The sequence below is a fragment of the Pituophis catenifer genome, unplaced genomic scaffold (assembly GCF_029215685.1).
Source record: "Pituophis catenifer annectens isolate HBS135680 unplaced genomic scaffold, rPitCat1.0.hap2 SCAF_3, whole genome shotgun sequence".
In the NCBI taxonomy this organism is placed as follows: domain Eukaryota; kingdom Metazoa; phylum Chordata; class Lepidosauria; order Squamata; family Colubridae; genus Pituophis; species Pituophis catenifer.
In genome coordinates this window covers 123,966,950-124,039,038 of record NW_027256883.1, presented here as the reverse complement: position 1 = coordinate 124,039,038, position 72,089 = coordinate 123,966,950, and positions in this window count along the sequence as shown.

Here is a 72,089-nt window from a genome sequence, read left to right as displayed (position 1 = left end):
CTCAAACCAGGATGTATTAAGAACTGCACAAAATTTTAAACTATTTCCGAACTGCATAACTGATATTTATGGAGATCTATATTCTTACACTAAAATTCTGGACTATTATTTTCATGTCTTCTTTTTATGTGCTGTCTAGACTACATGCATACATATGTAATTCTGTGTATTTCATATTATTCACCCTTGTTCTACAAATGCCCCCCTCCCCAAATATGCAATTGATATATATTTTCTCCAGAAATATGCAGTACTATATTGTTTAACCTTCCACATACATTTTCATAAATGTTTTCTTAAAACTAGGAACCTGTGAGATCTAGTCCTGCCTTGGATATGAAATCAGCTGGGTGAATTTGGGACAGTTATTTTCTCTCAGCCCAACCCACCTCACAGGGCTGTTGTGGAGAAAAAGAGAGGAAGAAAGAGTATTATCTATGTTCACTGCCCTGAGTTATTTATAAAAATAATAAAGGCAGGATTAAAAAAAGTCTAAAAAGAAAGTTGCTCATCTAAAAATGCAGACTAAATGACATTTTTACTGAGAACCAATCTCTTGAAAAAAAAACTCATGAATTTACTTCCACTGAATTTCAGGGGGAAATTTTCCACTGCCTAGAGATTTTCTTTACATATTTAACAGGAGATTGTGGCACTGAATAGTAGATTACATGTAGAGCTTAGTTTCATAAAACATTAATGTTTTCTTTTCCCCCATGTAGGAATGTGATTAACCTCCGACTTTTATTTCAGAAATCATTACCTGTCTTATCAAAACTCTCTTTAGTTCCCTCTATTTTTCTTGCATGTTTCTTCAAAGCAGGAACTTCTAATTCACTTTGAAATTCCATTTCAGACAAAAAAGCAGTGCCATCTATATGAATTAAGATAATCACATAGTCCTGCTGGCTATGGCTGGAGACATGTGGAAAGCTATGGCAATTAACTTGCTTTGGAGGTGAATTATCTTCAAAAACAAAGAAATTGACAACAATAGTTATGAAATACAATAGTCATGAAATCTAGGAGCAGTTGTTGATATAAGCAGTCAACCAGATAGGGAGGTCCACGCAACTAAGAAATGCAGGGATTTTTATAGTATTAGTTTATGTTCAGCAGTACAGTAGCAGCATTTTTTTCCCCATTTCCTGGTTCCATTCTGGGTAACTCCAGATAAAATTTAAAAAATGGGATCGAAACTTTTCTTTTCTTCAAATATTTCTGTGAACCTAATTGCCTCAGCCAATGCAATTTTCAATAAATTAACCTGCAAGTCAGTGGCTTTCAAAAGTAGATAACATGAAAGAAAATAGACATTTGGTAATTTTGGTAACAAAATTAATTCATGAATTTAAGAAAAATCTGGGATTATTATTTTGAATATCCAGTTTTGGTTTTATATTATTCCCATTTTGTCTTTCCCTGATTACATTCATTAGCCAGCTCACCGTATGGCCCAAGAACTACTAAATGCTCTTCCTGGATGAATTCAAGAAACAGCAGGAGAGCTAGGACTAGGGGTTGTCCACCTCTGGTTTAAAGGACTGAAGTTACCTGGTGAAGAAAGTTTACTGCTTCACATCAAGAAACTTCAACTGCCCAAGAAGTCAGTAGTGAAACAACAGAATAATTGGGCCTCATATGGCAGCGGTTTAATTCTGTCAAGGGAAGTTGCTTGCTTAAAGAATCCTCTAGTAATTTGAAACTTCATTCTGGCTCTTTAATTTTCATCAAAAAGGCTAAATGAAAGTTGCCTTTAGGAAAGGAGCTGAAAGTTGAACCACCACTGAAATTAAGAGACACTCTTTTTAATGATAGTTCTCTAGGATGGTATGCTCAATCTCAGCAAATTTAAGATGCGTGGACTTCAACTCCCAGAATTCCCAGCTGGCCAGGAAATTCTGGGAGTTAAAATGCGCATATTTTAAAATCTCTGAAATTGAGAAACACTCCTCTGGGGAGAATGGAGCCATTGAGGTTCTCCAACAGTTCTGAATTCTTTTCTTTTAAGTAGAAAAGCATGAAGGAAAAAAAGTACACACTAAGCCTCAAATGGATGCTTTTGGCTTCCAACCCTCCTCCCCGCCCCACCACCACCAAATGCTTGGTGAATAAAGAAACATTCCAGCATCTCTCTTTTAAATATTTGATTCTTAAATAAGCCACACCCTGGCTGAGGATTCATTTCTCAACAATTGCAAAGAAAAAAAATTGTTGCCAGAACAAAATAGATAGCTAGGTTTCTGCATATTCCTTTAGTCCTGGTTATAGTTTTTAGCATAGCACTAAAATAAGTTTGTTGTTTTCTGAAATAAGTGTTTGTATTTTATCTCTTTTTCTATTATAGTTCCTGAAAAGAATAGAAAATGTTTCGAATTGTAGAAAACATGTACTATCTAATAAACAAGATAAAATACAGAAGTACACAATATAGAAAGCAATAGACTAGAATTCTGTCTCAGCTTGTATGTGTGAGTGAGTATGAAGTTACCTCTGATATGTTCAGATTTAGTTTCTACACACATTCCCTTTAAAGTGTCCATCAAAAAATATATAAAAATTAAATGAAGCAAACAGATGTTTGGGGAAAAAAATTTAAAGGCCAGACATGACAAAATATTTGTGAATGTCATTTAAAAAAAAAAAATATGTCCTTTCAGAGCTGCAAAGCTGGTGCTCCATCAATACATAGAGTGTTGGCCAAATTTTTTAAACTCTTACTCTTTTTAAATAAGTGTTTTATTATTTCAATATTAACAAAGAAAATTCATGTAAAATATGAACTATCAAATATTAACAGCTATTATATTTTAATTACTGAAGAAATAATAACCATACCTCTATTACCACTGCAATTCAATCTTGCAGTTCCCAAGGTCCTGAGGCAATTCTCACTTCTAATCTGTTGAACATCAAACATGGTATTCAAGCAGAATTTAGTAATTTCCTCTTGAGATAAATTAAACTATGATTTCTTAACTGAATCATCTCTACAGTTCCTGAAGTTCAGAAAACCCACAGCATCTGGAAATTTACTTGCTTGGTGAAGGAACTTAATTTTCTTTTCTAATTTATAGACATGTATATTTCTGGATATCTGAAAAAAACTTTTTGAATCTGAACACCTTCCTCTATGAACCTTCTTTATTTCTAGGAGTTTAATATAACTTTAGAATGAGTAGGAATGCTGTATGTGTTGATGGGAGTAATGTAGCAAAGGAAGATTTATTCAGTAGATTCTTGATAAAAATGTGTAGTACGATATTTGATATTTTCTGCTAGGAAGCTCTTGCTTGGGTTGAAACTTATAATTACTAGCAGCTGATTTTGTGTTTTTATGTGTATATTGCCTGCATGTGTAATATACATCCATATGAGAGGAAGTATATTTAAACAGAAAAGAAACATTCGAGTCTGCTATAATTCAAAGCAACGTCTTCCTAGGCTTTCTCATATGCTGGAGCCAATGTTATGGTGGAGGAAATAGAGCAAGGGAGATGAGGAGATAATTGTTTATGAACAAGAAAGAAGAATTGGACCAAAAGAGCTAAAGGCCTCTTTCCACAAAATTAAAATGATGGGCTGCTATTATCTTGAATAGTATTTTAGAATGACCTACAGACTGTTGTGCAGGGCAGTGTTGCAGGAAAAGTACACATCATGTTGCATTTTGTTGTCTCTTCCTGAGTTACCAGTCCAACCATCTGTTTGTTTGTGTTACAATATTTTCAGGATCAGACTCAATAAATTATATAAGAGTTAAGAGTTCAAATATATTTTCTTTTATTTACATAAGGCATTCTATATTCACTGAATATTCACAGATAGAAGCAAAGAAGAGAGTGTGTGCAGCTCCTTATATATACAATGGGTGGAGCTAGGTATGGGAGTGGTGAAATATGAATACATTAAGAAGTAAAGAATAAATTAACCCCTGATATCCCGTTCATATACTATTTACATATTAGAGAATAAGGCATTTACATGTGACAAATCCCCCTCTAAATGCCGATTCGATATGCTACATCTATTACATTCAGATTCTGAACAATATAATACATATAACTTGGAAGTCAAGTATTTATGTTGTTTAGATGGCAAAGGCTTTGTCAATATGTCAGCTAGTTGTTCTGATGTCTCACAATGCACTGCTTTAATAAATCCATCTTGAGATAATTGTCTCACATGTTTAAATTTTATGTCTATATGTCTAGATCTCTGTCCAATGGCGTCAGATCTAGATATTTCAATGGCTGCTTTATTGTCTTCATGCATGACAAAAGGTAGAGCAGGTTTTTTCCAAACATCAGAAATTAGATCATTAAACCATACAAGGTTATTTGCTGCTTTAGATAAACAAACATATTCCGCTTCTGTCGTTGAAGTGGCCACTAAATCTTGTTTGCCAGTGTACCAGTAAACTGCACAACCGTTTAGGAGAAATAAGTAACCAGATGTACTTTTTCTGCATGAAGTGTCTCCAGCCCAATCTGCATCTGCGTAACATGTGAGTTTCGGTTCCTTGACATTATTAGGTTCTAACATTAAGCAAAAATCTAAAGTATTTTTTAAATATCTTAATATTCTTTTAACAGCTTCCCAATGATACATTGTTGGTTTGCTGACATGTCTGGACAATAAATTGAGGGGTAAAGCGATATCAGGTCTTGTCCAATTAGAAATGTAAAGAAGTGAACCTATGATTGATCTATAAAACGTGTTATCTTTGAATTCAGGGGATGATTCATCAGCATTTCTTAGGAAATCAGTTTGCATTGGAGTGTCACAGGGTTTTGCATCATTTAGATTACATTTGTTCAAAAGTTCTATGATCTTATCTTTCTGAGAAAGCTTGAATCCTCTTCTAGTTTTACTAATTTGAACACCAAGATACTTATTTACTTTACCTAAAGATTTCAATGAGAAATGTTCATTTAACTTTGTTACAAATGTTTCTCTTCTTTCTTTATGTTTACCTATATATAAAATGTCGTCCACATATATCAATACAAATTCTATGTAATCATTACCCTTTTTAACAAAGAAACAATTATCAGCAGTAGTAGCATTGAATTCCATAGTTTTAAGTACTTTCACTAAACAATCATACCATCGTTTACCAGATTGTTTTAACCCATATAGACTTTTGTTTAATAACCAAATCTCATTCTTGTTTGTGTATTGACTGTGAGGTGCTCTTACATATATTTCCTTATCTAATTTTGCGTGTAAATACGCAGTCTGTATGTCATACTGGAATACATCGAGATTGAGTGCTGATGCTACAACTAGAGCCGTTTTGACACTTTCAGTTCTTACTGTGGGGGAGTATGTGTCAGTATAGTCCTCTGGATATTTCTGTGCATAACCTTGTGCAACTAATCTAGCCTTGTATAGAGTATTGCCTCCCTCTAAATTTTTAATTTTATATATCCACCTAGTGCCAATAATTGTTTTGTCCTTTGGTGCAATTGCAGGTGTAAATACATTTAATCCTTGTAAACTTTCCATCTCTTTTGCCATTGCTAATTCCCACTTTTCTTTTTCTTTAGGAGGAAGTTTTAACACTTCCTCATATGTGTTAGGTGTCGTAGATTCTCCATCCATATGCATTATATAATCTTTGTATTTGTTTGGCATTTGGTTTCTAGTGTTTCTAATTGTTTTCTCAGGTTTACTATTATTGTCATGCAAATATCTTGCTTCCTTTTTTGTTAATGTATCTGTCTTTATTTTGTGTTGACTGTATGTCCATGTTTTAGTTTTGTTTCTATGTTTGTTGTCATTTTGCTTTTCTACAGTTCTTTTCTCTTGGGATTTTGTATCTGTGTTGTTGCTTGGGAATATTTCATTAAGATGTATTTTAGACCAGTTGGCCTGTTCATGAAACACAGCTGTTCTGGAAACTATAAATTTGTTATTATTATCAATGAATCTGTATCCTTTTGTACCTGTCTCATATCCCATAAATCTAAGTCTTCTAGACACATTTTCTCCCTTTCTTCTTAATTGTTTAGGTATGTGTACGTCTGCGGTGACTCCAAATATGTGCATGTGTGCTAATTTTGGTTTCCTATTATACATCACTTCATATGGTGTCTTATTTACAATGCTGGACCAAGTTCTATTTTGTGTGTAATTGGAATATTGTAGGGCTTCTGACCAGAATTGTTTGCTTAAGCCAGCATCTTCCAATGTGCATCTAATCATGGTTTGTAATGTTGAGTTCTTCCTCTCTGCAATTCCGTTCTGGAACGCGGAAAATGGGCTAGATGTGTAATGTAACATTCCTTTGTCCTTCAGCCATTGGGAGAATTCCTTAGACATGAATTCACATCCCCTATCTGTCATTATTTGTTTTATTTTGATGTTGTGTTGTGTTTCTATGCGTTTGTAAAACTCTTTAAATTTCTGAAAGGTTTCATCTTTGTGTTTTAATGTGTAAACAAATCCATAGCGACTATAGTCATCCACAATAGTTAAGAAGTAACGTTTTTTATAAATGATTGATGGAATTAGTGGACCAACCAGGTCCATGTGTACTAAATCAAAAATTTTGTTAGTTGACCTTGTTGATTTTCTAGGCCTGGGACTAGTTTTTAGTTTTGTAGATTTACATACTGAGCAAATAGTTTTCACAATTTTTTATTTTAACACCTTCTGCGTGTTCAGTCATTTTCTGTACTACAGGAAAACTGGCATGTCCTAACTTCCTATGTAAGACATGAGCACACTCATCATGAATTGGCTTACCTATTTTTGGTTTTTTTTTTATTATGTGCATCCTTGTTATCATGAGCTATTTTACATTCATCATTGTCACTGTTGCTAATGTTTCCATTATCTGGCTCAATACAATCTTCCATATTTGAATCAATGTTGTGTAACCATTTCTCCTTAGTTATTAAATAAGGTAGGCCTCCTTTAATCATTACTGTACCTATATCTGTTTTATTTTTCTCCAAAGTTGCTTTTCCTTTTGAAAACACAATATTAATATCAGAATCTCTGCTTAGTTTTATGGCACTTAATATGTTATGAGGTATCTCAGGTATCAGTAATACCCCCTCTATTTTTCCTAGACCAGGTAAGGTTACATTCCCTCTACCTAATACTTTGACCTTTTCTTGGTTAGCTACCTTTATTACAAATTTATCTTCTATAAATGAAGATAATATATTTTTATTATTAGTGGTATGATTGGTTGCTCCAGAATCAATAAGCCAATTATTATCCTCAGTTTGCTGTATGTTAGTGTTGTCTTGCTTGTTTAGTCCATTTAGTGAACCAGATTTTCTGTCCTTTGAATTATCTCTGCCCCCTCTATACTCTTTGTAATTTGGTGGGCTTCTATATCTATGTCTATCAATGGAAGACTGTCTATAGGTGTATTTGTTTCTGTGTTCTGACCTATGTCTTTCTTTTGTAATTTTGGGACAATCTCTTCTATTGTGTTCCCTGGATCCACAATTGTGGCATCTGAATGTTTCATTATATCTTTCTTGGAAAGCTACTTTTCTATATGGTTTGTGTTCTATGTGATTGTTAGAGCGACTCTTCCTTGAATTGTCTTCAGCTATTAACTTATTGGATAGACTTTCTATGGATAAGTATCCTAGATTGATTGTGTCTAAATGTGACATATAATTGTTCCATGATGGGTCAAGTGAGTTGATGATAACACTTTTCATTGTTTGGTCTGAAATCACCTCCCCCCTTAAATGCAGTTCAGCTCTTATTTTGTTTAAAGATATTAAATGTTCACTTATGGAAACCCCTGGTTTTATCCTAGAAGAAAAGAAATCTTTAGACATTCTTGTGGTGGTAGCTACACTATCACTGTGAAACAAATTGAACATGCATTGAATAATTTCTGAGACAGTCAGATTTTGCTTAATGCTGTGATACATGGCAGGAGATACACTAGAAATTAATAAGAAAAATGCTCTATGGTGTAAGCAGTCTAACTTTAAAGTCCAAGGTCTTTTTGGGGGATTAGTGATGAAAAACAGTAAGTTTTCTTTCATAAAGACAACCTGGAGCTGCTGATACCATTCTTGTAAATTAATGCCATCTATTCTCAGCTTTGGGAAGTCACCGGGCAAGTTTCCGACATTATTAGGTCCATTACTTACAACCGGAGGTAGTCCGTGGTCTTGTAAATGGTGGAAATTACAAAACGGCGTGGGAATGCTCGCGACGAGTCTGCAGGGTCCTTTCAGCAACTCATGTCTTCCCGGGCCGTCTGCGTAGTCTCGCGCATGCGCGTTGCTCATTTCGTTCCTGGAGTCATCGTGAGAGGTTCTCGTCGTTGCGGCTCGCTCGTTCAGCTCCTCCTCAGATGAATCGGTCTCCGGCTCGATCTTAGGGGTTCTGACGATGGCGGTTGTTCTTTTTCTTCTCTTGAGAGCGTTGGTGCTTGCATCGGTCTGCGGTGTGGGACGGTATTTGCAGGGCTCTCTTGGTTCAGGCGTCGGTGCTCTCGTCGTCAGGATGGGAGCGGGTAGATTTTGAGACGTTGGCTTGCTCGTTCGTTTTCTGGTTGACTTTTTGGTGATTTTTAGTTTTGGTCCAAATGCAGCAAAAAGCGTCTTCATTGCTGACTTTATTTGAGTATCTGTTGAATCACCTTCACTTTCTGATTCTGATTCTTCTGAGGTGTTTGATTTTTCTTTTTCGTTTTCATTATCTAGTAGTGCCTTTCCCGCCAGAAGTTTTGAATCTAGTTTTCTGATTGGCTCTGCTTCGCTCACTCTGGAGGTCTGTTGGAACCAAGATGGCTGCCATTCAAAATTTTGCGCGGGATCACCGTTTTTCTTCTTTATAGCGTTCTTTTCTGTAGTCGTATCACTTACTATTTTTGAGTCTTTTGACTTTTCGGTAGTGATGTGCTTCTCTCTCGCTGCTCCGCTGTTTTTCAACATGTCTTGGAGGTTCGCGATGAGGCTTTCATCGTTTTTCTGGCTCTTTAACAGTTTTAATATTTCTGACCTGAGTTCGTTGTTTTCTATTTTAATTTCCTCTCGGTCATCATCTTCATCTATTATTTCTTCGTCTTCAGTTGTGTATTCTTCAGATTCTCTCGAAATTGCATTTGTGGACTCATCTATTATTTCTTGATCCGTTTCCATTTCTTTGCTGTATGCCCTGGTGTTGGGCCTATCTCTCTTAGACATATTTAAGTTTTTATTGAGTCAATTCAACCATCCTCTGCTACCAGCTTGTTGCAATATTTTCAGGATCAGACTCAATAAATTATATAAGAGTTAAGAGTTCAAATATATTTTCTTTTATTTACATAAGGCATTCTATATTCACTGAATATTCACAGATAGAAGCAAAGAAGAGAGTGTGTGCAGCTCCTTATATATACAATGGGTGGAGCTAGGTATGGGAGTGGTGAAATATGAATACATTAAGAAGTAAAGAATAAATTAACCCCTGATATCCCGTTCATATACTATTTACATATTAGAGAATAAGGCATTTACATGTGACAGTTTGTATAGTGGAGGACACAAGATAAAGTCAGCCTGGACTATATGACCATTTGGGCTGCCCCTAGCTCAATGAATTTTCCTGGTTTATATCTACATAAGAAGCCAGGTCAGGGAAACTTGATGCATTCAGTAAGAAGGGAAGCACCCTTGTATTACCATAAATTGCTTTTAAGTGTTATCTCAGCTTCTGACTGTCTTTAAATATACAAGGAACAATTTCATTCACCAGGAGATTTCCTCCTCAGGAGTTCTGCCAGCGAAATAAAACCCCTTTTTGCCACTGAAACCTTGAGAGGGTGACTCTTTTAAGTTGATCTGATATGCTGGAAATTCTCTTTAGAGGGTAAACACTGCCACCCCTCTACATTTTATGGAGTCTACTGAAGTTTGTAGCTTGGTCTCTGGTGCTACAATAAAACAGGGAGCAGAACAGAGCTATCTCCCTATGCTTATTTTCAGATGGGAACAGCTGACACTTTCTGCTTCCTAGTTCTTAGATCACAGAACTAGTGGATTTATCTGTGCAAGGAGAATCAATGGTCCATTGTGCCTGCTGAAAACAGTCACTGCAGAATGGAGTTGTGGTGCCACTATGGACATATGCAGCACATTGCCAGAATTAAAAAAAAAACAAACCTCTAACAGTAATAAAGAATATGCATCATTCAATCAACTCTTTATAATGGCCATAGTCCAGCGTAAAAGTATACGCATCACCTGGCTCTCAATTACTTTCATTATACTTCTTAAAATTGGAGTCAACAAACAGTTTAACAGCACTTGCAGTGGGGTGAAATGGGTCAGAAGAATAAAAACAGTGTTGCAGCATTGGGACAAAAACCCTTCCCCATTTTTATATGTGTCCAATGTTGCCAAGGGCCACGGCTTCAGCATGATGCCACCATGGTCCTTTCATTATTTTGAGAAAAGCATCAGGATCATGTGGATGTTGCAGAAAGAGTTTTCTTAACTTTTTGTTGCCTTCTTGATGCCATCTGGGTTCCTGCAGTGAAGATATGGTAAATATACTCTTTCTATGAGCTGTAAATGGCCAAGTGACATCATCACTATTTTATAAATTGATTCCCCCACAATTAGTTGTAGTTGGAGGCAACTTCATGGTTCTCATTTAAAGTGCCTGACTCAACTCTGGCTTCTTCAATTAAAGTTGAAGTGAAAACTACTTTTAATTGATTCCTTGCCTGCATGATGTGACTCAGTGACAACCCCATTGAGAAGGAATGAACTTCAAGTTGTTTTGACCTTGGCCCCTTTTATCACAAGCTTTAAAAAGACATATCAATATTCTATCTTCTTTTGACTCTTGCATGCGAGTGAAGAAAGTTTGAAAAAGATGCAAACACGTCTAGTTTTGATCTTTCAACTTTACTACATGGCCAAAATTAAGCATGAAGATAAATATGATCAACACAAAGCAGTGGCAGGGCAGAAAATTATTGCTGGAGTGCTGTTTTGAAGAATTAGTCATAAGTTCTATCTTGGTTTCAAATGTGATCAAAAACCAACAAAAAAAATAATTTATTTTAAAAATAATTAGATCACACCAAATAGGCCTATTAATAGTATTTGATGAATGCCATGTGCCCATATCTTTTGAAATCATACAAACTTCTTCAATATTATGCAAAATTTTATACAATTCCCTTCTAGGTTGATGTTTGAGGGTTATCAATTACAATGTATAAAAATAATTTATAGATGGTACTCTACCTGCATTAATGCATTATATCAAAACCTTTCTAGATAGTATGGAAAGGATAGTCAAATTGGCACATACTGTATTACCAGTGTATGATATCAATGCTATGTGAAGAAAAGCAGATACTAATTTCAGTGCGAAGTTTCTGAGGAAACTGAAAAAATCATCCAGCAATTTTTGATCATCTGCTTGATAATTACTTTACAGTATTGTCCATTTCCCCCATAACTTACAAACCATTGAATCTCAAATCCCCACCCACCCCCGCCTTTTAGCAAGCAGTTGTAAAACACTGAAACAGTAAAGTATTTCTTTCTTTGGCTCAATGACATTTTAAAGACTGGTAAATAGCATTCACTAAATAAATTAGTCCAATAGCAAAGAATCCTTCAACTAAAAATTATTTCACTAAAATGGGCCTTTATTTGTTTTATTTACATTAATAAAATATATCCATCCGTTAGACAATTTTTTTTTTATGGAAACACTGAATAGATATGCTGAAAATTTTTGTCTATCTTCCTTAAGTTTAGGAAAAATAAAAATTTATTCATGACTGCATATACTACCAAGCTGGTTTGTGCTTCCCTTTCTTCCCTCTCTCCCTTCTTTTAGTGCTGCCATTTTTCATTTTCATTTTCATTTATTTTATTTTTGGTCTTTTGCTTGTTAAAAATACAAAGAAAGCACAAAGTCAGAATATGTGTTTAAATACTCATTTAATTCTATAAATTTGTGTACTTATTTTTTAAATACGGATTACAAGGAAATGGGTTATGGAGGAGACAACTAAATGAAATAGGCAAAACTGAATATACTAATCTGTCACTCTCTCCTTTTGATGAAACAGGCCTGGCGATATAAAACATGGGATGGTTACTGTTCTTGTACGTCAGGGGTGAAATTCACTTACCTTCGCTGCCGGTTCGCAAATGTGAGTGTGCATGCGCGAGCGTAGCGAGTGCATGCCTCCTCCACGCATGCGCAGAACCTTTTGTGCATGTGCAAAGGGTCAAAAACGGGATGTGATGATGTCTGGGTGGGTGGGTGGAGCCTCTCGCCACCGGTGCTACCGGTTCGCCCACACCGGATAGAATTTCACCTATATTCAATATTCAATTCAGATAGCTGAATTTCACCACTGATGTATGTTATTTTAAATGCTGGATTGAAGTTTGGCCTGATAAGGTGATACTCTGTTCCTAAGATTAAGCTAAATTTAAGAATACAATATGCAGATTAGTCAATTTATAAAGTTTACATCATTACTGTATTACCCCAAGCTGACTTATTTTAATTTTAGTTTTTTAAATCTCCATTTATATTAATTTACAGCTTTCCCAAATATATGTTTGCAACTTTTTCTAACATGCCCAGGTTTTTATTAATTTTTAAAGAAACCCTTTTGAAAAAAAAAACATACAAGTTTCTCTGCTATTTTTAAAGCCATAGACATTTCTGATGGAAATTTTTTCACGTGCATATCTAGAAGCCTCTTTTAAAAAGGTAGTGATCCCCTTTTGTCTGAAAATTTTGCAACCATATGTTCTATTTATGGAGAGATCCTTTGCAAGCAGATGGTATTTGTATAGATTTTTGACAGGAAAACGACAGGTGCAAGCTGATTTTTTTTCCAGCAATTTTGAGTGTGGTGTGGCAATCTGTTTTCACAGATCTTGCCAATAAACTGCCTCAGAAATCTGTGATTATATAGATATATTTAATTCCTGCAGTCAAGAGCTGGAGTTCTTTTCCATTCTTTTTTCACTTTTCTCAATGCAGGTACAATTGTTAATATATTTGCTCTTAGATTTTTTATCCCACCTCTCTTCCAGATAGCATATATAGTGATTCCTCTCCTAATTGTTCTGTACAATGCCCTACCACAGTGTCTTAACCACTATACCATATTCTCTCTCTCTTTTTCAGTCAGAAGGAAGTGACTGAATCTAGCACTCCTATGTTTGACTGTAGATGATAGTCAAACACCTCGTCCTTCTCTTTCTCTCCTTTATTCAGAAACATGGCAACAGAACAATGCAATGAATTCAAAATGAATGTCAAATTTTATCATCCTTGTCAGAATTATCTAACTAGGCCTTAATATCAGCATGGTAAACCTCAAAAGAACAATGCTGTATGTCAACCAAATGAATACTATTTGTTTTAAAAAGTATTCTTTTATTACAAACAGCAGATTTGTAATAAAAGAGGCAAAATGAGCTTTTTGCTACTTTCAGGCAAGTAAGCTTACATTTCTAAATATTTTTAACTATCTAATAGGACAGATTCAAAAGTTATATGATAAAATCAATTATTACTCATATATTATGTCTCCAGCAGAGGTGGTATTCAGCTAGTTCAAATCGGTTTGGGCAAACCGGTAGTGGAAATTGCAAGTGGGCCCGCTCCTTCCCACCCACCCACCCCAACTCTATGTGCAGAAGAAATGGTAACAAAATGTGAAACCCACCGCTGGTCTCCAGTAGCTTTGAACAGAGTCAATACACTTCTAAGCTAAGTAGACATGGCATTGATTTAAACAGGAATATCATTGCTGCTCTAGATATTGCTGTATTGTTGAGCATCTTGTATCACTGATAGCCAGATCCTCTGAGCCTTTAAGCAATATGGATTTCTCACATTCAGTAGACTAGTAGACTAATGCTCCTTTTCAGCAAATTCCAATGCGGGCTACCTATGATATTCCATTTAAGGTATCCAAATTTAAAACATATTTATTTCCAATCTCATGACATGCATGAAAGTTCTGCTCATAAATGTGGGATATAAAAAGAATACTTGAAAGGTAATATTTCCTCTGAAACAGGACAGATCTGTTTCATTCTAGAAGAGGTAGGCAGTCTGGTTGTCATCATATGTGCTGAATTTCGATTCTTAAAAGACCCAGCCAGCAATCAGCGGTTGGGAAGTTTGTAACTGTGGTCAAAAACATCTGGGAACACCAGGTTGCCTATATCGAAATTATCCAGAGACTGAAATGAAGAATTGGGTAAAAAGAAAATTAAATATGATTTAAGCTAAACCTCCTCACTGCATTCTACAGTGAGCACATATTTATTCTTTCCCATTGTTATCTTGAATTAGAAAATTACATTTGTAACTTATTTTTATGGGGAACCTATGATGATTCACAGTAATGTGCCTTCGGAACATCTTCCTATATCAATGGACTACCTGTTGTGGAAGTGAGCTTTGGTTGGAGAACCTGATAGCGGAGGTAACAGTAGACAATCAACCTTGAATAATATTGATTGTCTGGAGCTGCCATTTAAATTTCCCATAATACTCATGGAGAAATGAGCTAAACAGTGAATGGAAGCTACTAGATCAGTTGCTAATTTAAAAAATTTTTTTTATAAAAATGCTAAAGATATGGAAAGAAGCTATGTGCATATTGGTTTGTAGTTCTAATTCTAATAGATACACTCTGGCAAACAATCTTATTATGAGAACTTTTTCTATGTATGTATCAACTGTATCCACATTATTTGATTCCCATTAATATTAATTTTCTGTGCACCTTCCCAAGTGCATATATTCATTTTTTTAAAAAAAAATAGTGAAATTAGTATTATTAAATTCAGGAAAATAGGAATTTTCATTTTATTTTGTTTCACATGCTGGTTTGCGAAATATGAATAAGATGACTTCCGATTCAAACGCTATCTAAATATCTCCCACTTTTCAGGAAAAGAAAACCAGCAGAGGGCACTCTTAAACCTTCTTTAAAATATAATATAAAAAGCACAAGACTGGAAAAATTCACCTGTTTAAAAAAAACAAACCGATGTCTGAGATTAATGCAAAAGGAATGTACAAAGGAATCTGGAGTTTTAAAAAGTAATGAAGTCTTAGCTTAGCATCCTTATTCTCTCCCTCCCATTTCACAGCACGCTAGGAGTACATATTCAACTCAGGCAAAGTCAAAAGTCTTAAATAAGCTTTAAGATGTTAAAACAAACTCTTAGTTCTACTATCACCACCACCACTGCTACTACTACTACTACTACTACTACTACTACTACTACTACCGTCAAACAGTGCATGAATTTCCCCATTATGTAACACCTGATGATTCCAATCTCTCTGGAAACAATATGGACAAGAATGCTGCAAAATCTAAACTTTTGATGCTAAACTTTGTACTCTTGGAAGGGAATATTTGTAGCTCAGGGTTGAACTGTTCTTTGACCTTGGTGGTTTTCTTGCAGATATTCCAGTGCTAGTGGGGAGTGGGGTTTGCTCTTATTTTTATATATCAGTGGCTTGCCACTTCAAACAAGCTAACAATTAAGGTACTGCCAAGTCTACTCCCATAAACCTGATAGGACAAGCCATCCAAATCTGTTCTGTGTGGATGACAGCATGCTGTATAACAAAACAATTGTTGTCCATCAGTTTGTTCAAAACATGATTCTTATAAAACACGAAAAGGAGAGGGAGTTCAAGATAATTTGAAAACATGACTTTGTATTCAAATTTCCTATAAGAGGTAACAAAGGCTGTTAAATATTCATGACCTTCCTTCATGCAAATTAGATTGAAAGTCTCTCTGGGATCCAGCTTGGCAAAACTATGTTCTTTATGCAATCATTCTAAGAGACTGGAATGAAAACAGGATAAGAAGCATTAATGGTTGTAGATTTTCAGAGCCTGTAATCATGAATGATCTATATGGAGCCATCCTTCTTTCTAAAAATGATCAAAGCACTGGCTGGTATGGATGAAGCTGTTTGGAAACTTGTTATTGATCCATTTCTTTAGCTTGCTCTGTTCTGTTTCTGCTGTAGTAGCGTAGTAGCACCTTTCAAGGATCTGAGCCACAAGAATAAAGATTATTGTACAATCACAGAATGTCAGCCCCCTGAATTAATGCAGACAAGTAGCACTATCTTGGGTTTTAATACTACATGTATTGTAAGGTTACAATAACAGAATCTTGCAAGTCTGAATTTTTCCCCTTCTTCTTTACTTTTACTTTCCAGAGAACTAGGATGATGCCTCTCACAACCCTTCTGCTTCTGTGGGCTGAGATACCATTTGTATGACAGCTGCCTTGTCTGCAGTTCTTCCTTCTGTCTCCCAAGGTCATTCCTACATACCATGGCAAAGAATGGGGAAGGGGGGGGGAGAAAAGGTTTGCCCTTCCCACTTCCCAAACACATTCAACATAATCAGCATGCTTCTCAGTCTCAAATTGTGAACATGAACTTAGTATGTTCCCCAAACTGTTGGAAATCAGTACAAGCAAGTCAAAATTGCAATGCCTCTTGCAGAATCTAGAGTTAGATGCAGTGGAAGCTCTACATATTCAAAAGGCAGAAAATCTTACTCTTCCACTGTTTTTTTTAACCTTATCCTAAATTAATCTAAGGCACCCTCCTTTTCTAAAGGTGAACCAGGAAAAATAATACTTTTCAGCATTAACAGCACAACATTCTAGAACTTCACTTTATTCTATTAATTCACTATTTTCCTAACACACATACTGTACATCTCTAGGTTAGCCATTTAAAAAGGGAGACATAACAAGGAGAACACAACAAAAGAAAAAGGGCAGAGATAACTATTTTTAAGCAGGTAAATTATTTCCAACTTAAAATAATATGTCACCGTACCGATACTGATTTTCTACCTTACACACATGCAAGTACAATTTACTGTATATTTTCCAAAAATGCATCTACACATACATAAGTGATTTTAGGTGGTTTTACTAATAAAAAGAGCAAAAGAAAGAGAAAGAGAAAGAAAGAGAAAGATTTGTAAAGAAAAGATTTAGAAGTTTGCTTCATGTGTTTGCCACGCCCACTTCTTTTTAGACTTTTTAAAGTATTCTGTCTGAACACAGTCAGACTCCCTGAAGGCCAACAAAGTCAGTCTCGTATCTGTATTTACTCTTGCTGCCTCCAAATCTTGTCCAAAAAGTTGTAAGGAAAGTAGGGCAACCATATTTGGGCTGCAAAAATCAAGGTGATCATGAAAGAGATACAGAAAGATGTAATATTTTCCTAGTGGTCATCTGGATATTTTTAGCCCAAGTGTGGTAGTGCTACAAGAGATGAAACAGGAGTGAAACTGAAGCAGGGCAGACTAAAATGTGGACAAGGTCTGAGTCCACCGGAGGAAGGCAAACATTATTGTATGTAGGTCAAATGTAGAGTACTCAACATATTCCAGATGGCTGGCTGTCTTGTAACTTTGGTCTCTACCTATCAAAGAGGGATGGATTCTATTCATAAGTAGCTTTGACTGATGTTACAGTATTTCATTTGTGATTATTCTGCCTACAGACATTTGTCACTTTCTTCTTCTGGAAAATAATTCTAACATTCTGAAAAATAATTCAAAGGCAAGGTGACTTGTCTTTATTTTTCATGGCATGTGTTCTATTATCTTTTGCATGGGTATACAGTACCTAGGTTACACATGTCTAAATTATATGCTAAATAAAACAAGATATAAAAACTTCAGGTTACACATGGTATTACTTCGTCTTTGATGTTTTAATCTAAACTAAAATAGTCAAACCAACATGCTCGTTTGATTTTACCTTTTGGATTTAAAAAATCATAGAGGATGACAGTTTATGGATTTTGTCCTCTGGATGGCAGTAACTCTTGCTTAAATGCTTATGACCCAGAACTGTAATATTTTTCACAAGGGATTTCCTTTACCTTGTCAGTTTAATGTCCCAAAGAAATACTTCATTTCATTAATTCCTGACTCTGTAATCCAAATCTGAAAGCTAAGTACATGCACAGAATTTAATATATAACATTAAATGATGAGAACATTAAAGTCCCTTTAAAAAAATAACCAGATAAGAAGAAATGATTGTTGTTACCCTTATATCTGATTCAATATTTTTATATATTATAAACAAGGCATGTAATATGGCTTGAGATAATGAAACAATGATGATATACATACATCTAATAAATAACCATGCCTCATATTTGAAACTTAAATATCTATTTTTAAAACATAGTTCCACTGGAATTCTAATTTTCAATAGATTATTACATTCAGGGCATTTAGTTGTACCAAATTACATTAACTTTACAAATTACAAATTACATAACGTTAAAGTACTTTGTAGAAATCTATGGTCTATTGAGTTTAATTGCAATATTTTGGAAACTAAAGGAAAGCAGTATGGAAAGGGTATATCCCATAAAATGTGTGCTATCATTCCGGCTTGGAATATCTACCACAGCTAATCTGTTCTTTAAAATTTCTAATCCATACATTCTAAAGTGGAACATACTCCAAATATTTAATATTTTGATTTGACATCCAATAGCATTTACTGTTAGTATTTGGATAACATTTTTGGTACTATGTGAGTGAGAACAAGGGACATGAATTGGTATTTGGTGTCTAGTTGTATTTAAAAAAAAAAACAGATGATCTGACAAATTTCAAATATATGGCTATTCTTTTTCTCAAAAATCTTTGTTCAACCGTTTTAATTTATATTTAATTAGGGCAGGATTAGTTAATCCCAAAAGGCTATTTAGTATTTTTTCATAGAGCAAAAGTTGCATAGAAGAGCTGAAATGATTTTGCTCAGTTTTCAGTACATGCTCATGGGACACTTACCAATTCTTAATTAAGACATTCTACTTCTTAATCATAAGAAAGTTTCTTCATTATGATAGTTCTCACTGGGATGGAATATTATTCAGGCCCTTGCAGAATGTGTAGTAAGAAACATGTTTTAATCAAGGATTCAGACAAGGAAGAACTTGGTTGTTTCACACAAACATCTGCATAATGATCTCTCTCTTTCATAGAAGACATGGTCTAACGTGTCCCAAATGAGGATTCGAAAGATGATTTTTCTTTTTATTTCAGCCATTCTTAGATTTCTTCTTTTGTGTTTTTAGGAATCTTTTAATGTTTTTTGGATTCTTTAACATGGTGTTCAATAAAAATAAGGGAAGGAACCTCATGAATCTTTGTACTATAGCCCCGACCTTGATATGCACATCTGTTATTCTCCTAACTTGGATAGTTTCAACAATTCTCTGTGCAAACAACTCAATGGAGAGATCCCCAAGGATTTGGATTATTAGCCTTTAGATGAGAGATTAGCAGTAGGGCACTCTGCTGTTTTGTTTCAAATAAAACAAAATATTTTGCCTTGCAGTCTTGTGAAATAATAGTGCAAAAAGATTGAGAAATGTTGTGATCTTTCTGATGTTTGGTTAACACAGTTTGGGAGGGTGCACGTGAACCATCATATATGTTCTTGTTATGACCTTGGATCCAGAAATGATCACTCTTCAAACTACCCTATTTTCCCCAAAATAAGACATCCCCTTATAATAAGCCCAATTGGGCTTTTGAGCTTACGGCAATAAGGCCAAGCACTTATTTCAGGGTTCAAAAAAATATAAGACAGGGTCTTATTTTCGGGAAAACATGGTAGTATCTATCATATGGCGACCCCCAGGGGGAGGGCCTTCTCTGTGGCAGCACCTGCCCTCTGGAATGACCTGCCCCCGGAGATACGTAGGATACCAGATCTCCGTGCTTTTCGCTGTGCCCTCAAAACTTTTCTATTTCACCAAGCTGGGCTGGCGTAACCCCCCCCCCTTAGATATTTTAATTGTAATGGATTTTAGGTAGGATGTTTTAATATCTGGGCCAAAATTTGTTTAATTCTTTTAATAATTTTAAATTTTGTATTGGATGTTTTTTTTATTCTTGGCTGTTCACCGCCCTGAGTCCAGCAGGAGAAGGGTGGTATAAAAATTCAATAAAATAAAATAAATAAAAATAAATATCCCAATAGCCAAAGGTATGGATAGTTCACAAGAGTATGATATGTATCTCTTCACAGGTTTAAATACTTAAAGAGAGCTGTAATGTATCTAGACTTTCTAGACTTTAACTGTATCCAATTTACTTTTTAGTTGCATTATTACAATCTTATATAGGTATGGATTAATGACATCCACACTAAAAGTGTGGAGAAAGCTAAGTACCATACTGCATTTTTGTACCTTTAATACAATTTAAATTCCTGAAAGAATTTTAATATTATTATGTAAAAAGTTAGCATCCACCCCTCTCCTAGAAGAATGAAATATTTTAGGAAATATTAAAAAGGCAGATTATTATATTTCCCAAAGGGGGAAATGGAGAAACATGTTTTTTTAGAGGCAGAAAGCAACCCCACTTTCCTTAATAGCCCACAACAGATGTCAGCACTTAAGAGATAGAGCTTATTGAAAACTAGATAGCTCTATTCATAGACAAAGCAAATACTGCAGGCAGAAATCCATTCAAGACAGGATATTTTGAAACTCCCTGCAGCAAAGTCTGAACAAAGGCAGAATGATAGGATTAGCCCTCACTCAAGATCCAACACAGGGCAAAGCCATTAAGCCACAATAGAATTGCCCAACACTCTTTTAGAGCAGTCCAAACTTCAACCAAATCTGGGAGCTCAGACAAACAGCTAGGATTTGTATTTCTTCTTTGCCTATAGAGCCAGCTATGACCCCTATATAAGCCCTACCTGACCCCGTAGGAATCTGGCAACATCCAATAGAATACATGTTCTTGCACAGGAACAGGAAGCTCAAGTGCAAAACTCAAAGAAAAAACCTCCACTCTCAACTCCATGTGGTCAGCTACCCAGAACTACAAACCCATGTGGTTCTACTTTATCATTAAACCATCTTTCCAATCAGCCTCCATGTTTCCAGTGTCTTTCTCCCAGCTTGGAACTGAACCAGATGGATATTTCTTCCCACAATTATATTGTTACTGCAGGCTGAAAATCAAGATAGGAACTTGAAGAATAGCTTTACTGATACAGAATTTCTTTTTAGGCCATGACTGTGTCTTAGCTAACAGTTTATATTTCTAGTTCTCATATGAAAAAAAAATAGTCTATTATGTTATGTTAAATATTTTGGATAAATATCCACAAACTGTAGTTGCATGCTTAAATCTATATATGTATATAAATATGTCTATAATTCATAGCGTTCAACTTCCAGTAAACCGTGAGAAATAAGCAAATACAAACTTTGTAACTGGAAAGTATATTTACTCTTGGATGGGCCAACATTTGAATTGGGAGACAAAACATTTAAGATCTCTCTTGTTTCCCAGGACCTGCTTGTGATGCTGAAGAGAACATTGCCAGGCAGTTTGAGATATTTCATTTGAGTGGAATACAGAAGCTTGTTGTGGACAGCATTCAGATTTAATAATGCTATAGAAGAAAGAATAATTAATGACAAAGGACTTTGGGCTGATTGCGTGTCTGGCAGAATTACTGATCCAGACAAGGACAATCACATCTATTATTGGAGCAGAGGGAACTGATAGAGTCTCTAGGCAACTCTGTGGTATAATATTGTTTATGATATGATGTTTATCTTTGAAGCAACTGACAGGACGGTACAAAGAAATTCATTGCATGATGGATTTGATAGGCTTCTATTTTGTTTTCAAAAATGCTTTACGTTCAGATATGGAAATATTCAAGGTGATAATCTTAGAGAGCTCATGAAAGATGACAGTGAGCCACAGATCAAGAGAATGTATGAAAAATCTATTTGGGATACATTAATTCTAGAGTTGGAAAACTCTCTTGATAAGATTACTTTTCAAATGATGTATTCAGAGGTTTATATATACCAAAATGAATGATTAGAGAACTACAACTGTAAGTGGATTTGCCTGAAGGTATGCAGGACTGCAGCTGAGTTACAGGACAGTCAGTCGTGTGTGTGTGTACAATTTTTCAGTAAAGATCTTTCCACAGATTGCAATTGAGTTACAGGATTTCTGGGCATGTGTGTTGAGTGTATGTGAAGAATTTAGGATTGTTCAATGCAGTAAAATTATACAAACAAAAGTAAAGATTTGAAATAGAGAAAAAATGAAAGAAATAAGAAAAAGTATACAATAATGTCTTCTGCCCTTTTTTCTATTGAGTAATTTCATTTTAATCTTTTCATCAACCTCTTAATTTCTCTTTAATCCCCAAATTCGGGAATCATCAATTTGATTTTTTTCTTCTTTCAACAAAAAGTCTATATACTGTAAAGTTTCCAATCTTTCAAAAAAAAAAAAAAAAGTCTTTATGGCTTTTTCACTGACTAGACTGCTCAGCTTTCTCATTAACTGCAGGTTTAGTTAATTTTATAATGCAATCTTCCACTGTGTTTTGTTGCTTTTCCAACTTTTTACACACAATAATCTTTCTGCAGTTACCATATACAATATTAATTTCCCATGGTTCTTTTCTAATTCCTTGTTCATAGAGCACATTAGGAATAATTCTGGTTTCATCATAATATCAATCCTTAATATTTTTTGCATCACTATGTGGATTTTCACTCAACTTTTTTTTTTAAAAAAAATCTGCTTATCATAACATAAAAAACACCTTTTCCTTCATGTGATACATTAACATTGGAAGTCTTATAAATAAGAAAGTGTCATAGTAGAACCTCAGCCTAAAAATTTAAGAAACAAAACAGGCCTTCAGTTCCCAATTTGGGAATTGTGCACCAAGGGCAACTTTTCTTTAATGATGGCTTCACCAAAGGTTACTTTAGGTTAAATGGCATTGTGAAAAAGTGATAATAATACTACAGGTTTCCAAATAATTCTGCCTGATATGCCCACTGACATTAGCACTTAAGCCCTCTCTAAGTGGTTTACAGAGTCAGCATATTGCCCCTAATAATCTGGGTCATCATTTTACTGACCTCCGAAGGATGGAAGGCTGAGTCAATCTTGACATGGATTCTTATAAAATGTATATATAATTATCTGTCTATCGATTTCCATCTCTCTCTCTCTCATCTATCTATCTATCTATCTATCTATCTATCTATCTATCTATCTATCATCTATCTGTCTGTCTGTCTGTCTGTCTGTCTATCTATCTATCTATCTATCGATCCCTATCTACCTACCTACTTACCTATCTATATACATTTATAGTGAAATGTATAGTGAAAAAGTTGTGATTAATGATCTGTAGATTCTACAACTTCTCAGGATCCTTTATCTTTACCTGCTAAATTATTTTACATGCAAACATATGATTTAATATTAAACATTTTATAGGGAAATTGATATAAAATGGGTATGTTCAATGCATAGTTACACTTTTTTGAACCATGAATGGTATCAGCCCAATCAGAAAATACGACAGTTGGCCAACTCATATCAAATTTTACAAATTACTGTCTTTCAAGAAAAGCAACTGTTGGTCTTTGAACTTTCTTTACATTTATTTCTATGAAAGGGGACATCGTAATTACTGGGCTACATTCCTGCATTCCAGACCCACCATTAGCCTTACCTTAAAATGTCTAGGTGGTAGTTTGTTTGATTTCAGGGAAGAGATCAATGGTAAGCAGTAGCTGGTGCCACATAGGCTTTGAGACAGATGGATTTCTGAGCTTCTGACAGACACAGGAGTAGAAAATCATCAGTCTAAGGCAGGGTTGTCAAACTCACATCATCATGTCATCTTCACATGATGTATTGTGACTTTTTTCCCCCTTCACTAAGCCGGGCTTGGGCGTGGTCAGTACGTGATGCATCTGGCCCACAGGTCAGGAGTTTGACACCTCTGGTCTAAGGGAAACATTGGTTACAAATCCCAGGCATGACATTGTATGGAAAAAGCAAGTTTTTAACAGATAATGAATCTTTATGCAACACCCAACGAACATTAATCTTTCATCTGCATCAATGGTGCAGCAAACTCCCCAAATATAGAGAGGTTTCAGAACAATTTCCACAGGTTAGTAAAGAAACCATAAATGATGTGTTCTTCATGACCTCCGCTAAAAAGGTCAGTGACTACATATGGAATTTGGTACCAAAGGGTCAAAAAACATTAAGGATTCTTTTGATAACGTTATTATCCTGCTATAGCAGATTCCCTTCCGACATAACACCATTCAGGTCCTTTGAGGCTACAATGTACAAAATTCCCAACCAACAGTCCAATAGATTAGAGGTTCGGAAAGGCTAGGCTAGAAGATGTAGCATACTCAAATAATTATCCTCACTCATCAAAACAGATAATAAGTTATATCCCCCATCCACATCAATGAATTTTCAACAATTAACTGATAACTATTTACGATCAAAGAAGCAAAGTAATACTAGTAAAATAAAATACTGGGAAATTTGGCATAGATGGTAGCAAGGTAGTTCATTTTATTTGCAAACTACCTTAAAATATTTATGTCCCAGTAAGAAATTAACATTTCACATGCAGAATGCACAGGTAGCATTTCCTCCTTAACTCAGTATTAAAATGTTTGGAGTATAACATTAGAGTCCTCCTTCTTTTCATGCCATTCTATCTGATTCATTAAAGATTAAAATTCAGTTATAAAACATGGATAGTGTTCTGTGACCATAACAAAGGCCTTTGGGGTCCATACACATCCTGGAGGCTCAAGGTCGGCAATTCTGTAATACAGCATATAGAGTTACAGTTTTAGATAGTAATGAAAATTACTTTTTTTGCTGCAGACCTGAACATCCCCACATCTCCACCAATATCCATCTCCAACCTTGGTCTGTTTAAATACTTTTAGCCCTGAATTAATCTTCAACTCTGACTACAGATTTGTCCTGCCACCGTGTTAGCAAGAAATGACTGGAGAAGTTATAAAGATAAACAAATACAATCCTCCAGATCCATTTACATTTTGTCTAAGGACACATTTTAACATTTTCTTTGAGTTTTGTTCTATCCAAAATATAGGGATCTATAGAACTGAGAGATATGACCAGCTTCTTTTTTAAAAAAAACAATTTCTCTTAAAAAGTGGTGCTTGTTTTACTTCAAGAGGAAGAAAACCAATTTGCTTCACATGTTGCTTTAGTGGTAACACCAATCAGCGGTAAGAAAAGGAAATCAAGACCACTGAAAAACAAACTTTTAAAAGTAAAAGATGGGCTTGGAAACAGTTGTATTTATAGTATAAGTGTTAGAGGCAGATAAGACTTAAAGAAAATCCTGAAATCCAACAGGAAAGAGGAGGCGTGCATAGTGATTTGTGTGAAAACCCAAAATTATCCTTTTTATGTCTGCACCAGAGCATTGAAGAATTGGCTGACTATCTTCCTTCCATTTTCTCTGGGTTCAGTTTTGCTATATAATTTTACAAATTGCAAACACATTTAATAAAATGTAGTAAGATCATGTGGTCGCTAATCACTGATCGTGATACAATAGTCTTTTATTAAGTCAGGAAATGTACTTGACTTTGTTATTGACATTGTTCAGAAAGTCAATTGTTTGCTCATTAAAACAGAGCAGAGAATGGGGAACAGATTAATTTTAGTTTGGGCAATTTTGACACAATTCTGCATTGTTTGCTCTTAGTAGTGCACATATTTTTAAAAGCTTGACAGTATTCTCAACGGCACTGTTAGGAATGGTTCTGTAACTTTTCCAAATAAATGTGTTCCCTAACTTCACCAAAGAATTAAGTAAACATTGCAATGAGTTTTGATTTTTTTTTTAACATGAACAACAAATAACCTATATATTTAGAGCAAGAGTGACATAATTAAACCCATAGGCATACATAGGTACAGTCTTGTTTTTAGTTGCATGAAAAATAGAGTCCTTGCAGAGGGAGCATTAACAAGGAAGAATGAATCTGTTGTTATTAGATGAACAAAAATCTAGGTATTTTACATGTTTATCTTAATTCAGCAAATTTCCAATACTGGCTGCTAAGCATTTATTCTATATTTAAAACCATGGGATTGTTTCTTCATGCATGTAATTCACAAATAAGTCAAAAATTATTTCACTTTGTACAGTAGTACATGGTCATCCCTTCTTTCCAAAAATTAGTATTGATTTTCTTAATCGGACACAAAATTTCCAATGAATAGCATAGGACATGCTGACTGGGGAATTCTAATAGTTGAAGCCTACATATTTTAAAGCTGCCAAGTTTGATAAACACTGGCATAGATGAACAAATGCATGCAAGAATAAGGGAACGTTTTTTTCTAATATGTAGATTAGAACAAGGTTTTTCAGACCTTGTTCTGTGGGACTCTAGAATTCGATTTCAGATTAAATATTTTTAAAATGTCCACTCAGTCGGCGACAGCCATAATAATTTTCCCAAGGAAAAGCTAGAATATTCCAGTCATTGAACACTGATTTGTTTGGTTAAATTCACAACTCAAATTTCTCAATGAGAAATTTCAGTTTGAATTTTTGTATCCTGGAAACATTAATTTTCCACATATTTTTTGTACTTATAATAATATGTATACCTTTCTGAAATGGCAATTGATGCATCCAGTTTGGTAATAGGACTTGAACTTAGATTTATATACCACTTCATGGTGCTTTACAGCCCTTTCTAAGCGATTTACAGAGTCAGCATATTGTCTCCAACAACCTGGGTCCTCATTTTACCGACCTAAGAAGGATGGAAGGCTGAGTCAACTTGAGCCGGTCAGAATCAAACTGCTGGCAGTCAGCAGAATTAGCCTGCAATACTGCATTCTAACCGCTGTGCCACCACAGATTTTGTGGTAAAATTTCCTACAGTATAGAAATGTGATTCAATAAACTGCACAAGTTTCATTCTATTATTAATTTTCTGTCACTAGAGTTTTATCCTCTTGATCATGGTTCTGTGAATTTTTTATTTTAACTAACAGGTTCTGCAGCCTGAAAAAGTTCACAATACCTTCTGTTTTACAGAACCATTGAGTAGGTGGTTACATCTTCCTAGCTTTGTCTTTACATGTGTGAGGATATAAACAGCATTACCTTTGTCCACAAGTCCTTTTGATTGCACTCTGCTGCATCAACAATGGCTGGTTTATTTTGTGTTTAAATCTAGCTGATTTGGCCTTCATACAAGCCTTGAAAAAAGGAAGAGGAAATGGAAAACATATTTCCTACCTCTTTGCTTTCTTTATACTATAGTAGGATAAAGCAAACTCATTTGATTAGATATAGCTGGGTCTAGTTATATTGACTCTTTTCTCTGACTGGGGCAAAATGTGGAACACCTGAACCTGTATCTAAAAATAGCATCACTTCACTTCAACCATGTAAATTTTGCTGTAAATTCATCAGAGTGTCAGCTTTGACCAGAATAGAAAGCATGATTTGAAACCATAGCGCCTAAAGCAGATCCCGAAAGCTCAATGGATGGTAATTTTCAAAGTCCCTCCCCAAACAAGTACTATTATTAAACTTGTGAATAAATATATGAATTGTATATAAATCAATTTAAATTCAAAAGGGAATCAAATTAAATCAGAACTGAGTATCTTTAATATGGTCAATGACCAGGAAACTAAAGAGCTAAGCAATAGAATGTACAGAGAGTATGAATGAAGTACATAAATTATTTCTAAGTCAAGAATAAAATAAAATACATAAAATAAAAATGGAGCTATAAAATATAACTATGATAAAATTAAATATTATTTTTGTCCTGCTCCTGCCAATTTCTTCCTATTTGGAGTACAGCTCCTGCTATATCAATTTCAAAGGAGTCTTTTATGCATGGTGAATAAAATAATAATAATAAAGTCCTATCTGGAATTTAAATGATGACTTGAAGGGCTTAAAGTGATAATTACATATGTTTAAGAGGTCTGCTGTGAGTATTTTACTTAACGGACACTTGAAAAGTGAGTGTCTGTGTTCAAATATATGCAAGCAGGATCTACAAGCATACTTATTCTAAATTTCATTACCTTGGAAACGAATATTGTAAGGAATATTGTAACCAATATTGTAAGGAACCAATATCTCAAAGCTAAATGGCCAAGCAGCTGAAACATCATAAAGAAAAATAAATGCAGAAGGAGCACTGTAGAGGAAAAACATCATGCTAATTGTGTTGATTAACTATTTTCAGATTTAGAGCCCCTAGATTAGACACCTTCAACTTCAGGTTATTGGACTATAACTCTCCATTACAGTTGACAAAGGCAGCCATAGGGTTACAAAATGGTTCTGGACCTCAAATTTCAATTGCAGTTTCCAAATTAATTGGATGCAACATTGTAAGTGGGGCTTCCATGTAAGATTGGCACTCTATGGTATATTCGTAGAGTATATCACCGCAGCCTGGAACAGCTGATTGTTGGTATTCTGGGAGGCCAATCCAACTGCCAATCAGCTGCTCGTGCTAAATCAGGCTGTGCTGAAGCTGACCAGGCTGTTTGCTGCAAGGAGGCAAATTACTGGGAGGCAGAGGCCGAAGGGTGGGGACCAGCAGGTGGACGGGGCTTCGGCAACATTCCCTCTATAAGACGCACAGACATTTCCACTCACTTTTTTTGGGGGGGGGGGAGTGTGTTTTATAGTTCGAAAAATATGGTATGTTATTTTGGATATTGAATTTTATAGTCAAGTTTAGTTTGAAGAAAAGCTTTTTATACAACGTTATTTATATCTATCTATCTATCTATCTATCTATCTATCTATCTATCTATCTATCTATCTATCATCTATCTATCTATCTATCTATCTATCTATCTATCTATCTATCTATCTATAATTTTCTCTCTCTCTCTCCCCTCCCTCTTATTTCCATCTAGACTCTAGAGACATTAAATTGATTGAGCAACTCCGGTTCTTTGAATGGCAGCCTAGCACGAAGAAATTAAATCACTAAAGCTTTTATTTATCACTTTAGCCACAAAACATGAAGAAAAAGATTTGAAGATGACAGACAGTTGCTAAAGGTAAAAAACCCCAAAAACTATTTTTCAGGGCAAGCAGTTCTATCATTTTATATATTTCTAATCAAAGTGTGGGCTATTTTATTAAAGTGGAAAATAGTCAACAATTTTCTTTCCCTTTGGCTTTAATGGGGAAAAAAAAGTCTACAGAAATGGAATGAAGAGATCCATTAACTTTCCTTTTCTCAGTTTTTCTTTTCTAAAAAATTCAATTTATCCCATTTCTGCATCAGATAGAAAATGTTTTTGAAAAGTCTACCTGAAATTGTTGGTGCTTTACACATTTCCGCAAAGTTACATTTTCCTAACATAATATGAGTCTGGTTTGTATTTTTTTTTTAACCGATACATTTTTTAAAGCAAATTTACATGGCAATTGTAGTTAAGTACACATTTCTTCCCCTTCTCTTTTTCCTAGTGCTACATTTTGGCTGAATCTCACCACATGAGGGCAGAAAACTATTTTTCTGTTTAGCCTTGAGGCCCTCCAGCTTCTTAAAAGCTATTGACATTCTTGCTTAGCATAGAACAACTGAGAAGGTGTAGAAGTAGATACGGAGAAAGTACTAATTAAGCCTGAAATGTTAATAGCATAGAGCTCTTTTAAATACTTAGCAGTATTTACATTCTAAAAGATTTTTTTTTTAAAAAAAAAATGCTTGCTGGAGGAGGGAAGACTTGGAGAAAATGGAAAATGATCATTTATGTTGTTTCTTTCATTACTTACTGCGATCTCCCCCCACGTGAACACAAGCAACAAAAGAGAGTCATTCTTATGCAAACCATCCTGGCACAAAGGGACATTACATATCTTTTACAAAGAAGGATTTCTTAAAAAAAAAAAAAAAACACAGCACATTCAGTGTTTCAGGTTCGCACTTGAAATTCAGAGCCTCTCTTGCCAACTTTAATGTGCAGCTGGATATGATGCCAATGCTGGTTTTTTTTTTCTTTCTAAGAAAGGGTTTTTTTAAAAAAACAACAACACAAAAGAATTCCTAACCACAATCAATTGATTCATTTTATTGCATCGCATTGTATTTCATTTAACTGTCTTAGCTGTGTAACTTTTAATCGTTCGTTACAGGTTTTTCCTGGCTCTTGGGATAAAGGGCATAGAAAACATTAACTGAAGCAAATTCTACTTGTGCACAAAATGTGGAACACATGAATAGAAAATGGAATAATCTTGTAAAATGCACCCAGGATTCTGGACTATCTGAGGGAGTGACTGTCACAGATCCAGTTAACCAACATATATCGGAAGCAGAGCTATCTGCAGGGTATGGTCAAAACAATCAAGAAGATAGAAGCTATGATGGTGTGATCAAAGCTTTGCATGGCACACAAGACACATCTAAAAACCAGGAGCTCCGATTGCACTATTATTGTTGCCATCTCGATGTATTTTTTACTGCGAGTATTTTATTCATCAAATCTCAGTGAATAGTGAGATTTCGGCCACACACAATTAAGTCTTGCGGGAAGATAAATACTTGCAGTGACTTATGATAATGGTTGGAACCAGAATTTTCATTGCTAAGCAAGAAAGTTGTTGAATGACTCTCACCCAATTTTATGACCTTTTTTTGCCATGGTTGTTAGGCCAATCACAGGAGTTGCTAAATGAATCATGTGGCTGTTAACTGAATCTGACTTCCTCCATTCACTTCGCCTGTCAGAAGCAGGTTCGGAAGGTTTCAAATGGTAATCACATGACTCTGGGATGCTGTAACTTTTGTAAATACAAGCTGTTTGCCCAAAAACCTGAATTTTGATCATGTGATCATGGAGCGTAAGTAGGAGAACTGGTTGCCAAGCACTTTTTTCAGTGACCTTGTAATTTCAAACAGTCACTAAATGAATGGTTTTAAGTCAACTAGCTGAATATTGTATTTTAATTATTCTGTAGTGTTTATCAGTCACTTTTTTGTTGTGTATGAAGCACTGATAGACTGATTTTAATCTGCCTTGTAGGAATTGATTTTTAGTCAAAAGGAAAGGCACTTTCTTAAGAAACAGATAATAAATTTTGAGCCAAGTGTTGGTAACCATAGTTCATTTTAACCAGTAACAAGAAGCAAAGTTAGAGGAAGGACAAAAGTTTGGAATTAGAGTCAGATGAGTATTTCTGACCATACAGTTCATAGGCACATTTTAGCCCTAGTGAAAGTATTACAGTTATTGCATCTGTGCTGCCTGTACTTTCCTTATAGAATTGCAGTATATCTTAGTTGCCTCAGCTATGACCTTTGCCTGGGGTTTCATAGACGGTGATTTAACAGAGTAAGATTAGAAAAACCTCTCCAAGGGATTTCATACATCCTGAGTTGTCAAGACTGAAATACAAAACAAATCTCAATGACCCTGTTCCCTGATCAGGTGGGTTGAATGCAAGAAATTCAAGCTACACGGAGACCTTCACCAAGATTAAACTTTTCTGTGGGAAAAAAAATCAGTACAGAGAAACAAAAATGAATAGCATACTGTATATTGGAGACTGTGGATGGAATAATGTATTCCATCACAGAATGTGGTGGCTCAGTGGCTAAAACGCTGAATTTGTCGATCGAAAGGTCGGCAGTTCAGCGGTTTGAATCCCTAGTGCTGCGTAACGGGGTGAGCTCCTGTTACTTGTCCCAGCCTCTGCCAACCTAGCAGTTCAAAAGCACGTAAAAAATGCAAGTAGAAAAATAGGGACCATCTTTGGTGGGAAGGTAACAGCATTCCGTGTACCTTTGGCATTTAGTCATACCAGCCACATGACCATGGAGACGTCTGCGGACAGTGCTGGTTCTTCGGCTTTGAAACAGAGATGAGCACTGTCCCCTAGAGTCAGGAACGACTAGCACATATGTGTGAGGGGCACCTTTACCTTTACCTTTTACTGGTTTGTTCAGAAGATATTATGCTAAATATCCATGAAGGAATATTTCCAATGTGAAATGGCTGCTTTCAGGGAGGGAGAAAAATATTTCCTTTGAAACCTCTCATCTCAACAATTGTTCCCTGTGCATTTCTCTGTCAATGCCATTTTGAACATCTGGACTCTGAATTCGGCTGATTCTGTGTAGTATGAAATCATGAATGTATCACATTACCAATCAGAAATTACATAAACAATTCACAGCCAAAGCAGCACTTCCCACCTTTCCTCTGCATTTGTCTACTACTAGCATTAATTTGTAGCCCCTTCGGGGTTTCAAAGTTTTTGACTGAAAATCTAGCTTCTCTTGATGATGGTGTGATATCCCGGCTATGTTTCTTCTTTAAAAATTAAGAATGGAGGGAGCTCTTGTCAAAGATCAATGAATCACCAATTTATTCAACACAATAAGGAGCACCTTATTGTTGGAGGAGCACCCAGAGGCTCCAACTGGCGCAGAGTGCGGCTGCGCGGATGGTAATGGGAGCGACATGGCGTTCCCATGTAACACCCCTCCTGTGCAAGCTGCACTGGCTCCCGGTGGTCTTCCGGGTGCGCTTCAAGGTTTTGGTTACCACCTTTAAAGCGCTCCATGGCTCAGGACCTGGGTACTTGCGGGACCGCCTACTACCACCAATAGCCTCCCACTGGCCGGGACGCTCTCATAGAGAGGGGCTCCTCCAGGTGCCGTCGGCCAAACAATGTTGACTGGCAGCGCCCAGGGGGAGAGCCTTCTCTGTGGAGGCACCTACTATCTGGAACGAGCTCCCCCTGGAGATACGGAGGAACCCGGATCTGCGCACCTTCTGCCGGGCTCTAAAGACCTTTTTATTTCACCAGGCAGGCCTGGCCTAACTTTCTCCCTCTTTTTAAACATTTTTAATTTTTAATTTTTTAGTATTTTTAATATTCAAAGTTAAATTTGTTTTAAATTGATTGGGGTTTTAAATTTGTCTGGGCCAAACTATTTAATTCGATTTTATCTCTGCTTTTTAAATTTTGTATATATGTATTTTATTGTTGGCTGTTCACCGCCTTGAGTCCTTCGGGAGTAGAGTGGTATACAAATCAAATAAAATGAAAAATGAAAATGAAAACAACAAACTTTCCCAAAGAACAACATTGGACATGGAGATGGAATTTGAATTGTACCTTGAGCCCTTGCAGCAACTTCCACATTTATAAAAGGTTTGAGAAATAGTGGCAATAGAGGCAATAGTGGAGTGCTGCCCTTTAAAGTTTGATAGACAAGCTTGACGTACTGGTTAAGCCATTGGGCTAGTCCCATCTTAGGCTATACAGCTGAGTGACCTTGGGCCTATTGCTCTCTTCTCTCAATCCTAAAAAACAGGCACTCACAAACCACTTCTGAAAAACCTTGCCATGAAAGCATTAGGAACTAGTACAGGCAATTGCCAGGAGTCAACGTTGACACTGACTCAAAGGTGTGCATGTGTGTGCATGCACACACACACAAACTCTTATTGTCCATTTGCATATTTTGTAGCCCTGCAGCAAAAAAGGCAGCTGTTATTCTTTTCAGTCAGCATTTGGCAAGTGATAAAGCTTTCCAAGGCAACTGATCTTGAACATCTCAGAAGTTTTCCCAATGAAATTAAGAACACTAGGCCAGGAAGGAGGGTTGGGATTGTGTATTTTGAAAATTAAAGCCAAACAGGACAATATGTGTAAATAATACTAATTTTAATACTATCTTTTGAATCAAGCTGTAGTCTTATTTACTTCATGAATATGTCTTTCAAGTCCTTTGCTGCTACATTTTTCCAGGATGTTGCTTTGAATTCCTGATCTAGCCAAGAACCCTGGGTTCCCGGGTGGGATCATATCTGATCCTGGATAACTGTTGTGAGATTAGCCAAAATCAGAAAGATGTTATCAAATGGCTGGATAAACAGACAATTTCCTCGATTCAGACAAAATAAGCAATGACAATGGAACAAGTAACTTCAGATGCTTAATCAAGCCATAGACTACAAAACAAAATCTCATCTGGGCCGTTGTTTCTAACTCATAAACTACATACATACAGAATAACACATAATTATAGTATTGCAAAAATAAATAACTCAAAGCTTTGAGAACAGTATTTAATTCCACTTAATTGCTGTCATATTGCTGAATATAGAATATGCTATTGGCCCAACGTTTCCTCCTTTCTGCCATCAGGAAGTACATTTTAGAGAGTTCATGTGCTAAAGAGATACCCAGCAATATTTTCATGGGAAACCATCCTATTTGTTTCCAATCTCTCTTGTTTTCAAGGCTTAAAATAACATCTGATGCTTCTGTTTATGTTTTAAAGATTTATTTTAAAGTTAACATAATCTTAGGCTTTCCACTGAACAACATAAGACAAAGATCTTATTCTCATTGAGGTGGAAAACCTGAGTCTGGGATATATCCCTTTAGACTTAGGAGGAAATTCAGTGACTGAATGGTATATTAATATCTGTCTCTGTGTGTATTTTTCTCTCTCTCCATCTACAGTATTTGTTTTGCATATGAACATGATTCCCTCTATGTAGAATATTGGCTTGTTCACTGAAACCAAGCTTTCTAGAGGAAGTGTTTTGTTTTATGTATGTTCAAGCTTTTACCACTTGCAATCTGGTGTACCACAGGTTTATCATCAGTTTGAGAAACAAGCTAGAAGTATCCTTACTTGAGAAGGTTGTCTAAATGGGTTACAAAGTTCAATACACCAATAGCTCTGAAATTTGGGTGCGAGCTACTCACTTGCACTTTTTTCCCCTCACAAAATTTTATTGAATTTCAAAAGAATATAAAATACAAAGAACAAATTAAAAAGTTAGAAACAGAAAAGGAAGGGGGGAGTAGGGAAAATCAAAACTGGAAGGTGCGATTCTTTTGGAGAAATTAATCACAATCATTTTGTACTCCTGTATAGATGTTTTGGAGTCGAATTCGTAGCATCCCTATTGGTGATCATGGCCAGATGTAATGAGAGTTGTAGTTTAAATCCTGAATATTAATTTTCTTCTGTGATGTTAACTAACACATTGATATTTGTATGATCAGACCAATTGAAATGTATATTTGAAAAAGCATCCTTGCTGCAGCTTGAGTTGCTGGAATTGAATCTTTCAACTCTAGCCTGCCTCCAGCACCGGAAATAGTAGAAAATTAATACTCTTTCAAATCAGTGTAACCAGTGGTAAACAGTAAGGAGTGGTTATACTGAACACAGAAGAGATCTAATTTAAAGTTGATCAGCTTGTCAATGCATGTATTACAGAAAATACTTCTGACTGGTCAGTCTCATGGGGTCACCTGTTCTGTCCAAATGAAGATACACTATATCTGAAGCATTCCTATTATCTACCAAGCGAATAATTCTGTCAAAGAAGGAAAAGATTGATGTGACTGACTTTCTTGGTGTAGGATAACTGGGAGCAGGTATAATAATGGGGATTAGAAGAATGTGCAAATGGAGTATGAAACACTTTGAGTGTTCTATACTAGGAATAGTAGGAGTACCATTTAGCAAGCAGGCAAATAGGCAGGAGGTCAAAAGCATTGTCTAGCCTTTTGCTACTGCAATGTTGCCTTTTACATTTTCCTTCCTGGGCCAAATACCTAAACAGAGGCTGTTCATCACCACAGTTATTGGTTTAGGCTAGTGGGTTGGAATAAAGCAGCAGATTTTTAAGCAGCACCCAGCACATATTGGATCTGACTTATCAATGGGGAACTAAGAAACAAGGACTAGAACTCTATGAAGGATTTGAGATTAGACTCTGTTGGATGTGTCTAGAGCTACTGAATTTACTTGGCTGCCTGCTTCTATCATAGTCTCCACATTCCCAAACCTATTTTAGGCTCACTGTGATCTTTTTCTTCTCTCTCTCTCTCTCTCTCTCTCTCTCTCTCTCTCTCTCTCTCTCTCTCTCTCTCTCTCTCTCTCTCTCTCTCTCTCTCTCTCTCACACACACACACACACACACACACACACTTTCTCTTTCTCTCTTGCTTTAAAATTATATTGTCTCAGTGCCTTCCACTCCCCTTCTATTCATTTTTGAATCAGTCTTTTGAAATATTTCCAACTTTTAAGAGCTCTGCAGAAAACTAGCACAGTCATTACCACTACAGCCATTACCACATTACCACTTACAACAAATGAAAGGTCCAATATGACTCTCACTTTAGGATATTGCCAAGGTTTGCTTTACTTTGGAACGCGGCTCTCAGTTAGGCTACCAAGGACATTAATTCCTGATAGCAATAACAATAGCACTTTGACTTATATACCGCTTCACAGTGCTTTACAGACCTCTCTAAGCGGTTTACAGAATCAGCATTGCCCCCAACAATCTGGGTCCTCATTTTACCAACCTTGGAAGGATGGAAGGTTGAGTCAACCTTAAGCTGGTGAGAATCGAACTCTTGGAGTGAGCAGTGAGTTAGCCCTGCAGTACTGTATTCTAACCACTGTGCCACCATGGCTCTGATGCCATTTGTTTTAATAGTTTTGCATAGGTGGGTGAGATCTTTTATTTTATTTCAATGTGACTGAAGGTAAAAAAAAAAAGAATGCCCATTACAGGTAGTCCTTGACTTACATTTTCCCATTGACTTTGCTTGTCAGAAAGTTGCAAAAGGGGATCACATGACCCTGGGAAACTGCAACCATCATAAATATGAATCAGTTGCCAAGCATCTCAGTTTTGATCACGTGATCATGGAGATGCTGCAACAGTAGTAAGTGTGAAAAATGGTCATAAGCGGCTTTTTTCAGTCCTGTTGTAACTTTGAACAGTCACTAAACAAACTGTTGTAAATCGAGGACTAACTGTATAATTAGGTAACAGCCTGCATTTTTTGAAAAGGAAGAACATAATGTTATCTTTACATCTGGCTGTAATATAAGAAAGCATATGTTCAACAATGATTGCTCTTTTTGCATATAGGTTTAATTTTAACATTTCCTGGGAATTTAACAGCATCTTTGAGATTATTTGGAAGGAACTGCTTGAAGCCAAAAATGTACTTGTAGGCCTAGACTGAGGTAAAGAGGAGAAGCCAAATAGCAATAGAACTTAGACTTATATACCACTTTACAGTGCTTTACAGCCCCCTCTAAGCAGTTTACAGAGTCAGAATATTGCCCCCAGCAATTTGGGTCCTCATTTTACCCACCTTGGAAGGATGGAAGGCTGAGTCAACCTTGAGCCTGGTGAGATTTGAACTGCCAAATCCTCTATATTTGGTTCCCAGAGAAACAGCAAGCATTTTCAGTGAAAGCCAATTCATTCCCTCGTTCAGCTTCTCTTCTCAAAAAATGCTTCCCACTCTATAACCTCAGCTTCCATTTTTCTTCGGGTTGTAGGTGTGGGTATGTGTGCATTTGTTTTGTTTGGGAGGGAAGAATCATTTTCACCAAAATGACTCTTTTAATCATTCTGAGTCATTTAATTTCCAAACCCATAGATGAGACTGCCAAGCTTAGTCACTATTAAGAAATGGAAGAGATCCACTAAATCTCTTCCTAGTAATCATACAGTAATCTTAAAGCTGCTTAATCAGAGCTGCAAAACTGAGACAACTTCTAGAAGGCAGCAAAGTGCTATATAAAACTCCCTTTGTTGCCATCTGGTAGATTTATTATTATTATTATTATTATTATTATTATTATTATTATTATTATTATTATTATTATTTTGCAATCCAGATCTTGTCTCCTACATCCAGATTCTCCAAAGTGATCGATATCAATAGGATTATCCAAGGGCTTGTCATTGTTTTTGTTTGTATTGTTATTAGTTAAAATATAATTGATTAAATTATTTTTTCATATAATAAATGATTGAGAATTGATGGACAATATGAAGCTTCATGAAGGGGTTGATAAGTTGAAGAGTCTGGGACCACTGACTAGATAGCTCTATAACCTTAGCATTTATTAACTATAGAAAAACCATTGGATGCTTTGATACCTTCTTTCCCCACTCCTTTTCTTTCTCCCATGAAGGATATAAAGTGGCCTCTTGAAAGAGCACCAATTTCCAAATGTGTGTACCCAGTTATGCTTCTTTCCATATCCAATATGTTATGGAGCCAATTAATTTTGAGAAGGCCTTTGATATAATTGAAGTCATTACGCTTATGATCTCAACGCTGTGCATCTGAATTCGGGTGGCCATTGGCCCTGCCAAAAAGGGAAGCCATTTCAGAATGACAGCATCCGTGGTTTTAAGAGTTGAGAGACCATAACTGAGCAGGAATCAATCAACACAGCACAAAAGGGAAAATCAAGCACTCTGCTTCACTGCATGTTCCTCCTTTGAAGAGACAATTGTGATTGTTGGCAGAGAAAGGAAAGAGCCGAGATGAAACAAGGGAAGGGAAGAAGTTGGGTTTTTTTTTTCCACCTCATCCTGGCTTCCTGCTGCCAAAACTATAATTGCGATTTACAAGCTAAACATAAATCCAAGATTATATCATATCAGATTTAATACATACTCCAGAAAGGCGGGTTTTGTATTTCATGCTATGTAACATCTGAATGTTTGGAGAAAGAACGAAGAGGCAAAGGGAAAATGGGCACCCAAGAAAAGAGAGGACTGTGGATGCCCAGAACAGACAGCCTTATTTATAAATAAAACTCACAATCAACAAAATAAAAATAAACAAATATGTACATTTCACATGCTTTAGCTGTGTGCCAAACGGTTTTCTTTGAAGTGCTTCCTTTTAAATAAAAGCTGGCAACAAGACATCCTAATGTTTGTGTCTCATCTACTTGCTTTAAGTGGAATTTGGACAATCAAATTATTAGCTTCTAAAGCATGTCTGGATAATAATACATGCATGGATGGAAGAGCAGGAATATATAAAGGCACTCATACATATACACACACACATTTTATCTATGTGATCAAAACCTCTGCAGAGAGAAAGATGTTCAATTACAGATATGGCTTGAGATTGTAATTTCCCCTAAAAGTCTCTGTTCAGAGACCTTCCTCTGAATATGTAGAGACTGGATCAGCCATTTGTTTTCTCTTAACACAATTTTTCTGACATGCTTCTATCAGCATCTATCTAAACCCCACTGATTTGAACAAATTAAGTCTCTGTTACAATAACCAGAGATTAGTCCTAAGAGAAATGTGAGGTATTATTTTTCTCTTACCTTACTTCAAAGCTTAAATTGATTATAATGCAAATATATTTTGATTTTAAACATATATATTGAGAAATAAATCCCACCGATCTCAGTGAAGCTTAATTCTATGTAAAGCTGATAAAGTACTGCAGTTTTAGGAAGAGATGTGTGAATGTATATGTGATTCTTATGTTCATAGCTTTCTCAACTGAGCACAGAAATGCAACATTAATTTTTCCCTGGGCTGGGAGTGAGAACCAGCTAATATGACTACATATTACACCCTTTGTACTTGAGAGTTCTGTTCATGTGTTTAATGTTTAATATCACTAAAATTGTACAATGAAGTAAGAAGTATCGCATTGTAATTTAAATGAGATAATTACTGCAACCTTAGATACATTCTTGATTCACACATGACATGCAGAATTCAATGGTACGTTTCTTTGAGTAAGTAAGGAAAACATGTATTGTTTCCCTACATTTACCCATAATTTGTTCCTGGAGCAGATTTTTAGTATATTCAGAGGGGTGAAGCGGGGAGGGAATGACAGTAGGTATAAATCACACAAAGGAATTTAATTCTACTCACATAATTTTGGATTCACCACTCAATTAAAATGCATATCGATTTATACTATATTTAAGCTGCCTTTAAAGGTGGCATATAACTTAGCGTTATCAATTGATTTGGCATGGTTGGCTGTGATGAATACTTCAACAATACTGTAGAAATTTCATACTTTACAGTTGTATCAGACTTTTGATGAGCCGCGGTGGTGCAGTGGTTAGAATGCAGTACTGCAGGCTACTTCTGCTGATCACCGGCTACCAGCAGTTTGACAGATCGAATCTCACCAGGCTCAGGATTGACTCAGCCTTCCATCCTTCCAAGGTGGGTAAAATGAGGACCCAGATTGTTTGGGGCAATAGGATGACTCTGTAAACCACTTAGAGAGGGCTGTAAAGCACTGTGAAGCAGTATATAAGTCTAAGTGCTATTGCTATTCTTTCATAACCTAACATTGTGATACTTTAAAAGTTTTCTAAACAGATAGTGATACATTCATGATAGTGATACATAAAAATGGTTTCTTGCCTTTCCCCCAACTTATTATAGAAAGTTAACGATTCAAAGATTCAAAGAAAAGACAAGTATAGATCCAGTAATATCTACCTATTATGAGGAAGATAGAATTAATATTAGCAAGTGGACTATTTATTTATTTTTACCTAACTCCCAACCTAGGAAAAACCTAATCACAAGTAAAAATCTATTTTTCAAAAACCAAAAAAATCACTAAAAAATTAAAAATGGCAAAAAATTGACAGGAACAAAAAAAATGGATCTACGTAAAAGAATAACAGAATAACAGAGTTGGAAGGGATCTTGGAGGTCTTCTAGTCCAATCCACTGCTTTAGACAGTGTTGGAGCACCCACAGCTTTTGGAGGGATAACTTAAAGGGGTCTTCATTGACACCTGTCAAAGGCCTGGTGAACAGCCGAGACTTCAAGGACCTTCAAAACATTAGCAAGATCTCAGGAGCAGCCTCATTCCAGAGGGCAGGTGCTACTACAGAGGTGGAATAGATGGCATTGTTTTATTGAACAAACCCAGAGTGTGCTAACTCCACAGGACTGAATCTGTCAGACAAATCCAATGGGAAGAAATGTCATTCTCACTCACGCTGATGATATTACCTAGTTTGATAATGAAACATCTGTAAACAAAGAATAAGCTCAGAGATCACAAGGCCTCCACAGTTCAGCCCTGAACTCCATATATTCTCTTCTATTGGAGGTAAAATGGAAGACAGGCAGTCCCTTAGTTAACCAAGCCCTATGACATGTGAGGCTTTGTAGACTGCGACCAGCGCATTGACTCACCTCCAGAAGCTGGCAATCAGTATGGCTTACAAAGCAGAGGTGTTACATATCCACTGACTTTTGTCAGAAGCAAAATTATAAGTAACTTTGCTTCTTTTCAGGCAAAACTTCAGAAGGTCCCTGAGAAATCCTAATGAAGGGTGATGTTGAACAAGTCATGACAGTTTTTTTTGCATATCCATCTGAAAGTTGGATATGATTTGATTTGATAAAGTATATTACAGAAAAGTAGGCAACAAGCACTCTAAATCAGGGGGTCTCCAACTCCTGGGCTGTGGACCAGCACTGGGCCATGGCATGGTAGAAACTGGGCATTGCAAACAAACAAAGCCCCTTCCGCAGGATGCAGGCAGCATGTGAAACCACACTCCCTCTAGTCTGAGAAAAAATCTCTCTGCACAGAACCAATCCCTGGTGCCCAAAAGGTTGGGGGCCGCTGTTCTAAATAGTGTATTATTGGTGTATTTTCTTATTTCACAATAGGATATGAAATCAATGGTCCTCTAAATTATTTCAATCAATCCCTGAAACCTCCTTAGCTGCAGAATAATTTTATGAGATTTTGACACATTTTTACAAAGTATAAATGCTTGAAAATGTCGACATTTTAAAGTAGAATTTGGGACATTTGCAAAAGGTTTGTTCTGTTTAGATTTTTTTTTTAATACCACCCAAACAAACAAAAAAACACATCCTTCAGACTACCAGTGAGCTTATTTCTGATTTATTGTCCTCCGTAAAAAAGAATGCAGGTTGCTTTAAACAGTAATTGGATCTTCTGGGATACTGCTGATCATAACTGCATTTATCTCATTTCATTCTTCATTTCTTCTCTGCCTAAACTAAACTGCTAAACTAAAAGGTTTCTGCTTTTTAACCCAATACTTTAAAGTTATTATATGTTCTTGGCCCGCATTGGAACGTTTCAGAACGAGAGTTTTCTCCCCCCCCACCACCTCTTTTGGTACTTCTGCAACCTTGTGGTTCCCTCAAGTCTGCTTCTACCATCATTTTGTGTGTAGGTGGTGCCATTCTGGTTACATAAGCAACAGCATTCACCAACTAAACATCAGAATTAGAGGGAACAATATATTCCTAAAGCCTTTAATTGTAAAGTTAGTAGTCCTATTTGGGTAGCTTTTTTTTCCAGGGATGTTTTAAAAATATTCTAAACTAATCTAAGGCCATTGTTAAATATTTCCTGTCCTTTTGAACTTTCAAATTGAATATAACAAGACATACATATACAGATAGGGGGCAGAATAAGAAAAGGCTCTGATAACAAGAAATTACAATGCAGAGTTGCCAAACCAGCATGTGCAATCTTATAATGAACACTGTTATAATGTTCTTACTGTTGTTTAACTAGAATCTATATTTTATCCATTCTGAATTGTCTGAGTGATTCATTTGGAAATGAATATTTGTGTTTCCTCTGATCTCAGCTATTCAAAGTCTTGGGCAAGGTCAAATAAGGAGATTACAGAAAACATTTATGCAAGAGGAAGGTTTGCTTATAATTTAAGTTAGGCATTCTAGAGGCTCCCTAAATAATGTATACTACAAAGATTCTGCTGAATTTAATTAACAAACAGTATGTGAGAAATTTCACATAATAAAAAATCAGCTTCAGTGAGATTAATGAAGAATCTCTGATTACAGATTTTTTTTAAAATGCCCACTGGGTATGTATTTTGAAATATCATGAAATTGGGATTATGGGTATAACAGACAGTTCAAGTATAAATAAAATCATTTTCAAGAAAAGGAAATATTCCATGTTGTCCTATCAGTGACTTCACAACCCCACTTAATATCTTTGAAGCAAAAAGACCTGCCCTGATTTTAAGTGTGTGCCTAATATAAATTCTACCCCCAAAATAAGTCCTAGTGAACATCATAAATAGCCCGGGTGGGTGGGCATGGCCAGCACTGGAGGTGGCGAGGGCGCAGGATGCAATGGTGGCCAACAGCAGCCGTAGCCTATGCAGCACAGGTGAGTTGATTACCTGTCAAGCAGCAGGTGGAGGCAGAGGCGGGGGGCAGGAGATCCAGATGTGCTGTGTGAGCTGCAGAAAAGGTGATAGTTGGTGGTCTGGAGCAGGCAAGCAGCTGCAGGAGGCTTATCTTCGCATGGTGGCACCAGCAGCAGATGGAGGCAGAGGCGTGGGGGAGGAGGGGGGAGGCAGGCAATCCCGACACTACACACAGACTGCAGGCAAGCCAAGAGATTCAAAGTGTTGTGGCCCGCCAGCAGCCTGCGGAGCTGGCAGCAGAGTCGGACAGTGAGGAGGCTGTGGAGGAACATGTGCCAGTCCTGGAGTCTGGGGAAGGCTCGGACGAGGGTTCTGCATCAAGGCAGAGATGGGGCCAGAGCCATCTGGGAGTTATGCGCGGACTCCGGAGCCTCCAGAGTTGGACAGCAGAGAGGCAGAGGAACAGGAGGAGCCTGTTCCTAGTGCATGCATGCGCAGAGCTGCCAGAAGGTAAGAACAGTTAAAACTAAAGGGATGACTTGGGAGTAAGGGCTGGAGATGATTGACCCCTCACATAAGGCTTAAAAGAGGAGCAAAGGCATGTGGGCTCTTTGCAGGAAAGCAATGTTATTAGTTCTGTTCCCAGTCGGCATCTCTGTTTGATTCTGGACTCCATGTGGCTTTGCCAAGTAGGTCTTTGGCAGCGTGTCAAGGGAGATAAAGGTTGGTGATTATCCCAAAGGACATCTCCCAAAGAACTTCTTGCAACTAATTGGGACTCAGCAGTGAATGAATGTAATTCACAGCTATTGCAATAAAAGAGGTTTTTGGGGCTACTCATGTGTTTTAATGACTCAGGAAGCCTAGGTCACAACACAAAGATGAGCCTCCTGCAGTCACCTGCCCACTCTGTCCCACCATCTCTTGGCTTTCCCATGGCCCATGTGGAACATCCGGATTGTGTGCCTCCCCCTGCGCCTCTGCCGCTGTCTGCTGCCCTCTGCTTCATTTAGTGTTATGAAGCTTTCTAAACCATTGCAACCTCATCCTTGGCACTCAGGTTCTCAAGAATTTATATTGAAAGTCTTTGTTGTTGACAGCGGATGGGTGCATTATTGGTTGGGATTTGGTAACTGTTTGGATTTGTCTGATTATTCTTTCAGACATCCATTTTAACAAATAGGTTTGTCTTACCTGCCCTGGGCTGTGCTGATGATCTCACTAGTGTGCACAAGGCATGAAGACCTTGATTAAAAAAAAAAAAAGCGGTTCCGGTTGGCGAGCTGCAGCGACATGGTGCTGAGTGAGTGATCGCCACTCCTCAACACCGTTTGTCACCGCGTTTTGGGGATCCCTTCGGGGGCGCGGGTCCTGGAGAGCCCCGTGGACAATAGAGAGAGTCGGGTGAGCGAGAAAGTGAAGTGCAAACACTTCTCGCAAAAACCGGGCGGCTCTGTCAAACCAACGCGTGTGAAGTCAGCCTTTCAATGGCTGATCCGAAGCTGTGGTAGCTGACAACCAGACGGGAAGCAAGGAAGATCGGAGGCTGCAGTGTCGTGATTGAACCGTATCCTCCCTGCCTGCGTGAGAGTGAACATCAGGAAGGGGCCGGTGGAGTCGGGCGAGAAGGGCTTAAACGGAAAAGAGCGGCGACGGAGAGTGGAGTGTGAAGAACAGTTTGAAAGATCACGGAGCTCGACAAGCCGGCGTAGAGAACAAGAAATCGAGGACGCTAAATTACCTGCGCAAGAAGAGGATCGGTGGGCATAGGGAGTAAGGAAGCTAAAAGAACCCAGAAGAACTCCTTTTTCTCTATATGCTGGTTAAAGCAGAAAGGTGAACTAAGTTGGAGATTGGACTTTATCTAATTGTGCCAGAGAACAGGAAGTGCAGCCATTGAAGAAGTCTGACAGAGCAAACTGAAAGGGACAGGCACAGAGACGATCTAGCTTCGAGGCTTACCATAGAGTTTTGACAGTGGCAAAGCAAACGTGGGAAGAAGAAAGGACCGAAGGAGACTGATGGCTGAGTGAGAAAGAATACCACCCCTTTGCTTTTGGAAAAATATTGCTTGCCCCCAACTAAAACTTGGATTCTTTTCCCCCCCTTTTCCCTCCTTTTTTTTTGAAAAATCCTTCTTTAATATTTTGATTCTCTGCATATTAACGCTGTTATTAACAAGAAGAGTAGATCTCTATATTAATTAATTGTTTATATATAAGATACATTCTTATAGAGTTTATTAGCTTTATACCTATTTATTTACCTATTTATTCAACTATTTAATTGCATTTGACTATATTTATTTACATTTACCTATACAAATACTATTTCCATGTATTGATATATTGTTATATTAGAACTACAATAATCACATATATTAACTTATTGGTAATCAGAAGTATAGAAATTTGAATTAATAACCCTCTCTAAGTGGTAACTTAGACATAAGAATTTTAGTTATAGATCATAGATTTACCTAGGAGTTATTGAGTTATTGTGATTTGAACTACTAGGCTTTGAATCAACTACAAATAAATAGAAACAAGCTCCTATTAATTAATTACTACTTAATATACCAATTAACTATTATTAGAATTATATAATTATAAGTTATAAATTAACTCTTGTTATTCACCTAAGACTTTGATTGGATGTGATGTAGATTGATAAATTGATACTGATTGTTAAGTTTATTTAAGAGAGTGATTGGAAGTGATATAGGTTGATAAATAGATATTGATTGATAAAAAATTTCCCCCCCATATTTTGAAGAAGTATTTAAAAAAAAAAAAACTGCCAGTGTATGAAAATCTGGAGAAATATCGAGAAAATAATTAGAGAACAAAAAATAATTTTGAAAGAAATGACGAGCATGTCATCAACGATCCTGAAAACAGGAAAGAAGACACCCTCAAACCCCACCATATCCATGACCTCCCCAGCTACTCAAAAATCAACGGAAGGATTACAAAAAACGGACAAGGCCATAGCAACACCAACACTACTAACAGTACAATCAACATTGACACTAATCCAAGAAACGATGATGGCCATGCAGGAAAAAATGTCCAATAACCACACTGAACTAAAAACAGATATCCACCAACTGGATCAGAAGATGAATGAGATTCAAGTCTCAATTTCAAACAACGAGCAAAGGATCCAGAAGGCGGAGCAAAAAATAGAACAAAATGAGAAGAAACTGGACATGGTAGATCAGACGTTGACGATGCAAAATAAGGAATTAGAAGATTCATTAATACAATTAGAGATGGACAGGGCGTCGTTCTACTTGCGCTTCCAAAATGTGGAAGAAGATAAAGATGAGGATTTAGGAGAGAAGATGGCGGAACTAATTGCAGAAGTACTCCAACAAGACAAACGCGAGATTATTAGAGAATTGGACGACGTCTATAGAGTCCAAACAAACTATGCGAGGAGGAATAGGCTCCCCAGAGAAGTCCACATTAGATTCGCAAGAAAAAAAGTAAAAGACATCTTATACAATATGGCAAGGGACGGACAAATAACATACAGAGGAAAAGAAGTGATAATACTAAAACAGATTCCGAGAAGAGTGAGGGAGGTGAGAAAAGGCTACAGATTTTTGGCTGTGCAATTAAACAAAAGAAATATACTATTTAGATGGCTCCTGCCAGAGGGGATGTTAATCTCCTGGCAGGGGAGAAAAATAAAAATAGATAGCTTGAGCACAGCACAAGACTTTCTTGATCAGTTAAGGGGTGCAGAAGAAGAACAAAGTAGTAAGGAGGAAACAGAGGCGACAAATCTAGAAGAGGAAGAAACCACGGAGGAGAAAAAGACCGAAGAAGAAGCCAAGGAGAAAAAAACAAGACCAGTAAGAGCCGTAAGACTAAACAAGAACTAAAACCGAGCAAGGAAAACAGGAATGAAGGATCTGAAACTAATCTCAGTAAATGTCAATGGTCTAAATGATAGTAAAAAAAGGAAATTAACACTTACAAAGCTAGTAAAACAAAATATGGATATAATCTGCCTACAGGAGGTCCATATAAAAAAGGATGAGGGCAAATGTCTGGAGTATAAAAAATATGGTAAACTATTTACCTCATTAGCAGAAAAAAGAAAGAGAGGGGTAGCAATTTATGTTAAAAAAGGAATTGAAGCAGAATTGAAATATAATGATACAAAGGGCAGAATACTTATGGTTGAAGTTATGATAGAAAACTCTAAAATGTTACTAGTGGGTATTTATGCTCCAAATAAAAAACAAGGAAAATTCTTTCAAAAGCTACGTGAACAATTAGGGAATATGGAATACAATGAAATTTGCATGATAGGTGATTTTAACGGAATTGTAGATCCAGATAAAGACTATAAAAGCAACAAAATGAACAAAAACAAAAGGGTGACTTTACCAAAAGCTTTCTTTGATTTGGCGGAGGAAATGAACTTAATCGACATATGGCGAACTCTGCACCGAAGCGAAAGACAATTTACATTCTATTCAAACTCGCAACAGTCATGGTCGAGATTAGATATGGCTTGGGTTACCAGGACGCTGGGGTTAGAAATAGAGACGGCAGAAATTAGCCCAAACATCTGGGCAGACCATAATCCCCTGGAAATAAAATGGAGAAATGTAAAGAGAAAAAAACAACAGAGATGGAGGTTCAATACAAAACTATTATGTGACAAAGAGTGTATAGAAAAATTGAAAGGAGAAATAAAGACTTTCTTTGGAGAAAATGAGAACCAAGGGACACCCCGTGAAATAGTATGGGACACAATGAAGGCCTACCTTAGAGGGGTAATAATATCCTACACTGCATATAAAAACAAATTAAAAAGAAAATCCAGGGAATATCTTATTAAACATCTAGATGAAGCAGAAAGGAAACTCCAGAAAACGCCTGGAGACACTGTAGCAAAAGAAAATTGGATGGTGTGGAGACATAAATTAAACATTCTAGATCAAGAAGAGTTAGCCCAAAAAATAAAAAGAACAAAACAGCACTACTTTGAGAATGCAAATAAATCGGGCAGGTGGCTGGCCTATAAATTAAAAAAGGAAAATGAAAAAGGGACAATCCAGATATTAGAAGATGCGGAGGGAAATCTCTTAAATAAAGAAGAAGATAAATTAGAAAGAGCGAGAAAGTACTTTGAATCCCTATACAAAGAAGAGGAGACCTCGGAGGAAAAAATAGATCAATACTTGGCAAAGGCGGAGCTCCCGCAAATAACGCAGGAAGAGAAGGATATGCTAAATGCTAAGATAACAACCGAAGAATTCAAAAAAGCCCTTTCCAAACTCAAAAACAATAAATCACCTGGCCCAGACGGATTCCCAGGAGAAATATATAAAAAATTGGAAGAAATTCTACAACCCAAATTAATGGAAATTTTTAATGAGGTCTTGATGGGCTCAAAAATTCCTGACTCATGGAGGGAAGCCCACGTTACACTACTGCCGAAAGAAGGTGCCGACCCAAAAAAAATTCAAAATTATAGACCGATCTCGCTTCTAAACACGGATTACAAATTGTTTATGTGTATAATGGCAGAAAGAACCAAAAAAATATTAAATAATTGGATTCATAAAGACCAAAATGGATTTCTCCCGGGACGACAAATTAGGGACAATTTGAGAATTGTACTAGATACACTAGAATACTATGAAGAACACCCAGAAAAGCAGTTGGCCTTAGTCTTTTTGGATGCCCAAAAGGCATTCGACAACCTAAATTGGAATTTTATGACCAAGCAAATTAAAATAATGGGATTTGGGCAAAACTTCGAAAAAATGATAAAAACTATCTATGACAATCAGAGGGCAAGCATTCTAGTAAATGGAGACAGGACAAGAATTTTTCAAATTAAGAAAGGAGTAAGGCAAGGCTGTCCCCTGTCACCGTTATTATTCATCTTGGCTCTGGAGGTTCTGCTACGAAACATTAGAAACAACGAGGAAATTAAAGGCCTAAGAATTAGAAAAGAGATTTATAAAACGCAAGCCTTTGCAGACGACGTGGCGCTAATATTAGAGGATCCATTAATATCTGGACAAAAAATATTAGAGGAATTGAGTAAATATGGAGAGGTGGCAGGCTTTAAATTGAACAAATCTAAAACTAAAATACTTACCAAGAATGTAACTGAGACGCAAAAGAAAGAGATAGAAGAAACTTTGGGCCTACAAGTTGTCCCAAAAATAAAATATTTAGGAATTTGGCTAACCAAAAGGTGTTCATCCCTAAAAGAAGACAATTATACACCATTAATTAATAAATTAAAACAAGATTTGGATAGATGGAAAAAGATTAAATTATCACTTATAGGCAAAATTGCGGCAATTAAGATGAACATCCTCCCCAAGATCTTATTTTTATATCAAAATTTACCAGTAATTCTAGAGAAAAAATTCTTTGCAGATTTAAATAAGACTATTAGGGAATTTCTTTGGGAGGGAAAAAAATCAAGGATCTCACTTAAAATCCTACAGGAAAAAAGGAATGTGGGAGGACTTGGACTCCCAAATTGGGAAATGTATTACAGAGTAGCAAAGTTGATATGGATAAAGGATTGGATCACCTTGGAGAATAAGAGAATCTTAGTGCTAGAAGGACACGACCTACAGAAAGGGTGGCATGCATATCTATGGGACAAAGACAATAAAAAGAAAACCTATTTCCACAGGCATAAAATTAGGGACTCCCTAATACAAACGTGGGTGGGGATTAGGCAGAGATATTATTCAAAAGTCCCAAACTGGCTTTCCACGGTAGAGGCAATGATCTACCCCAATAGGTGGGGAATGGAGAGATTGTGCAGATATAAAGATATCATTGATGGAGGGGGAAACATTAAATCAAATGAAGCTCTGAGAGACCAAGGTATAATTTTAGATTGGTGGACTTACCTGCAAATAAAATCAAGATACCAGAAAGACAAAGATGAATATGCCTTAGAATTAGGATATAATGGATTAGACAAAATTTTGATGGGACCAGGGAAAAAAGCGTTGGCCAAGCTGTACAATTATTTATTAGATGAAGACAGAGATGAGGATATAATTAGAAACCAATTGAGAGCATGGGAGAGAAATATTGGACACAGTTTGAACTTTAATGAATGGGAAGAAGCTTGGAATAAAAATTATAAATTAACTAGAGCAGCCACGTATAAGGAAAATCATTACAAAATGCTTCATAGGTGGCATTTAGCACCTGCAAGACTCGCAAAGATGTTCCCCAATGCGCAGCCAAATTGTTGGAAATGTGGCCATGGTCATGGCACCTTCTTTCATATGTGGTGGACATGCCCCGAGGCAAAAAGGTACTGGAGCAAAATTCGGAGATGGCTGAAAGATATACTTAAAGAAGAAATCGATTTGAATCCAGAAATATTTCTCCTGGGAATGGTAAAGAAAGGGCATGGAAAGGAAAAAGTCCACCTCCTAATACACATAACTACAGCTGCCAGACTAGCATACGCTCAATACTGGAAAAAGAAAGACCTACCACCAGATGACCTTACAATTAATAAAATATTAGAGTGTGCAGAGATAAGTAAATTAACACACGAGATAAATGATGATGAAAATTCCGATTATGATACTGTGTGGGGAAGATGGTACGAATGGATAAATGATAGAATTAAGGAAGGAATAAAAGGTGCAGAAATTAATTAGAAATGTATAGTATAAATGACACCAGACATTTACTCATGTATATATGTATAAACACTGCGAATCCGATGTCAAACAGAATTGTTACTATATTTTACTTGTGTAAAAAAATCAATAAAATTGTATTTAAAAAAAAAAAAAAGCGATTGTAACTAGAGATGTAACAGCAATCTGCCACAATTTCAATAGGGAACCAGAGGAGGTATTCAGCCGATTTGGACCAGTTCGGGTGAACTGGTAGCTCTGATGATCAGCTGGCTCTGCCCACCCACCCTCTCCCTATCCTGTCCTTTATTCCCTGCTTTCTAGCTCATCTCAATCGCGCAACACAGCTGAATCCCCCCACCTCGCTGTTCTGCTTACCGTTGCTGATGTGGAAGGTAAGCAGCTGAGCTTCTAAATGCTCAATTTTCAGCTTGAAGCATACGGTCACCGAACCCGTTGTTAAACCAGCAGCATTCCACCACTGTAGGGAATGTACAATGCAATCTGCCATAATGGACCTTTATTGCATGGATGAAAAGAATCTGTGAATGTCCAATATTTCCCATTATATCTGCATATAACTTGGAAATATGCTTTCAAAAAGAACATATATTGGGGGATGCTGCAAGGATAGATATCATATATCAGGAACAGATATATGTTTTAAATGTATAGAGGTAGTCTTCAATTTATGACCAAAATTAGGCACAAAATTTCTGTAGCGAAGGGAGACAGTTGTTAAGTGAATTTTGCTCCATTTTATGACCTTTCTTACCATTATTGTTCAGTGAATCCCTGCAGTTGTTACGTTAGTAACATGGTTGTTAAGCAAATCTGGCATCCCCGTTGAATTTGCTTGTCAGAAGGTCACAAAAGGGGATCACGTGACTCGGGGCACTGCAGCCATCATAAATATGAGTCTGTCTGAATTTTGATCATGTGATCACGGGCATGCTGCAAGGTCCTAAGTATGAAAACTGTTCATAATTTAGTTTTTTCAGTGCCATTGCAACTTCAAATCATCACTAAATGTAAATGAACAGTTATAAGTTGAGGACTACCTGTTTACAATAACATTTTAAAAAGTAGATGTTATGGCAATATGGTCAGCCATTAGCCACAGTTTTCCTTTCATTTTTGTTCTCTCTTATGTCTCATTTTTGTGTTGATCTTGATGACCTAACTAGGAGTTCATTTCACTCTCAGAACTCTGAATATGAGCTCGTGTTCAGCCTTATACAAGACTGGACTAGGATATTCATAATTATTTATTTATTTATTTATTTATTTATTTATTTATTTATTTATTTATTTATTTATTTATTTATTCAACTTGTATGCCGCCTTTCTCCGAAGACTCAAGGGGGCTTACAATGCATTTAAAAACCATATATAAAAACATTAAAAATTAAAACATTAAAAACAATTAAAACCCATTCACATCATTCATGGCCAGATCTCGCCAGATCGCAACAGCGAGATCAATGGCCCCAGGCCTGCCAGAAAAGCCAGGTCTTCACCGCTTTTCGGAAGGCCAATAGGGTGGGGATGGTCCGGATCTCAAGAGGTAACTGGTTCCAGAGAACTGGGGCAGACACAGAGAAGACCCTCCCCCGTGGGCCTGCCGGCCAGCATTGTTTAGCTAACGGGACCCGGAGGAGACCAACTCTGTGGGATCTTACCGGTCGCTGGGAGCTATGCAGTAGAAGGCGGTCTCAAAGATAACCTGGCCCTGAGCCATGTAGGGCTTTAAAGGTAATAACCAACACCTTGAATTGTGACTGGAGACCAATAGGGAGCCAGTGCAGCTCATGGAAAATTGGTGTAATATGGGTGTACCTAGGTGCACCCACGACAGCTTGTGTGGTTGCGTTCTGGACCAGCTGCAGTCTCCGAACACTTTTCAAGGGTAGCCCCATGTAGAGCGTGTTGTAATAATCTAACCGTGAGGTGACAAGGGCATGAGTGACTGTGAGAAGAGCCTCCTGATCCAAGTAGGGTCGCAATTGGTGCACCAGGTGAACCTGTGCAAAGGTCCCCCTAGCCATAGCTGACAGATGTTGCTCTAATCTTAGCTGTGAGTCTAGGAAGACACCCAAATTGCGAGCCCGTTCTACCCCCCCAGAACCCCCCCCCGAGCCAATCATGAGTGATTGGATGCCAGGTTAACATAGGCATTAGCCCAAAGTTTTGCTGCTCTGCAAATAAGGGCAGAATAGCAAAGGTAAATCTTTTTTTTTAATGCCATCCTTTTTCACCGAGGCTTGCACTGTTATTTCTTGGCATCATCTTGCTTCTGATGCTCCACAAACAAATAAACACAGAATATGGCCAGCATGACACAAGTCAGACACATCTAATCCCTGTCTATAATGAAGAGATCTTTTTCAGGCAGGATCAAACTGGCCAACCACCTATTCCAAACTTTGGTCATTCATGAAAAACCAGGGATCAGACAGCAAAGCTTTACACTCTGCAAGGCTAAATCAGAAAATATTTTTCCAATTCCTTTCATGGATTAGCCCGTGGGTCCTGCTCACCCAGGCATCCCACCCAGGCCTATGCTGAAGGGATCCTTTCCGTGAGTAACCAACATGCCAACAATTTTGTCAGCTCTCCCAGCTGTTAAAAACTCCAAGCGATCAGAAGTAACAAAGCAGGCAGGAAACAAAGTATTTGTACAAATCTGAGTAGGGCGCGTTCTGTACTGATTCAGTCAATTTCTCTGTGTATTCTTTATTGTACAATGTGAAGGCTGTTAACAATATCCTTTCCTCATTTATACTATTTTTACTCTAAAAGAGATACCTGAGCATTTTGTGTAATTAAACCCTTGAAGATAATCCATCTGAAACTTGGCAAGGTTACAGTTCGTACCATGCTGAAAGCCAAAAACCACCTTCAGTACTACAAATTGTTCATTTCATTTATCCAGAAAATAGGGCTCATCTACAGACCTGCTTTGCCTGTGTTTTCTACCTGCCCTAGAGTCAGAAGGAATTCCTTCACCTTAAATGTTATTGCCACAGCTTGTCCTTACCATGGATCCAAAATGCACACATTGCATAAGAGAAGTAATTGGTGGTTTCCCCTGGCTGAGATTCAAATGTCATTTAACTGCAGGAAAAGAAAATATATAAAAGGTGTGCTGGATGGTGCTGGAATGATCTGGAAAATTCAGCTAAGCGATTTTGCTCAATTCCCCCTCCCCAAAGGAATGTCATCCTATCTATCTAACAACCACTAGATGGTGGTAAGCAGTTTATCTTTCTTGACTGCATTGTGATGGTTCCCTGATTTCTGCTACTACTGAATATGTATTCTTGGAGTTTGTGTGTGAGAGGGAGTTATGTTAAATTGTGGTATGTTTTGGAGCACCTCCATGTAATTTTTGTAAAGTAATAGCAATAGCAATAGTCCTTAGACTTATATACCACTTCACCGTGCTTTATAGCCCTCTCTAAGTGGTTTACAGAATCAGCATATCGCCCCAACAATCTGGGCCTTCATTTTACCGACCTCAGAAGGGTGGAAGGTGAGTCAACCTTGAGACTCAAACTGCCAAACTACTGGCAGCTGGCAATTAGCAGAAGTAGTCTGTATAAGTGCATTCTAATCACTGCGCCACCACAGCTCATAATGATTAACTCCTTGATTGAATAGTCTACCTATTTACCACTTAATAGCAGCAGAGATTCAGAATTAATGTACCATTTGGCTGCCATTTTGTGGTTATTTGGATAAGAGCTGGACTTTGAGGAAGGGGTTTCCCTGTGTAGGCATAGGTGAATAAGTAAACCAGTAAGGCCAGAGTTCTGGCATCTCTTGTAACCATATCATAAATACAGAGAAAGTACTCATTCTAACAAAAGGTCCCCAGGATCAACCATTCCATAGCATTGAACATGCATTGGCATCCTTCAGTCTCAAAAGACTATGGAATCGTGCTCTGGAAAGAGATCCTAAAACAGCATCTAGTGTGACTAAAAAGGCCAATTCGAGAGTGGCAATCCCTTCCACACAGAGGGCAGATACATTCTGTTCCCTGCCCAGCCCCCAGATTTTGCTGGTTCTGGGACTGCCTCTTTGCCTCAGCCTGCCGAACAAGTGTCTCTTCTAATTAGAGAAGGCCATGCTGCATTTTTAACCTCCAAGCTGAACAATCAGAGGTCAAGGTTTCCCAGTTGTTAATGTCCATTCCCAAGGCCTTTAGATCCCTCTTGCAAATATCCTTATATCGCAACTATGGTCTCCCTCTGAGGCGCTTTCTCTGCACTAATTCTCCATACAGGAGATGGTCGGAATCCGACCATCAGGCATTCTCACGACATGCATGAGCCAGTGTAGACATCACTGTTTCAATAGTGTATACATGCTAGAAATTCCAGCACATTCCAAGACTGCACTATTTGGAACTTTGTCCTGCCAGGTGATGCCAAGAATACGTTGGAGACAGTGCATATGAAAGGTGTTCAACTTTCTCTCCTGCCGTGCATAAAGGGTCCAAGACTCACTGAAGTGCAAGAGTATGTTCAGGACGCAGGCTTTATAGACCTGGATCTTTGTATGTTCCGTCAGCTTCTTATTAAGTCATATTCTCTTTGTAAGTCTGGAAAATGTGGTGGCTGCTTTATGTTTATTCAGCTCAATATCTAAAGAGAGAGTGTCAGAGATAGTTGAGCCAAGGTACACAAGTGGCTCAAGTGGAAGAAGAATTCAAGAACATGAGTAGCGTGCATACAATTTCCATTTATCATATGTTTTGGATTGCACAAGGCAATGAGCACTCTTAAGAACATTGATTAACTTATATGTTTAAAAAAATCCCAAACTAAATGGCTGCACGGGAGGTGGAGAATCCATCAACCGAAGGAAAGATGGCAATCCCATAATAGACCCTCCAAACCAATTGGAACCAGGCAGATTGCCAATTCCAAATATAGTCTATAATCACAAATCTCTTTTTCCATGTGCCTTAAATTGTCCAATGGAATATCTTGTATTGGTTTAACTAGGAAAATACTACTTTCCTATTTAACATTCAAATATGTCAATTCACATAAGTACATCAAATAAAAGTAATATCCTGATGGAAATATACTGATTGGTTTTATGCATTAATGTACTGATATATGGTTCATTCATTAATGTGTTTATTCACTGTTAACTATTTCTGACATATTCTACCACCCCTGCAATTTTCCTCCTGTTCTGATAAAAAATGAAGTAGCTTCAAGCATTTGGAATTTTTTGCGTTATAGACTATGGATACATTATTTTTCAGATCAAATCTTGAATCTTCATGTGTCTCAAATCTTGACTCATAAGCCTAAAGTGTTATTATCCACTCTGAATTTCAATTATTCCATTCAAATTGAATCAAGGCTGATTTATACAAGCCTACAATATCCAATGTGAATTTGCCAATATTAGGAAAATGAACTGGTGAAATATATGGCATATATTCAGATTTCATTAAACATGCTTAACCACATCTTGATAATTTTTCTAAATTGTCTCCAAGGATAAAATTGTGTATATTCCTCTTGCATTCCAGACTGGTCTCCTCCAATTCCTGATGGAAATTCAGTGATTTATAGTCTCAATAGATTAGAGAGGCCCCAGATGCTTTCCAGGAATCCACAAATACATTCAGTGTGCTTTTGGAATTTAAGAGCATCCTTAATTTTACTGATTCTGATTTCTGGAAGAAAATAAGCTTCCAAGTCTAATTTGAAATGGACTCAAATCTTTTTATACGTTGTGGTATATTAAATTAGAATTAACAATTAAATGTTAGCAATTAACATTTTGTAAAGCCGTAATTCCAAAGAGGCTAAGCCGAATTCTCATCCAACCATTTAATATATACTTGACCCTAATGATAACAGAATGTGCCTCTTCAAATTAGGGCACTGATGTTACACTTGATAAAATGACATATTAGTGCAGGTGAATAGGGACAATGACTAATGAGTTCATGACAACAGGATGCCAATTCCAAATGACTTCCATAAAAGCATCACTCCCTTAGTCCTGTGATGATTGTAATAGTTTTATTAGTGCAATAATTAGAACAAGAATTTGATTTTGATCGCATTTGATACCCCTTGTGTCTGTAAATCTGCTGCCTTCTGGGAAGAGTGATACAGATCTAGTTTGTATGTATGTACGATAGCTTTAACACTGTAAAACATGCTTCTTGTGAAATTTTTGGCTGTTGAAAATCTCATTGAGAATATTTGCATTTGCAAATATATGTGCGGTGTCAAATGGATCCAGTTGCTTTCACTATTCACATAGAGGCTTTTGCATACTGCAGGTTAAGCTAGCTGCAGTTTGAAAGTTCAAATCTCACTGGCTCAGGGTTGACTTAGCCTTCCATCCTTCCGAGGTTGGTAAAATGAGGACCCAGATTGTTGGGGGCAATATGCATCCTCTAGTCCTTCACCTGGATAGACTACAAAATCTTGAGCTTTTCCTTCTACGGAAGTGTGTGATGTATTGAAAGAGTGTGGAAAACACTGGAATCCACTACTCTTTAATAAAAGGAAGCACATCGAAGCCACTGGATAAAGAAATTAATAAGTCAAGCAAAGGCTAAGGATGCATGGGTCTGCTTCTTAATGCTATTGAAACACCACTGCTCTGCTAAAAACTTACTGTTATACAGTGATGGCAAACCTTTTGGGTTCAGCATGTCAAATATTCAGAAAATGCCTATCTTAATTTTGCTGGTGTGTCACTCCACACCCCTTCCACCAAACTAAAGAGAAACAAGTCTTTATCCTTTGTATTTCTCTACATTTAAGCCACTATGAACAGCAGGACTCAGTGGCAGCACCAAGGCTGGGCTTCAAGTAGATGCCTGGGCCTTGACCTCAACTCTAGCACCACCACTGCCACTCAAAAATGCCACTTTGCAGTGCTTCCCAAGGGCCACAAGTCTTGGGGAATGGCATGATCAACCTGGCAGCCCAGCACTCACATCTTCTTGACATTGCTTACCTTCTCCTTCTGTTAACAAGCTCCTGCAGCCTACCCATGGCTTCTCTGGGTCAATGAGGCCTTCATTGTTGAAGTGGTTCTGAAGAACACTCTTCCACAGCCTCTGAAACCTTCGAAAACTGTCTGAAATCATGCCCTGTACTCGCATGATTTTCAGAGGGTTCAGAGGCAAGAACACACCTCATTCTCACTCAGTCTGTGCAGCTTCTGAAAATTAGCAATAGCATTTAGATTTATACACTATTCCATAGTGCTTTACAGCACTTCTGAGCGGTTTACAAATGTCAGCATATCCCCACTCCCCAATCTGGGCCCTCATTTTACCAATCTCAGAAGGATGGAAGGCTGAGTCAACCTTGAACCAGTCAGGATCGAACTACTGGCTGTGGACAGATTTAGCCTGCCCACAGGCTACAGTTCTGCATTCTAACCATTGTGCCACAGCTTTTTTGTTCAAGAACAGGGTGTGCTTTTGCAAATAGTTGTTGGTAATAAGTAAGTATCACCCAAAATGTCAGTGTGTCACCTTTGATTATTACTCTGTAACATTTGACTTTTTATATTTTGGTGAAGTTAGAAATTATCCTCTGTTTACAAATCTTCATGTTTCATTTGTATGATTTCCAATTTTTTATTATATAACCATGATGGGGTGAGATTTGGAGAATTGACATGTTTTTTCTTCTGCTTGCAATGAATTGTTGTTTTCATATTTATGTCTTTTTTTACACATATGTATTTGTTAAATATTTGTTTATTTATTCAATTGCTACACTGCCCATCACACTTAAGTGACTCTGGATGGTTTACAACTGTTTGTTTACACAGCCACTTAAAGGTTCTTTTAATATGCTTTAGAAATATTTATGGTAAATCAGCAGATAGGAAAAAGGAACGGAGTGCTAAAATTGTGCTTAATAGAAAGCTTGGGAAATCTAGCATGTGTTTAAGTTTGCTTTTTTTTATTCATAAGCACTAAAACTAGATAGAAGATAGAAGGTAGATGTATGTATGTAAGTATGTATGTATGTATGTATGTATGTATGGATGGATGGATGGATAGATAGATAGAGTTGGATAATATATATATATATATATATATATATATATATATATATATATATATATGTGTGTGTGTGTGTGTGTGTTTTTCTTCTAGCCAGGTTTTCCCTACGTAGCCAAGGTTTTTTTGTAGCTCCAGCTCAGTAGAATCTCATCTACTCGGTTCTGGGCTTTTTTCTTTTCTAACACCTAGCAAGCTCTCACTGCTGGTGTTAGAAAAGAAAAAAGCCCAGAACCGAGTAGATGAGATTCTACTGAGCTGGAGCTACAAAAAAACCTTGGCTACGTAGGGAAAACCTGGCTAGAAGAAAAACACACATAGACCCTACGAAGAAGTAAGAAAATTTATATATATATATATATATATATATATATATATATATATATATATATATATATATATATATATATATATATATATGATATTTTTGTAATCAGGGTTTTTCCTATGTTGATAAAAGATGTTAACATCTTTTATCAACATAGAAAAACCCTGATTACAAAAATATCACACATTTATACCTATGAATTAAAAGGAATAAATATTTGACCTTTACAGGGAGGAGTCATAAAATATGGGTGTGTCTGGCTGAAGAGGTTCAAAAAAACCAAAATAGTGCTATCCCAGTCTCCCATAAGTCTCAGAATAAACAACACAAAATGTCTGACAGGCCTGAAAGTGATGATTGGAGATTTCATCCCACCATGGCCATTTAACATCTTTTATCAACATAGGAAAAATCCTGATTACAAAAATATCACACATTTATACCTATGAATTAAAAGGAATATATATATATATATATATATATATATATATATATATATATATATATATATATATATATATGTAGCTCTTTGGTTATTCGGGTCTTCTCCCACGTAAAATTGGAAGTGTCTTGGCGACGTTTCGACGAAGTCTCATTCGTCATCTTCAGGCTGGTGTTCTCGGCTTCGTGCTTCCAGGAGCAATTGCTCCTGGAAGCACGAAGCCGAGAACACCAGCCTGAAGATGACGAATGAGACTTCGTCGAAACGTCGCCAAGACACTTCCAATTTTACGTGGGAGAAGACCCGAATAACCAAAGAGCTACATACAAAGACCCGCGAAAACCTGAGAAAACATATATATATATATATATATATATATATATATATATATATATATATGTATGTATGTATGTATGTATGTATGTATGTATGTATGTATAGGTATAGGTATAGGTATAGGTATAGGTATAGGTATAGGTATAGGTATAGGTATATGTATATGTATATATATATATACATATAAAGAGAGAGAGTTAGATAGATAGATAGATATAGTTAGATATATATCATTAGATAGATATAGTTTGTGTGTGTGTGTGTGTGTGTGTGTGTGTGTGTGTGCAAGTCTTGGTGTATTCGGATCTTTTCCCGTGTAAAAAAAAACAAACCTAACCTTAACCTAAGGTAGCCAAATAATCTGTGTAAGAAATACAGATGGAAACTAGTTAGGGATCTTATCTTCTTCATTTAAATTCTTGATAATACTCCAATTCAGAGATAGTATAATTAACTTCACTAAAAATGCATTCTTCTTGACTTAATGTATGAGGAAAGATGGTATCAATGGAAAGATTAAAAAAAAAAAGAGGCAGAAACTACATTCCAAAGAAGAAACATGCCATTTTCAAGTCTAGCTGTCTCTGTTCTATATTTCCTGGGATGCTATTGACAGCAGAAGAGTCATCACAAGTGAGTAGGACTGTAATAATTTAGAAGACTTGGATATTGCTCAGGCATTTAACTCACTTTGCTCCTTCAGGCCTCTTCATTTGTTCAGCATACCAATAACCACAGGCCAAGTGAACTGCTATATAACCATACTGCCCTTCTGATAAGGGGACCCTGATAACAGGGAAATCAGTTAGATGTATGTGTGAGAGAGTGAGATCAAGAGTTCTCAGATGAAGAGAGATCTAGCTAGATAATGGTGATGGTGGTTAAGATGCTGGCCTAAAAACCAGGGAACTGTTAATTCTAATCCCACTTTAGGCAATAAAACCAGCCAGGTTACTTACCGCGAGATGTAACAAGAACATACTCATATATTGCTTGTCAATAGAAAGATAGGAGAAGCTAGCTTAATCTCCTTGACAAAGTGTTCTAAAAGCTAGAGCAGATGTAGAGAATGTTGTCACTTATGTGCCCATAAAATGTAGCTCTGATAACGTTGCACCTTTTCCAGGTGTATTGAGTTCAAGTTCAGATGAGCTTCCAGTCTGTTGAGGTTCACGCTCCAAAAAAGCAGCTTTTCACAAATGACTTATTTACAAATCATAACATCTTTACAAACCATAATGAAGTCTGTAAATTATACCTCCAATGAATTCAATTATGTCCCAATGAACTGGTTTAGCAAGGAAATGCATTACCAACCTGAGTCCACAATCTCATTGCAATATTCAGACCCAGCTAAATTTTCTGATGAGATATGAAAGTCAGACCAATGCATAACATTTTACAAGAACTGGATTGGCATGTGTCATTAAGTCAGAAGTGGGAGCAGTTGGTATGCTTTTCTTAGCTTTGCAACCTAATATTACAACCAAACTGTGAAACTGTGCCTCAGTTGAATATCTTTCAAATGAACATCTTTATTGTGTTTAGATTAAGGTTCAGTTTGTTTACCCTCCTCCAATCTCTTACTGAGATTAGACACCATTTAGAATTTAGCAACTTGTTTTTTTATGGAAAAGAAAACATAAGAGAGTTAGATGCCTTCAGCATTCTGTTAACATCAAACTCCTAACCTTCAGTATCTGTCAACAGCTTTTAGTATATGTTAAATAGCATGTATAAAGCTTTTACAATATTAGCCACTATCAGTTGATTCAAATGCAACTGATTGAAGCAGAAATTCAGCCTGTCCCTTTCCATCAAAGTCACAGAACCCTTTCTATCTCAGATGTTCAGCTGACATAAGAACATATTTTTATTTAGCACATTGTTTCTAATTTGAGCATTAGAAAAAGTGGTTCAGTTGCAGTGCTATAAAGAGTCATTCAGTGTTTCCGGGAGATTAGCTTTTTTCATCTATTACAACAAAAAAGAGTTTTGTGGCACCTGACAGATTAATGTATGATGGCATAAAGTATTGTAGGTTATAGTCCATGTCCTCAGATATATGGACTATTATTCTAATACAGAGAGGAATGTGCTGTATATGTATGCTCACATATACGGTACATGGATACAGAAGAGAGGTTAGTTAGTACAGGTAGTCCTCGACTTATGACCACAACCAAACCCAAAATTTCTGTTGTTAAGCAAGACATTTGTTAAGTGAATCAATGCCCTATTTTAAGTGACTTTAATCCCATTTTATGACCTTTCTTGCCACAATTGTTAAGTGAATCACTGCACTTATTAAGTTAGTAACGTGTTTGTTAGGTGAATCTGGCTTCTGAAATTGACTTTGCTTGTCAGAAAGTCGCAAAAAGTGATCACTTAACTCCCGGGACACAACAATCGTCATAAATATGAGTCAGTTGACAATTTTGATCTGAATGTTGATCACGTGACTATGGGGATGCGGCAATGGTTGTAAATATGGAAAATGGTCTACCTACCTATACGACCTATAAATTGAAGGGAAATCAAATATAGCACATCCAGGCAGTGATGACTGCTTTCTTGACAGTAGCAATAGATAAAATGGTTGTTAAGAGGATTACAGAAAATTGGCAAACTGAATAATACAAATTGCCATGTGTTCAAAATAATGGATTACAAAAGATATAGACAATTATAATTAACCCAGTGGTAAAATCCAATTTTTTTTACTACCGGTTCTGTGGTCATGGCTTGGTGGGTGTGGCTTGGTGGGCATGGCAGGGGAAGGATACTGCAAAATCTCTGGGGCCAGCCAGAGATGGTATTTGCCGGTTCTCTGAACTGCTCAAAATTTCCGCTACCGGTTCTCCAGAACCTGTCAGAACCTGCTGGATTTCACCCCTGAATTAACCCCTCTCTATCCGACAGCTGAAAAAAAAAAAGGAAAAAATACTTTCAGGTATATGTCAAAACTGAGAAGACAACTGCTTTGGTAGTTGTCAGATGAGATATCCTTGAAATGTTTAAAACTGAGATTAAAATGGGGGTGAAAGTTAATGATTTGAAGTATTGCTTCAATTAAGTAAATGAAATGTTTTTTTAAAAAATATATATAATTTTATTAAAAAGTTTAAACACAAAAAGATTAATCCAAACTAAAATAGAATGAGAAAGAGAAAAGAAAAGAAAAGAAAAAACAAAAAACTAAGGTGCAAAAAATAAGAGTAACAGAAAAATAGAAAATCAAGAAAAAGATACAAAACAGATACAAAAAAAGATATAAAGATGTGGCTTCCAAGCTTCTTTAGGGCAGTTATAAGTGGAATTATAAACTGACCTCTCTCTTTAAGGTTACACTGTGATTGTCTTCTTTCGATAACCTAGCCTATCTGATCATCAAAATCATAAATACATTTTTCTCATTTTTATGCAAAAAGTCCATAAGGGATTCTCAGTTTTTTAAAAAATGACATTCTGAAGGTTCTTTTCTGCTGGGTTTTTTTACAAGATTTCCTCTCCTCCCTGTGCCCCCTCCCTCATTGTACTAGACTATTCTCACAAACAAAATCCTCTTTGTATTAGTCCTCTTCTCTTGATATTGTAGCCTCCTTATTTAAATCCATTATTTTTTCGTGGACCTTTGCTCACTCACTCCCCCCCTTGGTGTGTGTGTGTTTGTGTGTATGTGAGTGAGTGAGTGAGTGAGTGAGTGAGTGAGAGAGAGAGAGAGAGAGAGAGAGAGAGAGAGAGAGAGAGAGAGAGAGAGAGAGAGAGAGAGGGAGAGAGAGACTGGAATGATGCTAAATTTAGATCAAGTTCAAAGCCAATTGCTTGAGGCTATCCAGATGCATCCTCCACCTGCCTCAGATGTTAGCCCATTGCCAGAGGCCTTTCAGATTCTTTTAGTGCACTATATCACACTAACATAGTCCTAGTCTAATTAGTATATTTTTTGAGAGTGAGGGAGACAGAGAAAATGTTTTCAATGGGTCCTTCTAACTTCCCCAATTGCATCAGGTTTTTGTTGCTTGTTTCTCCTTCTGAGAATAATCTATTCTACATCATTTACTATTCAAGCTCGAAATGTTCAGAAGTTACTGTTCCTTCTCACTGCTCCTTTCATTGCTCACACGCTAGGAGTGGGGAAGAGATTGCATGATCCCCATTTCGATGCCAAGTTATTCAGTTTAGACTTCCAATCTGTTCTAAACTGGAATGCAAGCAGACACTGAAATCTGTGCTTTTGCTAATGTTGTAATACAGTCTGCAAGCCAAGGAAAACATATGCAAAAATGTATATTTGGGGAAAGATCTAGAGTAGTGTATCTTTGAGTCTAAGATTGGTTTAGTGTATTGATGAGAGTTCAAATCCAGTCCTCAACCATAGAGTCATTCTGACCAGACACTTTCTGTCAGCCCATTGAAGGAATGTAAGCTATTCATGCTTCCTTGGGCTCTTGAAGAAAAGGTAGGATACATACATATATAGCAGGGGTGAAATGCTCCAGGTTCGGAACGGATCGCTCGATCTGGTAGCGATGGAGGCAGGTGGTTCGGAAAACCGGTAGAAAAAAACCCTGCCCCCCCCCATGCCCAGCTGAGCCGCGCAATCATCAGAGGCTTTTAAAAAAAAATTTAAAAGCATTTCTTCTACAACCTCTTCCGCCAAAAAGTGCTTTTAAAAGTAAAAAAAAAAAGCCTCTAATGATCGCATGGCTCAGCTGGGATTGTCAAAGGCTTTTAAAAACATTTTTTCTACAACCTCTTCAGAGATTGTAGAAAAAATGCTTTTAAAAGCCTCTGACAATCCAAGCTGAGTTGTCTGATTGGCAGAGGCTTTTTTCCTTTTAAATGTCTCTGACGATCCAAGCTGAGTTGCCTGATTGGCAGAGGCTTTTGAAAGCATTTTTTACAACCTCTTCCCTGAAGAGGTTGTAGAAAAAATGGTTTTATAAGTTAAAAAAAAAAAATTGGCCACGCCCACCCAGTCACATTACTCCCCCCACCAAGCCACGCCCACAAAACCGGTAGTAACAAATTTTAGTTTTCACCACTGATACATAGGTACACACACACACACACACACACACACACACACACAACCCTGCAATCTGGCTTGCGATCCTAAGCCACCCCATTTTACCATGGCATTGCCACATTTGAGAGCTGGTCATTGCTGGATCAATTTAAGGTTGAAATCTTCTTTCTTACATAGAAGATTATATACAGAAAACACATCAGGAATGAAAAGACGTACAGCTAATCCTCAATTTACAACCATTCATTTATCAACCAGTCAAAGTTACAGCACTGAAAAAAGTGACTTATGTCCAGTCATCATACTTATGACTGCTATGGTCACATAGTCAAAACTCAGGTACTTGACACAACCAGCATGTATTTACAATGAGTGCAGTGTCCAGGAATCATGTGATCCCCATCTGCCACTTTCCCCCGCCAACTTCTGATAATGAAAGTCAATGGGGAAAACCAGATTTGCTTAACGACCATGTGATCCGCTTAACAACTGCAATGATTTGGTTCACGAATGTGGCTGAAAAGTTCATAAAATCAGGCTTGACTCACTTAACAACCACCTGAAATTCTGGTTGTAAACTGAGGGCTACCCATATAATTTCAAAGAAGGCGTTAGATTGAAGATGATTGAAAGTTGTTAAATCACTGTCACCCGGAATGTGTCCAAAGCTAGCAAGCCTCTGGAAGGATAATAAATTCTAGAAATGAAGAAATGTTTCTACAAGGAGGTACACTTTTGTTATTTTAACTTATTGATGACTTTCACTTTGTCAGTTAAAACAAATATTTTGGATAATACTTTACATATTTCCTTATGCTCTTCAACAATATTTACAGCTTTGTAGAATAGGCTATAAGAAAAAAAAGGTATACAGACAGAGGTACTGGGGAATAAATCTAGACCTTCTTCCCACATGTTCATCATAAAATGGCTGTTGATAAATGAGCAGTTACTGATCAGGAAAGATAGAAATATTGCAGTAAAAATACTTTTAAGTATACTTTGTTGTAGCAAGATGTATTGTCCCCTTTCCCAATGTTAATAAATCTATCTATCTATCTATCTATCTATCTATCTATCTATCTATCTATCTATCTATCTATCTATCTCATTCTGGAATCCCTGCAGCTCTTTCTACTTCTTTATTAAATATATTCCACTAGGAAGCATTCCAAATGAAACCTTAACCTTGTGATTTAATTGAACCATGGAAATAAAGGAAAACTGAGGTTCAGTTAAGGCACCAGGTTAGAAACCAGGAGACTGGGAGTTCTAGTCCTGCTGTAAGCCTGAAAGCTGGCTGGGTGACTTTGGGCCAGACACACTCTCTCTCTCAACAGATGACATCATGCTAGAGGACAAGCAATCAATTTCTGTCATGATCAATAGATCAATGCTAGGTTGATTTGGGAAAAAAGCTGATCCTGCACTTGTGGAGAAATGCTAGGAAGGGGAAAAAATAGAAATATAGGAAAGTTGCCAAAAATAGAAGATTGGGCATTTACACCACCATTCAATCACTTCATAACAAAAGTAAATGTAAAAATGACACACACAACTCTCCTAAGAATTCTTTTGAAATACTCTCTTCTACAGCAAACAGTTTTTGAAAGCAAATCATCTTTCGTTAAACTGTATAAGAATCTTTTCAAAGGAAAGAAAAATCAGTAAATCATCCCAGTCTCAAGAAATGCCACTAACTAATATCCTATGTATTAAAAAATGCTTGTATAATTGTCACTATCCAAATCAAACCTTGTAGAGTAGAACTAATCCAGAGGTGCCAAACTCAGTTTCATTGAGGGTCGCATCAGGGTTGTGTTTGACCTTGGGGGGCAAGGGGCATGGCCAGCTTGATGTTATTTGTATCGGGGGCACCTGTGGTGGCTGGAGCACTCTGCCAGCAAAAACGGAGCTTGGGAGGGCTGTGCGCAGCCCTCCCAAGCTCCATTTTCGCTGGCAGAGGCACCACGGGCTGGTCCTTTGCTATTCCCAGGGTGGCCCCACAGGCCAGATCTAAGCAACCCGCGGGCCAGGTCTAGCTGTCGTTGAGTTTGACATCCCTGATCTAATCAATCACAATGTATGCAATATGATGTGTTCTGTGATAAAGGTAAGTAGAATTTTAGCAAAAGATTTTTTTAAAAAAATCTTTTGCAGATGTTTACAAAAATAACGACAAAAAGATCATAGAATATATCTGTTCTTGCTCTGAGCAGTTCTGTGAGTTCTTGCCCGAGTAAACATTTTTAAAAGACCTCAATGTGCACAGTGTGAGTCACTGTCTCTCCTAGAAGCTGTCTTGCTCCTGCTGACAAGACACAAGGCCACATTTTTCAAAGTAGTCTGTAACTATCACAGACATGAAAAGCAGCTTGGTAGGGCCATAAAAATGTCAAAAATAGAACAGATCTCTCTAGGTGTGGCTCAGGCATACACTGTAAACAGAATCCGTTTTCCCCTCTATACTATGCATTGAACTATATATGAAAAAAAAACATTGAAATTTAGTTTTTGTCAAGCAAGTCATAGAAAATGAGCTGGCTAGATCTGATGACTTCCAAAACCAATTTGTTAATGTGCTGGTTAACTCTTTCCTAGCCACTCATAGTGACTCAATTTATTTACTGAACTGGAGACTTCTCACATTCAGTCCAGCTACAGTCCAGCCTTCCTTCCTTTTACGGAATATATCTTGGATCTTCCTTGAACATTTTTTCTTTGGCTCAGTCATCTTAATTCAATAATATCCACGTTTTTGCACCCAAAAACCCTCTTTGACCACAACATGAGACCTCTCCACACATGCATATACTTTTTTCTATATTATTTGAATTGTTTAATTTTGTTTAAATCTAATAGTGTTAGATTTCTGAGCACAATGTAGTGATCAGTGGTGAAATCCAATTTTTTTAACTACCGGTTCTGTGGATGTGGCTTGGTAGGCGTGGTGTGGCTTGGTGGGTGTGGCTTGGTAGGCGTGGCAGGGGAAGGACACTGCAAAATCTCCATTCCCACCCCACTCCAGGGGAAGGATACTGCAAAATCCCCATACCCTCCCCACTCCTGGGGGAAGGATATTGGAAAATCTCCATTCCCATCCCACTCTGGGGCCAGCCAGAGGTGGTAATTGCCAGTTCTCTGAACTATTCAAAATTTCTGCTACCAGTTCTCCAGAACCTGTTAGAACTGCTGGATTTCACCTCTGGTAGTGATCTACTATGAGATTGTGAATCTTGTGTCAAAGAAAATGGAGCAGATTTGTATCAGCCTATCCCCGTATGTTTTTTTTTTCCACCCCAAAAGGCACAGTTCTTTTTACAAACACAAGAATTTGAGGTCAGAAATGAAGAAAATGAAAAAATAATGGAAGCTGTCCACCTCCAGCTTTCTCAGAGAAATCAGTGGACAGAAGCAGAGAATTCTGTACTGAGGATCTCACAAGAGCATAGTTAGTACTTTGAAGCAGTTTTTTCAACTGTTTCCTTTCTCAGCATGCTTGCATTGTTATTATAGTGAGTATCAGCCAAAGGTTATTTCTCAGAATGCACTTTATAAATACATATTGTAAAGCTGAATTTCCTATGTTAGTGCCCTTTAATGTGACAAGCAATTACCATCACCATCAACCAAGACAAGCAATGGCTGCTGTTTTCATAAGACCTCCCAGGAACATTATTCATTCTCCAAAAGGTTGACTTGTCTTGAAAATTTAATCCATACTTTCAGGAAAAAGATCCATCTCTATATATACACCGATTTTCACTTTTAAGTCAACGGAAGACAACATTTTCTGAACTGAGATTTAGTTTTGGGTCCTTGACCTAGTTGAGCAGTTCTGGATCACACTGAGGCTAACTGAGATGGTTACCTAATCTTATGATCTATGATCCAAACTTCCAAATACTCTATATATTTTATTTTAGTGCAACTGCAGTACAACTACAATATCAGTTGTAGCTCTATGTAAATAGCATTATAGTTAGGGAATGGCAAATATGTATAGGTCATTTGGAGAGGTCATATCAGTTAATTTGGGGAAATTGCATTAATGTCCAAATATGTTCCCATTTTTTTACAGTATACTATCACACACTTTAAATTGTAAACAAGAAGCCTTAAGTCTAAATCACTGGAAGCTGCTTTACATTTTATAAGTTTTCTCCCATGGGTCTTTCTGTATTCCATGTAGAGAAATGGTGAAAGTATTCTGTATTTCATGTAGAAAAATTTTGAAATGGATTGGGTTTTTTTCCCCATTCTGTTAGTGAATGACTTGGCAGAGTGCTCTATACTCATTAGCAGTTAGCTGTTAGGGCCCCAAAATGTTGAAAATTTCCCAGGTTGCTGTGTCAGAATAAAACAACTGTATTATATGATGTGAACCTGAAATAACTGGTGATATTTTCCCACATTCATCTATTTGCTTCTGTTTGTTTTTATTTTCCCCCCACACATATAGGCCTGTCCTCCCACTTGCCCCCCCTCACATAAACAATGTTTTTTTTTCCCAAATCCAGGGTTGAAATCCAAAATTTTTCCCTACCGGTTCTGTGGGCGTGGCTTGGTGGGCATGGCAGGGGAAGGATATTGCAAAATCTCCATTCCAGTGCTGGGTTCCTCCCGGTTCGTCCCGGTTCTCCCGAGCCGGTAGCGGTGACGATATGATGTCCCCGAACTGGTTCTGCCCCCCGCCCTCCCCATGCCCCACGTGCCCCCCACCCCCGCGTTATTCTTACCTTTTATTTGGCCCCATCCTCAATCTATTGGTGCCTCCTGAGTCCCAGCTGATGGCTAGGGGAAAAAAACTGTTTAAACTCTTGCTGTGGGGCTTCAAAGGGCCGCCCTACAGCTGATCAGTGTTAAAAGAAAACAAATGAGTAGATCAGTGCCTGCAAAAATACGTGAGTAGATCAGTGCCTGCAAAAATAAATGGGTAGATCGGTACAGCTCTGCAAGCAGTTAAAAGCCTGATAGACCAGTACCTCTGCTAAATCCTAATTGTCACATGACTATTAAGCCACGCCCACAAAATAAGCCATGCCCACAGAACCGGTAGTAAAAAATTTTAGAACCCACCCCTACTCCATTCCCACCCCACTCCAGGGGAAGGTTACTGCAAAATCTCCATTCCCACCCCACTCTCAGGCCAGCCAGAGTTGGGATTTGCCGGTTCTCTGAACTACTCAAAATTTCTGCTATCGGTTCTCTAGAACCTGTTAGAACCTGCTGGATTTCACCCCTGCCCAAATTATATAAGAATTTTGTACACATACCTACAGTGGCTTCACATTCCATTCTTCATCTATCTGTCTATTAAGATAGTTTATCAAACTATCTTAATTGCAGCCTTCCAACTCACTTTCAACAACCATTTTATCTACCTCAGCCAGGTACGTAATTTTTTTTTAAATTGCTTTTAAGGAACCTCAGGGTCAGTTTAGATTAGTTATAAGAACTATATTAGTTATAAGAACTATATTTTTCTCATCTGTTTATACTTTAGGTGTTTAATAACTTTTTTTTTTTTGCACAAGAATGCTGATCCTTGAAAGTGAATGAACTCTAAAAGAGAAAATCCTCTGACATGTGTTAACCATTTTTACCAATATTTTTTTTAAAGATAGGCTTCCCACGTTTAGATCTTGAATAATATTATTTAATTTATAGCCCACCTTCCTTTGATACAACAGAAGAATGCTCCTGCTTTCTACTTTCCCACAACGACAATCTTCCCATCTGAGTTGGGTTGAGAAAGAGAAAATATGGTCCAAACTCAGCCCCTCTGGCCTCATGCCTGAGGGAGGATTTGAACTCACAGGCTCCTGGTTTCTATCCTGGTGCCTTAACCACTGAATCAGGCTGTCCATCTTACTGACTATTGCCTCCAAGGGTCAAGATATTTTTGTGAAGTGCTTGAGCTGCCCATGACTGGATGGCCAAGGTCATGATACAATGATATCAAACAAATGAGAGGTTTAGGTTTTCCAGATTTTTCTCTGTCAATCTTCCACTGTCTCTTGGGAGGAATGCTACATAGTGTTGTTTTCATTTAAGACCAGAGATTTTTCATATTTCATTTAAGACCACAGATTCTACCTATGCCCTCTTATTCAACTCTAGCAACTATTTTGATATGCTGCAGATTTTTGGAATAAGAGAAACGACTTAAACTTACTCGTAGCCACACTTTACCTGCTTTGCTTTGTTTCAAGCAAAATAAACCATCTCCAAGAGAAGATTAAGCTTGTGTTCACACACTATTCAATAACTGCTCAAGAGGAAAGATATAAATGGAATCAAGAAATGAAAAAGAACTTTGAAAAAGTGAAACATTATGAAATGTGATTAACGGCACCAAGGGAAATATAAAATAACACGTTTCCAAGGAAATGGGCTGTAAGTGCACAGTCTCGGAACAGTACTGTACATCTTTAGTTTTTCGCCCAGCCACCTAATAGCCAAAGTGTCTGCCAATATAAACACAGCTGCTAAATGTCTTCCCAACCCCAAAAAGAGAGACAACCTTAATTTAATTTTTTTCCAAAGACAATTTTTTGTTTGTAGAGACAAATTTCATGTTTAGTTCTCATTAGGGAGGGAGGGAGGGAGGGAGGGAGGGAGGAAGGAGGGAGGGAAGGAAGGAAGGAAGGAAGGAAGGAAGGAAGGAAGGAAGGAAGGAAGGTGTAAAGTATGTCTACATAATTAACGCAAGAGGAGGATTGTATAGAAGAGAAGATATGTAAAATATTGACTGCTGCCATCCAGACTTCTAAAATTTGATAGACTGGAGTGGATGGGGCAACTGCACAATGATTTTATATAAATGGGTATGATTGAGATTAATCTACAAATTTTGAAGGTTTTTTTTGTTACTCCTGTCCCTTTTCTGGTGTATTAAACTGTTTATGTAGCTAATAAAACTTTTTTGTTTGTATACTTTTGACCAAATCCAGTGAGACATCATGGCTATTTCATTTGTTCGTTCGTTCATTCATTCATTCATTCATTCATTCATTCATTCATTCATTCATTCATTCCAGTGGTTTATTTATTTAAATTTATTTCAGTACTTTGCCTTTAAAGTTGACTGCTGTAATTAGAAGCTTTTGAAGGATGTATGACTCCCTCAGAAAGTGCATTGTTCACCTTAACTTAGATCTATTTGAGATCAACTGACAATAATGTTGGAATATTTGAATCCTGAAATTTGTGTAGGCTCAGTACAATTCTTACATTTATATAATTGGGATAGGTTGACAAAGGCATCTTCCAAAGGAGAAAGTG